Below are 72089 nucleotides of genomic sequence, written 5' to 3'. Positions count from 1 at the left end.
ATGCTGAATATGAACAGGTAGTAGTAATAGTAGTAGTTTAGGAAGTGACGCAACTTAAGTAAGAGCATTTGTTTCCTGGAAGCGATGGAGCTTTGGTCGTTTTGACAAACACGATAATGCAGTGCATAAGTAGTTCTCCTAGATACTTATTTATGTAGATCTCAAATAATTTAATATGGCAAGAACGCCTTAATGGGTATATGATAACCGTCTGGGGAACGTGCCGTGGGTGTCATTTCTGTGGGGTCGCATCACTGTGACAGGCGAAAGATGATAAGTAATGAGAAAATCAATGGGGAATAGGGGACGCTAAGGAGAAGAGGGAAGAAAAAGATGAAAAAGAAGATGGGAAATGAGAGCATTGTAATGGGAAGCAGCCGGGGATGTATGAGAGGAAACCTTTTGAATTGGACGGTTCCACAAAAGTTACCTCTCCCTGGCACACAGATAATTATTTGTTTTAGACTACTAGATGCTGCCTTAATGTGAGAAAGAAATTTTTGTGAATGTAAGTTTAGAGAACAGCATTATATGGAAATGCATCAAGGACAGTGGAGAAATGCGAAAAGAAGATGATCAAAGTGTTTAGGACCGATGTTATTCTACAGAACAATGGCGGTGTGGTAAGAAGCGAGGAAGTTCTCCGCAGAGTCGGCGGGGACAGCAACTTGCGGTAAACATTTACAAGACGAAGAAATTGGAAGACAGAACGTGTGTTAAGACATGAAGGAATAACGTCCACGGAATTTGAGGAGGCTTAGATAATGCAACCTGAAGGAAAGACAGAGAATGAGATGTTGTTGTTGTGGTCTTAAGCCCGTAGATGGGTTTGATGCAGATCTTCATGCTACTGTATTCCGTGCAAGCCTCTTCATCTCTGTGCAGCCACTGCAGCTTACATCCTTCTGAATCTGCTTACTGTGTCTATCTCTTGGTCTCCCTCTACGATTTTTACCCATCCCACACCTTCCCTCCAATACTAAATTGGTCACCGCTGTATGCCTCAGAATGTGTCCTATCAACCGATCCCTTATTTTAGATCGGATGTACAACCAATTTATCTCCCCAATTCTGTTCAGTACTTCCCCATTAGTCACCCTTTCTACCCTATTGCATACCAGGTCAAGCAACTTTCTCTTTCCCTCAACAAACGTTGACGGATTACACGTCCGTATCGAAACCATCGTAGAATGGAAATGGTGCGTTTCCTTCCATGAATTCCTATTCACAGTATTACACACTCACTCCCTTCTGTAAATACTAAAAGTTTGTTACGTGAGTTTGAGAATACCCTATATACCGTTTGCAGATGCACATCTTTCCTGCAGCAACTCATTTGTATTTTAAGTTCAAATTCGTAGAAGTTCCTAGTCTGATAGTTAACAAGTCTTATTGATACTGGAAATAGCTTTTAGTGTGTTGTCCTAAGACAGTAATAGGTGCAGTGTAGGTTTTATTGTAACTATACAGCTTTGCTATGGAATGATTTCGTGGTTTATTGTCAGTTAGGAGCCCTCTATTGTAAATAGCAAATTCAACTGCTGTTACAACGTACAGTTCCCATTTCATGTCAGTCATTTTTCATAAAGTAGAAGCTTTAGGGATCCTATCTCTCTTACTCTGTGTGTGTGTGTGTGTGTGTGTGTGTGTGTGTGTGTGTGTGTGTGTGTGTGTGTGTGTGTCTGTGTGTGTCCGTGTGTGTCAAATATATCCCTCATTCTTTGATCACAAGATAATAGTCAGGAAAGTTCGATAACCTATTAGGCACACGTGTTCGTTATGTATCTTTCAAGTCCTGCGCAATATTTAGTACCAGAATGCCAGTGTAAATGCTGTAGTAACTCAAACTACTGTGGATGCAGGATTTGAGCACCAGGCCTGTTTCTCTGAAGACGCGAATGATAGGATTCAGTTCTTTTTTTTTTTTAAGTATCACACTGACAGAGTAGAAGAGGAAGCGTAGACTGCATTGGATGCAACCGAAAGAGATGGCACACTGGACTTGCATTCGGGAGTACTACTGTTCAAACCCATTCCTGCCATCCTGATTTTCCGTGATTTTTGTAAATCGCTTCAGGCAAATGCCGGAATCAAATGTTTTTTAATCCAGTCTTTGTTCACAATATCAATTCTTTTGACGATGACCGCTTTCAGTCAGTAATGACCATCCTCAGATATTTTCTACACCATGTTCTAAAGTGATAAGGCCGTAATGGCATCGTCAAAACGTATAAATATACTCAGCACAACATCGTCACATAGATCTAAAATAAGATGTAGAATAGGCCACATCGTCCACACAAGACCATTAGCCTTCTCTATCACACTCCTCAAATGTTCGTTCCATCTCATGTCGTTTTGCATCGTTAGTGCCAGATATCTAAACGATTTGACTGTGTCAAGGAGAACATTACTAATGTTATATACCACCGCTGTGCATTTGTTTTTCCTACTCAACAGTATTAACTTGCATTTTTCTGCTTTTAGAGCTAGCTGCCACTTATCAGGCCAATCAGAAATTTTGTCTAAGTTATATTGTATCATCCTACGTCTCTCAACTTCGAGACCTCACCATACAGAACAGTATCGTTAGCAAACAACCGCAGGTTGCTGCCTGTCGGCCAAATCATTTACGTATACAGGGTCAACATAAATAAAACCGACAAACTGTAGGGACGGATTCCTGACTGGAAACGGAGGAAAAAAAGGTCCTACGAACATGTGTCCGGAAATGGACCGTCTGCGTGCGACGACAACATATCGTTCCGGAACACAGTACAGAGCTGCATCGCACTCATGTCGCAACAGATATTCAAAGTATCCTCCACAGTATTGCAGGTGATAGGGATGGTAGCGGTTGTGATGCAGGATACACGTAATCGTACGCTGGTTTATGCCGTGTTGGCGGGGCTGGAGCTTGTACTAGGGTTCGTCTCATTATCCTGTAGAACCTGGTCCACCAAATCTGGTGCACGCACAGCCCGCTGCCTCCCTGCACGTTCGTCTGTCAGAAAGAACCCTTGATCACACAAATCCCCAAAAAGGGCTTGAAATGTTGTGGGTGGTGTCTCTGAGGGTACTTGTTTTGGTATAGCCGCGCTGCTTATCGACCGTTGGCCTGTGCTTCGCCGTACACAAACACCATATCAGCTTGTTCCCGACATGAATACCGGACCATGCTCCAGCTTACAGTACGTTGCGTGTATCAAACAGCCTGCAACACACAAGAATACACGGCATGCGGTCAGAGGATATGTCTATCGTCAGCGCCGTCTACCGTGGCAACGATGCATTTCCAGTGACATGTTCGTAAGACTTTATTCCTCCCAACCAGGAATCCCTCCCTGCAGTTTTATTAAGTTTCGCCCCGTACAGAGAACAGCAGCAGTCCTACCACGCTTCCCTGGGGCACTCCTCAAGATAACCTTCTCTCTGATGATGTTGATGTTTAGTTTATGGGGCGCTCAGCTTCGCGGCTATCAGCGCCCGTTCAAATTCCCAAACTTTGCTCAGTCCAATCTCGCCACTTTCATCAATGATGAGGAAATGACGAGGAAAAAACAAACACCCAGTCATCTCGCTTCTCTCTGATGAACACTCGCCGCGCAGGCTAGGTTTGCGGGATATCCGTCTTCAGTTTGGTTAGGAAGCAGGAGAGGCTGTCCAAAAAATCTTTTCTGAAGTCTTAAGATTTCTGGTACCTTTGATTTAAAAACATTTGGTAATCCCAAATGTTTCTGTACCATTTCTGCACCAGATAAAATCTGCTGCGCTTTGTATTCGTTTGAAGTTGAACGTAAGCAACTGCGTAGTTAACTACCATCTCAAAGTCAACGTATACAATGTCCAAATTGGTGTTATTAGCAATTAAGGACGAAGTCTCCTTAGACGTTTCATTTCTATCGGAGCAAAAGCTAATAATGGGAAATATTTACCTCACGAATTACAAATATAAAGTTCTTTTCAGAAAATTCGTTTTGCTTTGGCATTAGAAACCCATAACAATCTTTGCAGAGGCGTTCACAAATGAACATTTTTCTCCCCTGCCTGTGTGGAAAACATTTCTCAACAGTTCTTCATGAAATTCTGGTAAGTTATTTGGCAGCTTTGGAAGACTGCTTGAAGGAGTGGCAGTAACGTTTTTTCTTATTCGAAGTAAATCTTGAGTTATGGGAGTGTCAATAGCAGCATTAGCTAACCCGAGATGTACACATAAGTCTGGAGGATGACACATGTAAATTTTCTTCCTCTTTTTTCTTCACAGTATTACTGTCTGTCTGCTGGCTTAATATACCAGAATCATCCTTTATATGATTATGGTCTAATTGAGAGCCAGCATGTCATTTAAGGAATTTAATTTAACAAACACACTTGTATGTTCCCCTCGCGCACTTGTAACTATTAGCGCCACCGACGAGACACTTATCTAAACAGAATTTATAACCGTTTATCCTAACTGTTTCTTGCCCTTTTCACTTGTCGTTGTATCAACCACAATCACTGACTGGCCTCTCTGCGCGACGGTGGAATAGAGTAGCGAAGCACCGTTAGCCGAAAGTTGGCGAAATCAACACAGATGTTACTGAGTGATGTGAATAAAACACAGAATCTACGTAGTACTCTCTAAGGCCCAGATTTAGCGCCAACTATTTGTGAAGTGAATAATAAGAAGATACACAGACGCGCCAAAGAAACTGGTATATGCATGCGTATTCAATTACAAAGACATGTAAACAGGCAGAATACCACGCTGCGATCGACAACTCCTATATAAGACAATAAAAGTCCGGCGCAGTTGTTAGATCAGTTACTGCTGCTACAATGGCAGGTTACCAACATTTAAGTGAGTTTGAACATGGTGTCATACTTGGCCCACGAGCGATGGGACACAGCATCTCCGAGGTAGCCATGATGTTTGGATTTTCCCGTACGACCATTTCACGCGAGAACCGTGAGTGTCAGGAATCGGGTAAAACATCAAATCTCTGATCCTGCAAGAGCGGGACCAACGACGACTGAAAACAATCGTTCAACGTCACAGAAGTGCAACCCTTCCGCAAATTTCTGCAGATTTCAGTGTTGGGCCATCAACAAGTGTCAGCGTGCGAAGCATTCAACGAAATATCATCAATATGGTCCTTCGGAGCCGAAGGCTCAAGGCTCGCTCGTGTGACCTTGATGACTGCACGACGCAAAGCCTTACGCCTCGCTTGAGCCCCTCAACACCGACATTGGACTGTTGATGATTGGAAACATGTTGCTTGTCGGATGAGTACCGTTTGAAAGTGTATTGATCAGTTGAACGTGTACGGGTGTGGAGACAACGTCAAGAATCCAACGGACCCCACATGTCAGCAGGGGGCTGTTCAAACTGCTGGAGGTTCTGTAATGGTATGGGGCGTGTGCAGTTGGAGTTACATGTGACCCCCGATACATCTAGATAGGACTCTGGCAGGTGACACATAGGTAAGCATCCTGTCTGATCACCTGCATCCGCTCACGTCCGTGCAATACGACAGACTTGAGCAGTTTCAGCAGGACAATGCGACACCCCAAACGACCAGAATTGCTACAGAGTGGCAGCAGGAACACTCTCCGGTGTTTAAACACTACGGCTAGCCGTCAAACTCTCCAGACACGAACATTATTGAGTATATGTGGGATGCCCTGCGACGTGCTGTTCAGAAGAGATCTCCACCCTCTCGTATTCTTACGGATTTATTGATCGCCCTGTAAGATTCATGGTGTCAGTTCACTCAAGCACTTCTTCATACATTAGTCGAGTCCATGCCATTTTGTGTTGCTGTACATCTGCGTGCTCGCGGGGGCCCTACACGATATTAAGCAGGTGTACCAGTTTATTTGGCTCTTCAGTGTATGTCTGGATAGATGTATCCCGTTCAATTGGAAAATGCAAGTAGATTCTACGGGGCGAAAAACAACCTAAGGGCACGATACATCTTACTTTTCACTGTGAGGTACCATTCGTCTTTTTGCGACAAATCGCAGCTGTTCAAGATGCCCCCCCCCCCCCCCATACACTCTCGAACCATTTTACTCACACCAAATGTTAGTTGCATTATCGCTCTTTCTCTGACATGGACCAAATTGAGTCGACCCTGATCAGCATATCTTCATGGTTTAAACGGAGTGACTGACAATTCTAACATTTGAATCACCAAGTAAGCATGCATCCCGGTTGTACCCTGAAATTATAATCATTATTTGGCTTTGTTTCCACGAAATGACTGCATGCCAATGATGGCCGGGAGGCCCCATCCAGGGAAGTTGGGCCGCCGGGTGATGATGAGGACAACACCCAGTCCACCAGCGTCGAAAATCTCCAACCAGGCCGCCAGTCTAGTCCGGGCCTACTGCATGGTAGGCAAGCACATTACCACTCAGCTAAGCGTCAGATTGTCTGCATATTCTAGCATCATGCACGCTAACAGGCCATTCTGTACTTATGCTAATAAATTTCTCACCAGCATCTACGATGGCGTCTACATTAATAGAAGCATGACGTTTGCGACTGATGTATTCATCGCCATGTAAGGCTGGTTTTCTAATTTCTACGTAGGCGCAATCAAATCCCCTACAACACATGACAGTCAAAATATTTTTCGTTATTATTTGTTTGGGCGTATTAATTTCCTGAAGTCTAGACGTCAACAGAATCTTCTCTTGAGCTTTTTAAACTATCTTATCCATACCACACTTCACTGTGTTACATATCGTTGTTCGGTCAGGCAGGCCGTAGTGGCCGAGCGGTTTTAGGCGCAGGTTCGAATCCTGCCTCGGGCATGGATGTGTGTGATGCCGTTAGGTTAGTTAGGTTTCCGTAGTTCTAACTTCTAGGGGACTGATGACCTCAGATGTTAAGTTCCATAGTGCTCAGAGCCATTTGAACGATTTGTTTTGTTCGGTCAGTTCCACACCCCGGTCGCCCACACAACGAAGAAGTATGACCATGTGTTTTCGGTAAGTCACGGTTCATTCACGGTTTTCATCAAGTACCGGTATAAATTCCGTAGTTAAAAAGTCCATGGTTTCCTTTCTCGAATCGTAACGGCTCTTTATACTTACTAATATTCCTCCGAATCTGATAACATTTCTCACGTCTGACCGGACACGGATTGTTGATCTCTAGTTCAGAGCTAACATGCAGCACCACCATCTTACGAATAACCTAGATGTATCTCGGCGTGAAAACTAGATTCTACTCCTTATTCACAACTTAAAACTAACCCGTCCAGAAATGCCAAGATAAACCTTGGATTATTAAAACATACAAAGTTAACTCACATACGACATAGATATATCTTTAAATCGTGCAAGGCGTTGCTACATCTTGGTTTTATTCACATCACTCATTGTTCGGCAAACTTACTGAAAGTGGGAAGCAAGTCGTTAACCATTCGACCGTAGAGGGACGCAAAACGACAGCAGAGAACACGATGTTTTCTAAAGTAACCGACATTAAAAAGCGATCGCTGAATAAGAAACACGTTGCGTATGCTTTCATAATATACAGAAGATGTATTTGTCACACCTACTGACTTCGTGTATTTGCGAGGAAGTGCTAATTGTTTACATTTCCAGGCACTAAATCCGCTGCACGCCACTGAAATGTTTGTCGTATGCTTCCTGCATGCTATTACAGTTTTAACGACACCAATTTATCTCGAAAGAAACACTGTTTCAGTCACACTGTAATACCATCTTCATTACCGCAGTGCATTTAATCTACTTTCGTTATCCATTACAGTATAATACAAAATATGTACTCATTTCTGGCGTTCACCCTACCATGACCAATGCTTGAGGGAAATCCGGCCAAGTGAATACAACAGTACGTTTTGAGGGGGTAGTTATGTGCAGATAAACCCCGTCAATTCTGTACTGAGGCGCCATCATCATGCCGTCAGAAACGCAGACAGTGCGAGCTAGCTGTAAGACCTCCCTCTTAATGACGATAATGTTGTACTGTTGCGGCCTCTTTTTATTTGTCCCCGGACAAACTTGCCCGCGCTTCGTTATTTCGCGTCCGGTGCATTGTCCGTTGCTTGGTCCACGAAGTTAATTGCTTTTTGATTACATCACGCTTTATAGTTACTTCGCTCCGAAGTATTTTCAAATAACGAGCTTCATGTCGTCGACCATGCAGTGCGTGCGAGCACTGAATCAACAACGCAGAAAATCTAACTTAAATTACATATGTAATTAGATGCGACTAAATCAGGCCGAGTACGGCACGAAAGATGGTTCCTAATTTACGGCCAAAGCTGAAATGAAGTGTCGACTCATTTCCAATTAAAAAATTAAACTAATCTAAACAGATATTCCGCATTATTAATTCCATCACTAAATGTATACCAGCTGCGTATCTTTTATCTCCTGGGGAAAAACCGCATTACATGATCTCTTAATTTCCTACTTGCTACATAATGTTGGAAGGAAGCAAGATTGGGTTCAAAGTCCCGTCGACATCGAGGTCATTAGATACGTATTGTGTCAAGGATACTGAAGAAAATCGGCAGAGCCCTTTTCAAAGTTACCATTCTATCTTTTGCCGGGACCGATTTAGGGAAATCACGGAAAACCTAAATCTGGATGGCCGGACACGGGTTTGAACCGTCGTCCTCCCGAATGCGTGCCAAATGTGCTATCTACTGCACCAAATCACTCCGTGCTACGTAATGTCGAAACACCTTAACTGCTTTTCCGAAAATTTTTCCACATTTATAGTTAAAATAACTGAAATGGAAAGATGCTGGTCAGTGCCTCCTTCCTTCCTAGTCTCTTTCCAAACAATATATAACATAAGCAAAAGTGTCCTTGTGATTGGAAGCACGAAAAGGAAATAATAGAAGATCTCATGCGTCACCGAAATGCGTAACTAACGATACCACCACTTTACGGTAGCTTCCAAAATTTCGAATGTTGTGGTAAATCCCCATGGGACCAAACTGCTGAGGTCATCAATCCCTAGGCTTACACATTACTTAATCTAGCTTTAACTTACATTAAGGACAACACACACACCCACGCCCGAGGAGGACTCGAACCTCCGACGGAGTGAGGCGCGCGAACCATGACAAGACGCCTAGACCGCTACCCCCGCGCGGCACACTAGCTTTCGCTGGTTATGTTAACGAATATCAAAACCAATCAATAGTGTACGGCAACGGAAGAAATCATTTACACAGAACTGCCAGTCTTCCAGCCGTAGTATATGTGCAAAAAGACGAAATATTTTAACACCTTACGATTGTAGAAGTATTTGTTTAGTTAGGCACTGTAAAATTACTACAATCGTGATGAAGACTGTTATCGGATAAGGGACTTTGAAAAATTGCCAGTAGATGGCGGGAAAGAAACAAGCAGGCAATACCTCAAATGCGTCCCAGTTACTTACAAAGTTTTCTTAAGTGCTGTTAGCACGACTGACATCAAACCAACTAGATTTGATATAGAAAAAACTACCTCACAATTAAAAAAAAGACTGCTTCCTACAGTATTGATAACAAAACCAGATATTAGAACTCAAATAAACTGAAATACCCACCTACACTTTCTTCCCTCACAATCTCTACCGTATCGTGTATTATCATACAAGTATGTCCGTGTCAACATATTCAGAAATCTCATAAAAGAACACAACAAAAGAGTAAACCAATTTATTAATATTATATAAAAATCAAGTTCTATAATCAGCAACCTTATATACTTTTTGGAGATGCGACAAGATGTCGTACAGGGAGCGTGCGACTGGAACAGTACTGCACAAATTCTGTATAGATCACTTAGTGAAACACATCGGTTGCTGAATGAATGATTTTGATATTACGGGTTTCGGGGTAATTCATCATCAGATACCTGATGCATCGAGTTGGACTGATGAACTGAAGTTTATGTTGCATACATGTAACAGTTATGTATGTACCATATAACTTATGAACATCTATACAACCCAATGTATCTGATGATGGGTTATCTCGAAACGCGCAATATCAAAGTCGCTCTTTCACCAGTTGTTAATGTTTTATTATGTCCTCTAGTCAGAATTTGTGCAGTACTGTTCCAATTAATTATTTGTGGTAATTTCTAGACAATTAGTACCTTTCAAACGATAATTGCTATTACCAAAGAGTGAATAATTTGCGTAGAAATAGGACATAAATTGGAGATATGAACTCATGAAATTCACCTGAAACTCTCAGTTGTTGCGATCAGTAACTGAAGGAGCTTGAGCGGGTGACAAAAATTAGCAATTTCAAGCTGTTGGTATAATCTACATTACCACAGTGAACGCTAAACTGCAGAGTCCAGCCCCCGTCCCCCTCTCCCTCCCCCAACTAAATTAGTTCAAAGCTCACAAGAATACGGAGGGTACTTTCTACAATAGAACAGGTACTCTGGTTTTCAACCTATCTTTCCGGATAAGGAACGTTTACTTTGTGTAATTCGGCTCTATCATTTATAGACGACACTACTGTTCCATTTCGTCAGTGGTGAGCTACTGTAGCTGTTCCATAGCTACATACCGGAGCGGGCTCTGATCGTAGTAATGCATCCCATGGTTAGTCTCCACCTCCAGCCACGATCTGGAAACGACTATTTCACATTTTGCAATCAGCGGATCCAGCAGTTTTGGATATGTAACATCTCACTGTGATAGCACGGAGCCGACCTCTGAATTCGTGTACCGCTCGTGTGTATCCGACATAAATGATAAGTTTAAATAACCGGGCAACGTACCCAAGTGTAAATAAACTATCTAGAGGGAGTAAAATAATGCATTACGCATTTAATTGGTTGTGCCCAATTTCACATAAAAATGTAAAACACACACCGAAAAGAAATTTGGTGTATTAGGTTTACAGGGAATATCTTCGAAACGATGATATATAAAAAGTCTTTCTCATAAAAAACTTGACATGTAATTAACGTTCTTGAAAACTGTAATCATCATCTAGTGTAATAATTTGAAATTTAGCGGAACACCCACCAAACATTAGTTAATTTTGAAAAATGGAAACTTTTTTTACAACATACACCATAGAACCTTTCAAGCAACATACATCCACGTGTAATAAAGTTCATTTCTGAAATACCATTTGTTCATATACACTGTACACAGTGTGCTGTCGGAATGTTTTCAACATAACTAATTAAGAAATATAAACATTCGTTATTATTGTAATTATTATTTCATTAATATTTTTTATGTTGTAAATTGTTGTTTTAAGTTTTACGATCACGTTTCTGTTCTTTGTTTTTTTTAGTTTTGTCTTTCAAATACGTGTATTTTGTTAACTAATAATCATAAGTAACTCGTTATTATGATATAAAATCGTTACAGTAATGATAATCTCTAAAGAAATACTTCAAACATAATGTTTTCTTACAACATGCACGAAATTTCTTCACATAATATACACGACGGAGAAAACAATATAAAACTACATATTGCTGGATTTCAAATTGTCGCAGGTAATCCTCTAAATATCGTGATTTTTATCAGGCACATTTCAGTAGCTTGGTAAGCCTTGGCGAAGTGGACTGATTGTGTACTAATGACTGCAGCTTAATTATGTTGTTTCTCAAGTGAGGACTGAAATCATACTCATTCAGCAGAAGTAGACCTCAAAATCTTTTCACAATGTTCTTCCAATATCCAAAGCCGCATACGTCGCACGATTGCACCTCTACTGTCGAGCCCTTTGGGATCTTCAAGTGAACAAGTTTCTTGTCTTCGGGTACGACGCACACTAGCCACCTCCTTTTAGTGGTTTAAAGAAACTAATGCTGAATTTGGACGAAGAAATAAAAAAAAATTGTAAGCGTCGTACGTCCTCGTGACAGCATCGAAATCATATAAACAAACGTCTGACCAGGTCAAAAGATATTTTAAACATATTTTCTTTCCTACTGAGGGAGAAAAATCTGTATTATTGTTAGATTTTTTGGATGTTCAATGTGAAAGAACCGTTTAGAGCATCGTACCTGAGAACAAAGAACTTGTTCACCTCGTTCTCTCAAAGGGCTCGATGGCACAGGTAGAGCAGTGGCCCGTATTTGGCTTTTATTGTTGGAAGAACTTAGTGAGAGGACTTTCATATGTAGTTCCGTTCAGTGATTATAGTCTCCACTTGAGAAACAATATAATCAAGTAGCAGTGACTATCATGCAATCAATTCTCTTCGCCGAGGCCTACCAATGTACTGGCATATACCTGATACAAATCAAGATTTTAGAGGACTACCCACTATAATTTGAAACCTTGCTAAACTTTGTTTTATTTTAAGTCCTTTTACTTTATATTATGTGAAGAAATTTCGTACATGGTGTAAAAGTCGTTACATCTTAGGCATTTCTTTACAAATTATCATCATTGTAATGATTTTGTAACATATTAATGATTTACTTATTTTTATCAGTTAACAAAGTTTCTGTATTTTAAGCAGTAAACTAGAAAACAAAGAACAAAAACATGAATGTAGAATATAAGATAAAAAATTAAAACATAAAAAAACTATAACTGAAATAATAATAATGATAGTAGCAATAATAATAATAACTAGACTAATAAAGAATGTTTAGATATTTTAATCAGGTATGTTGACAAAACAGCGGTGGTAAAATTTGTAGAGCTTATTTCCGCAAATGGTATTTCAGAAAGTATCTGCATTACACATGAAAGTACTCGTATGTAACTTGAAAGCTTTTTATGATGCAACGAAATTTTTCACTCTTCAAAATTTATTAATGTTTGAAGGGTATTTAGCAAAATTTCAAATTATTACAAAAGCTGATTGTACAGTTTTCAAGAATGTTAATTATGTATCAACTATTCAACTTTTACGTGAAAAACGTTTCTCGAATATATCGTTTCTAAGATACTCCCTCTAATTCTAATGTGGAAAATTACCTTTCGAGGTGTGTTGTACCCGTTAAAACTGAAACTAGGCACAGACAAATAAATGGGTCATTGATCTACACTTCGGAATGCTCTCTTTCAAGTAAAGTAACACAAACGTCCGCCTGCAACCGCCTCTACCCGCACCACAGACTTGGTTTGCAGGTTGCTCGTGCTCCGGCTACACAGTAATCATTCCCTTTGCAGACTCTGGCGTCAACAGTACGGTAGACATGGCTTACGCATTACAACAAGCTGGATGGTGCGGAAAACAGCCATGTGTTTCTTGGACTGGACCTCCAGTGAGAATAACGCAAACATAAGATGCTAGCCTCTCCATGAGAGATGCCAGCCTCGAGACCACCAGCGCGCGCATTCTATACAACAACGCCACTATTTTGCATCCTCAGTAACGTGCCATTCAATGATCGACGATTATCACTAGGGTGTGTATTCATGACCGCGCCCTACCACTCGTAGGCAGTTCAGTTCGCTGGGACACTAAAAGCGGTTTCGACGCAGAGCAACCATTCGGATCTAAACATCAGAGTTCCAGAAGCCGTCCATTCTGAAAGGTGCCTCACCTCACACAACTACGACCAGTCGGACATCGGCTAAAGAACTTAGTCTCTACCAACCAGGGCTCCAATGGGACTGGCGCTCCAAGATTAATAGTCTTGTATGGCACTTACACTATTAACTGTGCTCATTAGTAGTCATTTACACACCGAAGTGCTAAATGACCTCGGAATTTATCACCCGGTCGTAAACAAGTGCAGTGAATCTAGTCACCGTAATTCATCTACGGAGCTCATTATATTTCGAGCGTTTGTCCACTGACAAAGACTAAATAATTTTACTTTTTATCAGTCATTTACTTGCTATACTGGCTCTCTGTACTGGATAAATACACTTAGTCAAAAAGGATAATTTAGTTTTTTGGTTTGGAACGCAAAAGACTGTTAACTGCATACAACCTGAAATAGTCAGTTACTGACGTGTGCTACCACACACAACACATCACCAAGGTTCTGTGCCATTCACTTATGTTCCTTACTGCGTATAGAACATGGACGCGTTTGGCAACATTGTACTATCAAAAATGATATTTACAACGTTACATATAAACAGTGCCCTGTAACCTTCAATTCATTTTTCTCAGAACAAAATTCCTATGATTTATACAAGACCTACCACATGTCATCTGACTTACCACTCTAATAGTCGCTCCTTCGTCGCATATACCGCCTCATACTGAAGAGACGTTGAAAGAATATAGATGGGTGATACTAATAGTTAGATACGTAGAATAGGGATTAAAGTCTAGTGGACGACGAGGTCATTGTTGAAATAGTATTAAACGTTCCATTCACATTAATGTGACCACTGCCTACGTTCGAGGTCAGACTGCTGGTGTCAGCACTAACCGTGGACGGTATATAACTCGTGTCCGGGGAACCAGAAAACAGGGCAGTTGTTGTCATTATGCGGAAACGGAGCGATTTATCTAACGTCGAAATGGGCATGGTCATTGACTTTCGGGCCAAGGGTGAAAGAATTTCCGGAATGGCTGACGTCTTTTTTTCTGAAGATATTCCAGCCATTTCACTATTAATCGTTCATTGACGTTGCACGATCATGATTTTGCCTTTACAGCTATTCTCAAGTCCATGCTGAACTGTTGAAATACGTTTGGCTTCTGTGTGCCATGTCAGCATCGAAAAAAAATATTTACTGTCTTAAAACCCAGTTGTCGAATGACAGGATACGAGTACAATGTCGGCCATATTATACATCTTCGATACGTACTCATTTTCTGTAACATGACAACTGGTCTATAAGACTGGAAATATGTTTGTTCGACCATGCCATGACATTGACACATCAGAAATGTTTTAACATTTCAGCATGCACTTGACAATGATCGTAAAGCCGAAATCATTTTTCTGTAAAATAAATGGACAATTAACAGTCAGATGGCGGAAATATCTTCCTAAAAGTTCTATAGGACTGTTGTCTCCCAAGAAAGAAAGATAATTTATTTCCTAAACAGTTGGCCGCCATGGAAAAAGAATACCTTGTTTGGCAAAATGGCATTATCCAAAACCGGCGCCGAGGCAACTGTGGTACACCACCGGCCATAGATGACACGGGCGAACGACGTCCTAAGATTTGTACCGGGGAATAGACGTGCAAGTACTGAGCAATTGAACGCCCACATGAACCATGGGGTTATCGACAGTGTCTGGTCAACGACGTTGCTGGGTGTGGGCCAATGGGCATCTACAGCAGGTGTCTGTTTTATGCATCCATGCTGACTGCAGTTCTTCACAAACGAAGGCTGGAATTTGACGGCCAATACCGCAACTGAATGTCAACTGAGCAGGTGGCCTCTTTAGAGGAATTGCGTTTTATGCTCCTTCGGCGAGAAACTTCTGAAAGCAAATACCCTGCAACAAACTTCGGCAGGATCCAGCTCGATAAAGGGAGCTTCGTGGTCTGGGGAATGTAAATGGCATTCCCTGGTGATCTCATTCTGGAAGGCACAGTTGATAAAAACAAGTACGCATCTATCCATGGGGACCACGTTCACCCCTACATGCAGTTCGTTTCTCCTCCGCAAAAAGGCACTTGTATAGTTCTAAGAGCACCTGCCTGAGTTTACCGTTTTCTCCTGTCCAGTAAACTCCACGGAATTAAACTCGATCGCGAATCTGTGTGACCACTTCGATCGGGCTGTTCGTGGCATGGATCCTCAACCGAGGAACCTCGCGCAGTTTACTGGGGTAGTGTAATTGGAATGGCTCCACATCCATGTCGGTAGCTTCCAGAACCCCATTAGCTCTGGCATGCCGGAGTGGTCGAGTGGTTCTAGGCGCTACATTCTGGAATCGCGCGACCGCTACGGTCGCCATTTGAACCATTTTGAACCCATTAACACTTTTCCGCCAAGTCTCGCAGTGGTATGCGCTATGAAAGATGGTTTTCCAGTCTTTTGAGAGGTTGTCACATTAACGTGACTGAATAGTGCAGATAAATGTAGGAGCATCCACGGGAAGGTCCCAGAACTAATCTCGCTTATAAACGTAGTAATGTCCACTTGCCGACATACTTCTACAGACAGAAAATTGATTGAAGCCAGCAATGAAACTATAGAGTCCTCATGGAATGTTTATCGCGAAGATGGGATTAACGCTGGTTGAGCAGGTGTGTATCAGCTAGAAATAGTACCGTAATATCTGGTGGGGTTGGTACATATTCCGAATGCGAAATAGTGACAGTCGAGCGCTTTTGTAGATAGCCTGCCTCAACAGAAGTATTAGGGGAAATTTGAAGGATAATTTGGAAATGATTCCGTATAAATTTCCTGATTTCGTTATAAAATTAGGTGGATATCTTAATTTAACAGTGTGGAGTGGGTACTGTAGTGGTTATGGTGATTAGGCAAAAGTGTGAAAGTGTTACAAGTGCCTTACCTGAAAATTACCTTCAGCGGCTTATCAGGGAACCGACTCTTGAAGGAAACAAGGGACCTCAGTTTTTCGGATCAGTTAACAGAACAGGCAATCAGTGACCATAAATGTGTTATAGTATCACTGAATAAGGCTGTAAATAACGATTTAAAGAAAAGTAGGAAGATATTTCTGGTTAAGAAGTGAGACAAAATTACGTGAAAGATCAACACGAAGAACTTTGCATCAGGTTTGAAAATATTGAGCTTAAATGGTCAAAGGTATAAAGTATTCCGCAAAACTCCACAGACCGGTAAGTGCCAAGCATCTACAAAAATGTGGATGTAGTAATACATATACGTCTGTGAGAATTTTGAAACCTAGAAAGCTCACAGACTGCTGCGGTACCCGTTTCACGGCGTCTGCTTGTTCAGAGCCAATGGCCGCAAATGTAAGCCGATTGCGGAGTTATTTACGAGGCGCTCATAACTTGCAGCATTCCGTAGAGAGCAGAGCGCCGCTGCTTGGCGTGATAGCGTCACAGCCCACAGCCTATGGCTCCCCCGCGCCCGCCGCCGAACTGCCTTTTTACGAGGACAGCCAGTAGTAGCACGCCTGCGGAAGTGTTGTCATCCTGCGGTTGCTTTGTGCGGGCGACACCTGGAAGCTTCTACACCTCCCAGCACTTCACTGCGCCATCCGACGGTTCTCATCGCAAGAGTGCCACGTGTATTTCTTGCTGGTGTTGGAGTGAGAGTCAGTATATCCAAAGCAATAGTTTAGGTGGTAGCAATTCTGGAAGCAAGGCAAGTATTACAAGAAATTAGCAGATTATAGTACAAAATCTGACAGGGTCTTTCACTCATGACATATTCAGGGATAAGGGCCAATATAAATTGTATCAATTTCAGTAATGAAGGCCGGACTGGAACCGACTCAGTCAGAAATTACATAGCCGTATGGAGGCTGGAGTAAATTCACAGGCCATGTCCATTTTCCCACCTACGAGAAAAGCTTATTTTCGTACTTTCCTTTGTTTATAATACAAACAGCATCCATGGAAACATCGTTTCATAGCGTTCATCAGAGCATCATTAAAATTAGACGACAACAGCTACGATAAACTTTGCCTTTCGTTGGTTTCTGAGTAGCTAATGGCACAATTTGTATGTGAACCACTCTGATTTTAGGCGCAAATAGTAAAAAAAAAAGCAGTTTTTTGTGGGAGATATATGAAGCGATCCACTTCTGTATTTGAAACTTGTCAGAATCGGTTGAAAATATGAACTAACATAGATAAACGGATAAAATCTAAATTAAATTTTTAATCCAATAATTTTTGATCGTTGTCGAGATACTGTGACTTGAAGTCGAGCTAAATGAAGTTCGTTAAGTTCGTTCTTACGTATACTGAATTTGTGAAACGCTTGTGATTCAGATAAATAAAAAATGCATTACTGCGACAAAACTGAAAATACACTTTCTAAAATCTATTTTCATTCGGGTTTTACGTACAAAAACCACTTTTAGTGAGTTTTTCTTACGCGCGCCCACTTCTATGTTTCAAATTACTCGCAAAAAACATATTTCTGTGACTTTTTTCTTCTCTCTTTCTTACACTCGCAACTCACGTGTTTCGAAAGTGCCAATCGCTTCCAGTCTAGTAAGGAGATAATTCGAAAAGAAGTAAAAAAAAACATATATTGGATCAGCTGTCGCACGAGTCAATAAAAGTCTACATCAATTGCTAAGCTATTGCTGTCTAATGTGAACACTATGGTAGAGTAAAATTTTGAAACTATTATGAAAAATGCTTCTATCATAGCACAAAAAGAGGAGTATGTCCTATAAAGACTTTAAAATCAGATAATCTTGACATATTAGAGCTTATTTACAACTTAATCTTACTTCCCCAGCTTAGTTGCGAGATGTTGGCTCATCTGTATATTACAATTTATTGGATAAAGTCTCTGATCCTGCGCACAATATATCGAAGACTTACTAGCTATCGTAAACAATATATAACATTACATGGCTAAAGAGGTACATGTAATAGCTAAAAAAGTTTATGTGGGAGATAAAATTTACGGTGGTAACCCTGTAGGGATGACAATGTATCATATTATTTCACTTCACTTCATGCATTGCATTACGTGACATGGGTACTTATATCAACAAGTAAAAGAACGCGAACATGTAAAGATGATTGATTTAGATGTCTTTGAAGCTGCCAGATAAATCGAAAAACTAGTTCCCTTCTTTTACATCCCTAACTATGCCCAGGCCATGCCTTTTTCGTGGTGTGATAGCGTTTTTCATTATGGTTGAAAGAATACCCAACCATGTCACTTCCTCCTATGCCAGCTCTGCAACCTGCCGGTTTACTTAGCTTCATGGTATGCAGCGTACCCCTCATGTCGTCATTAACACCATCTCTCGATGTTAGATTTACATAGAAAGGCACAGTACGATGTAGTGAAGCACTCCAGTTATTCATGGGACTTATTGACTTCTGCACATGCCGTTCCTTGGTAGAGTTGACATAATCTTCAAGTGCGTATATTTCACCGATTTGACTTAAATGCACGTACAAGAAGTGTATGGTTTGTCACATGTGAATTGTGTTGCTTCAAAATTTTGTAGCTTGTGACTATGACTGTTTTCTGTTGTGTTATTAACAGATAGTGTTACTGACATTTTGGGGTTAGTACTATGATGGGTTTGTATGTTTAGGCATAAAACCTCAGACAGATCAGCGCTTTCTGATGTGTTTAAACTTGTGCTTATGTTATTTCTTGTATTACAGAGAGGCAAGCTGCATATGCGTATTCACGAAAAAACTGGGCGACATTTAGCGCTAATGTTGTACAATCTCTAAGTGTGTCATACTGCTTCCCTTGACCATTAAGCATATTTTCACTTTTCGTTATGGCGCTCTACAAGAAACAATCTTCATGCAGAGTGAGCATGTCCCTTGTTATCATGGCATAACATTACCATATTTTCTATGTCAGTGATTTGCTGAGATTCTTCCAGTAGATGGTTTAACGTGAGCATTAATTCTTCACTGACCTTACATATACCTACTATTAAAATTATTTCAGTCATCCCAATATAATTACTGTTAAAGCAATTAGTTTCACTTCGTATATTCCTGAACTACTTCATTGTATTTATTTTTCTCTTACTTCACGGATTTAGTTTCTTCCAATTGCGCTTTTTGTCTGCATTGTTTTTTCAAAACATTACAACTTCACTTACAAGTAGATTGCTACATGCTGTACCCTTTTGTGTCTATGAAGTGGGATCAGTTTTCTGGTGTGGTTTTGAATCGTGTGCTACTGTTAAGTGTTAGTATATCTGTACTGTTGTTAATTCTACTGACTCCTGTTTGTATCTTATTTTAATGCTGCTGCATAGCTTTTGTACTGTTGTATCAATTCTTTTGTACTACGTTCATGATTTACCTCTTCTTGATAGTTATTTTTGCTTAAAGGTGTTCTTCATTGTCTGAACACCATACATCTGATGGATGTTATTTTTTAAGAATGTGAGTTGCTTGATTCTATTTCGTACATTATCATGTCTACAGCTATCTTTTTTCTGAACATATTGAGGCTATGTCTGTTGTTGGAGTGATACTGAGGTCAAAGTAGTGTATTGTTTCTTCTACTTTAATTTCCATACTGAATCCAATTTTGTGGTATGTGATACATATTTGCATGTGCAGACAGTGTATATAAGCTTCTGGTTAGTTGTTGACGCATATGACATCTTTTATATGCACATATTTTGACTTCTAATATTTTTATCAATATTCTGTTTTTCGGTGTGATTCAGTAAGCTATTTACCAGTACGTATGAGACTGTGATTCCCATTCGAACCACTTCCTTTATAAATAGAATGAGTCAGTCAACTGAATGTGATTTTGCTAACAAATGAATTTTATCAATTCTGTTTTTTTTTTGCAGTGGTAGACGGGATTTCTGGGTTTCCTGTCACTTTATTTGTTGATGATCATCGTGTCACTGAGTGGTATTAAAGTGTACGTCGTAAGCTATCGGTAGAACTCATTACCACACCACTGATATGTTACAAATCAAATTACTGGTGACCTGTAGGGACGGAAATCTCCCCATAAGATCATGCAAATTCAAATAACAAGGTCGTGCAATGGATAATTGTTTATTAATAGGAAATCATTAGGGGTGGCCCAATTAACACATTTCAGTCGGGCCACACTGGCTACTGGATTCCCCCAGAAATCCAAAATTCTTTTCGACTTGTTTCTGTGGCTCTTGCTAATAAGATAAAGGACAAAGCAGATTATCGTCTGTTACAGTAGCATTGTCATCGATTGCAAATCCATTATCGTCAAATTCAGAACCAGATTTCTGAGTCAGTCCCAGAATTTATCAGTCAAATTTTCTCCATTTCTGGATAAACTTTTGTGATGGAGATAATATGAAAGAACACTACAACAATGAATGTACGGCAACTAATCATGTCTGTAATATGTTTCTCATGTCACTTAGCACTTTGTGGAAGCAGGAACGTCCATCTAGATCTAGCGGTTCTACGAAGTACTGCAACAACAAACAATTGACTTCAAGCCGTCACTGCTCGAAAATAATGCACCGCGAAGTAACAGTAACAAAAGCCGTACTCGGAAGATTTTCGAGTGCTGCGTGTTATGGAAATCACAATGCGCCCGTAATTTCTATGGGCAGTGGCCGGAAGTGGATATCGGACCCTACGTGGACATACTCGTATTAAAGACGGGATCCATTAAACTAGGAAACGAAAGACATGGTTTATTCCCAAAAGACACCTAAAATGATTTACCCATTGAATGAAGAATACAAAAATGAACAAGTGGACAATGTTTTGCAGATAAGCATGAACGAACAACTTGGCGCAGGTGGATGTATACGTAAAACAACGGTACAAAATGATTATGGAAGAGGTTATTGATTTAAACAAATGTTCCAGAAAAGCGTGAACGAACACCGGTACTCTTGCCTAAGCGCTTGATGGGTGCAACCAGTGGGATGAAAATTACATCTGCAAGCAGCTTCCAAGTAGTCATACATAGCTCTTAGTACAGATTTTGATTTCTTGAATCCATGCTGATGTGGTGAGAGTAATCAATTTTTTGTAATATGACTTTGAAGCCTGTAGTTGAAACTCCTTCAAAAATTTTGAAGAAAAGACTGAGTTTGGATACTGGAAGATAGTTCTTATATTTCCAGTGTTCCATGTTTTGAACAGACGATTTACGTTAGCTATTTTTAAGCTACTGGGAAAGGTTGTAGTTAGTAAGAATGTGTTTACTATATACATCAGTTGTTTTACTTTATAATCAGATGACATTTTAAGTACATATTCTGGCACACCATCCAGCTCACATGTATATTTGTTTTACAGCGACTTAATTAAATGTTTCATCTCTGTCTTTGTTATTGTTTAAAGCAACATAAGACTTCACACTAGCGTTTAAATAGTTTGGTACACACATAGGTTATTCTTCTTACTGATTTTGGATTAACGATGTATTAGTAAAATACCCATTAAAATTATCCTGTTGCAAGTTAAGTGACTTAGCACTCGCCTCGTCTTGGTGGCTAAGTCGCCAGTCCATGCTTACCACTCTTAAGCTCTTAAGCTATGTGAGGGCAGTTCAGCTGGGTCCCTGTATGCTATCCTAAGTCGGAAAACCCTTACACGACAGATCTTTAGTCTTGGAAAACTAAAAGACGTACACATTCTCGTGAGGTGACACTCAATTCGTACGCCTCTGCTACTGAAATGGTTACTATGAGCCGACCAGAGAACTGTTTACTAAAATTTGAGTGGCAAGATAGCACCGACCATAAATTTTGAGTATGTCAGTTCCCAGAATAAATGATACAGAAATGATAAAGAGTGCTTAAGGTTTAAAAAATTTGAAGTATATAGTGATGATACGCGTATGACGTTTTAATGTCAAATTTTTTTGTGAAAGAAGAAATTGGCTGACGCAAATGGTGTAAATGAAATCGCGCATGTAGTAAGTACATGGCTGAATAAATAAAGAGAGCCGACATCAAGACTTTGTCACAGCAAAACACATTCTGTAGAAGGGGTGATGTGCATAAACTGTAATATTGTGTATCATTCCACGTGGGCAACTGTAAATCCAAGAAGGAAATATGCTGTTACGAAAGGTGTACTGAATATGGCTTTACCAAACGTTAAAGAAGAAGGACTGCAACTTTCAAATTATTCCTGTGCTTTAAGAAGAGTTACATACGACAAATTCTAACAACAAAACAGTAAATGTGTAAATAAAAGAAACAGTGAGCAGTCATTAGATACTGATTGGATTACTAGGTCCTGTGGAAGCAAATGTGATAGCGTCTCAGAAAAATAGTGAAAATAGCTAAAAGTGGTATTCTATATGCAGAGTGTGTGACAAACTTTCATTTTCGATGTCCAAAGGTAGACTCCTCACTGAATGGAAAGGAGGACTTAACAAAAACGTGGAAGTGTAATACCATGTACTGATGTATTAAATAGGCTCTCGAGTATTCCATTAATAGATTTGATGCACTCAGTGACGACGGTGTTTTGTAAATCGTACTGAACACACGGAAACACCGCGTGCTCCAGAAACACTTCTCGGATACACTGCTGTCTGTAAACCTCAGCATGAAGACATTCAGATTCAGTGTGAGGCCGTTCCTACACCTCAACATATCCGCCAACATGATTCAGGCTCTATTGGTCTGAGGAAGCTTCTGTTTCTTGCCGACTGTCACGGACGTCAGATCGCTTTTCGTGTAAATGAAGCGATAGGATTCCTCACGCCTTGTGCATCCCTCTGTCAAGTAAGAAAGCATTTTCATTCGGAGGAAATCGGTAAGTTCTCGTCGAAGGATTTCATATTACAGTTTAGTGGCTCAAATGTCGTGTACTGAAACGAAACATCAGTAACTTGTTAAGAATTAATGGAGTGCTTGCGATGTCTGGAGAAACACACGATTGAGACTTAGCGCCATGATCATGTGTGAACAGAGAGATTAGATCTACAAATGAACAGCTCTCGAATATATCCGAACAGTTTCCAAACGTTAATGTTCCAGATATTAGTGACGCTGGTTGAAATGGTTCAAATGGCTCTGAGCACTATGGGACCTAACTTCTGAGGTCATCAGTCCCCTAGAACTTAGAGTACTTAAACCGAACTAACCTAAAAACGTCACACACAACCACGCCCGAGGCACGATTCGAACCAGCGACCGTAGCGGTCGCGCGGTTCCAGACTGTAGCGCCTAGAACCGCTTGGCGTTGATTGAAGGTTTCATAATTCGAGTGGATGCCATTAGAATGGCTTCGGAAAAAAAATTAATAACACGAAAAGTAGTCGAAACAGTGACATGAAATCGTTATATGTCAAATGCAAGTGAAGTGACAAAACATATTGTATCATCTTCTACCAAATATTCTCGTGACTTTAGTGATCAAAATAAATATAAGGAAACTTTTGTAGAATAAGTGAACATCAGTAAACATTAGAATTAATGATAAAATTACGTCAGCAGAAAAGTATTGTAATAATTAAAACTACAACACCACAACGTTTAATCTCTAGAAAATAAGTTACTGCAGTTTGAATTAGTGAATCTTGAACTAAATATTGATATTAAATTTATGTCTGAATATTGGTTAGACAAAGACCAGATTGTGTCAACTCTAATTCCTGGATACAAACTTGCCAGTTATTATTGTGGAAGCAATACAAAATGTGGAACAACTATTTCTGTAAAAGACTGTTAAAAATTAATGGCAACAGAAACGTATGAAAACTTAGCAAGATACAAAAACTTTGAACTACCTATAGTTGATGTGACAGATGTTAACATCTTAGTTGTAACACTACAGATTTGGGTAAAGGAAATTTTCATTAAAAAATTCGAAAGGACGTTAATAATGCAAAATATGACAGAAAGAAAGTGCTCTTCTGTGGAAATTTAAATGTAGACTTCTTTCAAATTTCAGATCATAGAAATGAGATGTTAAACGTAGTCAATAGTTTTTATTTTATACGAAGAGTCATCTATCCTACTACAATTACCTTCGAAAGTAAAACTGCTGTTGACCACATTTTCATAAGACTATGTGACCTTAACTATAACACCAACATTATAAATGTGAGTTCAGTGATCATGAAACTTAGCTCTTGTCTAATGAAATAAACAATAACAGGAAATGGAGTTCAAAAACTAAAACAACTGTAAAAAGAGACTTCAGTGATGACAACATCAGAATTTTTATTTTGTCAGGGGAAAAGGTGGTAGGATATCTACAGTAAAACTGATGAAAATAGTTTTCAAAATGTGCATCTGCATTCTTTTTATATAGAATTTACTGTGAGAAAGAAGAGGATTAATCAGTATGAAGAAAGACCTATGTGTCTACCAAATTATTTAAACGCTAAAGTCTTACATTGCTTTAAACAACAACAGAGACAGAGATCAAGCATGTAATTCGGTCATCCAAAGCAAATATACATGTGAGATGGATGGTGTGCCAGAATATGTACTTGAAGTGTCATCTGATTATATAGTAAAACCAGTAATGTATATAGTAAACACATCCATTTGAACTGTAACCTTTCCTAATAGCTTGAAAACAGCTAAAGTAGCCCCTCTGTTAAAAAAATGGATCACTGGAAATATAACTGTCGTCCAGTATCCAAACTGAGCCTTTTCTTCAAAATTCTTGAAAGAGTTTTTCACAACAGGCGTCAGAGTCATATTACAAAAAATTGATTACTCTCACTACATCAGGATGGCTTCACGAAATCCAAATCTATACAAAGAGCTATGTGTGAGGATTTGGAAGCTGCTTTTTAAAGCTCTGGATGATAGAGAACATGCTGCTGGTATTTTCCTAGATGTCTCAAAAGCATTTAATTTAACTGATCATATCTTACTTATTAAAAAATTACCACAAAAAGTTGTCAGGGCGATCCCTTATCAGCGGAAGAGATCTCATATAGAAGACAGGCCGTGAATGGTGATTTTAAGGTACGATAGCATTACAGAAAATATAATCACAACTACAACAACAAATATGTCCAACGAATCACCAATGAAGTATCGAGTATCACAGCATTCTGTCGTAGGACCTTTGTTGTTCCTCCTTTATGTTGATGATTTAAAGGACTTTATTAAAGTGAAACAACAGATCTTATTTGCTGATGACACTAGCAATTTAAGAACAGCTGCTGACAAAATCTCTACAAAAGTAACAATGGGCGCTTCAATGTCCCTATATAATAGTTGTTTTTTTTTTAAAAAAAAAGATGATAACAAATAAAGAAAAAACTGTCTGTATGAATTTCCACTGTTCTCTACTTGTACATGAATTTTAACATTAGCTTAACAACACATTAATTCAATGAGTCACTGAAACTAAAGTTCTTGGGATATGGGTACAAGACAACTGGAAATGGAACTGTTATGTGAAAAACGTTGGAAAAAGCTTTCATAAGCTTGTTATGTTCTTTATGTGTAAAGTTAAAACGCTGGCACGTCAACAGTCATTAAGGTATGTTATGCATACTTCCATTCATTACTCTAGTGGGGGCCAATCTTCTGCGGAAAATCAGCCACCAGCATAAAAATCTTTAGGATGCAGAAAAGAGCAATCGGGGCTGTCTGCAACATAAAGAAACTGGAAACCTGTAGATAACACTTGACATATCTGAAAATAATGAACCTGCCGAGCCTTTGCAAGTGTGATTGTATCTAGTTCGCAAATGAGTATCTATCAAACAGTATTGGACATCTACAACAAAAGAGAAAATAAGCATATCCGCAGCCACATTACAAGAAGCATCAGTAATATCCAGATCGCTCAGTGTAGAACATGTCTCAGTGAAGAACAGTATTGTATTAGGAAACTGTTTCACAGATAATGGTTAAATTAATCAATAGTCTAGCTCTTGAGTTAAAATTGCAGTGACATAAAATAAAGTTTAAATGTAACCTTAAGTCGTTTCTGATGGAATATTGTTTTTACTCAGTAAAAGGATTTTTAATTTACAAAGAACAGCCTAGTTAATTAAATATGTAATTTTGGCTTAATTAAGATTGTATTGTCTTGTTACTTGCAATTTATGACTGTGGTTTATAAACTAAATTTCGTCTTTTTGTGTGTATTTCTCTCTCTATTTCTCTCCCCCTCTTTCTCAAATTTTTCTAGTCGTAATACAAAATACTATTTAAGTATGTAATGAATGAAAATATACGAAAGAAATGAAGTGAAAAAGAATCGGCCAGCTGTCCTTACTGGGCTTAACACTTTGACTACCAAGCCTGAGCATAGCTCGGGCCACAACTTTATATAAAAAAGACAGCACCCGAATTTAGGCAGTGCCGCAATTTTCTCGCTACGAGAGCCAGATAACACTTGAGAACGGGACATTTTCCATATGACAACAATATACAGACGTGTTGCTACCAGTCCCTTGGCTGATATTGCTATCTGTTATCAATTTCTAAATATATTTCGAAAGAGACATTAGAAAACTAACAAAATGGTTCAAATGGGTCTGAGCACTATGGGACTTAACATTTGAGGTAATCAGACCCCTAGAACTTAGAACTACTTAAACCTAACTAACCTAAGGACATCACACACATCCATACGAGAGGCAGGATTTGAACCTGCGACTGTAGAAATTTCGCGGTTCCAGACTGACGCGCCTAGAACTGCTCAGCCACTGCAGCCGGCAGAAAACTAACACTTTCTGTCATGAATGGCAAAGCCAAAATGACACTTCCGGCTCGTCTCCCAGTTCACTGTAATTCTGCTACAAATATGTCATGTTTGGTGTGTAAGCAACAAATTTTGGAAGCACAAGAGGAAGAAATTCCTCAATGACGAACTTCACATTTTTTCTTGAGAGCAGCATCATGGTTTCTGTCACCATTATTTTAAAATAATATTGAGAAACTAAAGTAAATGTGAAAAACTGATCCCGAAGATTGATTCTTTTTTCATATGTTTTACTCGTGAAGATACTGACAGCTACATACGTGCCAGTAACCCTTTTAAATAACGGTGTAAATGGCCAGAATCCGAGAGCTGGTATCCCTCTAAGTAGTTGGTCTCAAAGTGTGAACAACAGCTCTCACGCTTCATTGCCTCATGTTTTCTCCTATCTTTCGGAACGTTTTTTGTGTGATCAGTCTTCTGACTGGTTCGATTTAACCGGCTACAAATTCCTCTCCTCTGTTCTCCTCTCCTCTCCTCTCCTCTCCTCTCCTCTCCTCTCCTCTCCTCTCCGAGTTGCACTTGCAAAATACGTCCTCAATTATTTGCTGGATATATTCCGATGTCTGCCTTCGTCTGCACGTGTTACCCTCTACAGTTTCTTCTTGTACCGTGGAAGTTATTACCTAATGTCATAACTGATGTCCTACCACCCTGTCACTTCTTCTACATCTACATGTACATCTACGTGATTACTGTGCTGTTCACAATGAAATTCCTGGCAGAGGTTTCAATGAACGACCTTCAGGCTGTCTCTCTACCGTTCCACTCTCGAAAGGCACGCCGAGAAAACGAGCATTTAAATTTTTCTGAGCAAGCCTTGGTTTCCCTTATCTTATAGTGATAGTTATTTCTCCCTATGTAGATGGGTGCCAACAGAATGTTTTCGCAATCGAAGGAGAAAATTGGTGATTGAAATTTCATGAGAAGATCCCTTTGTTTTAATGGTTGCCACTCCTATACACGTATCATATCTGTGGCACTATCTCCCCTATTTCGCGATTATACAAAACGAGCTGCCCACCTTTGAACTTTTTCGATATCATCCGTCAGTCCCACCAGATGCGGATCCCACACCGCACAGCAGTACTCCAGACAAGCGTGATGCAAGCAGTCTCTTTAGTAGACCTGTTGCACCTCATAAGTGTTCTGCCAATGAATCGCAGTGTTTGGTTTGCTCTATCCACAACATTATGTATGTGATCGTTCCAATTTAGGGAATTGGTAGTTCTAATTCCTAAGTATTTAGTTGAATTTACAGCCTTCAGACATGTATGACTTATCGCATAATCGAAATTCAGTGTATTTATTTTAGTACGCATGTGAATAACGTCACACTTTTGTTTATTCAGGGTCAATTGCCACTTTTCGCACCATTCACATGTCTTATCTTAATCATTTTGCAATTCGTTTAGGTCATCTGATGACTTTACAAGACGGTAAATGACAGCATCATCTCCAAACAATCTAAGATGGCTACTCAAATTGTCTCCTATGTCGTTAATAAACGTCTATAATTACTGAATATGGAGCTATTGTATCAGGATCCTCTCAGAAGAACCTGACTGGTATACAATCTGGACCGGAGGCCTTAGCTTTATTATTTTAGATGCTTTGTTTCATCGAGGATATCTACATATATGTTTCTCATCTTGGCAGTTGATCCTGATTGGAATTCAGAAATATTTACTTCGTCTTCTTTGGTGAAGGAATTTCGGAAAACCGTGTTTAATAACTCTGCTTTAGTGGCACTGTCATCAGTGACTTCACCGTTGTTATCACGCAGTGAAGGTATTGATTGCGTCTTGCCACTGGTGTGCTTTATGTATGACCAGAATCTCTTTGGGTTTGCTGCCAGATTTGGAGACAGAATTCCGTTGTGGAAATTATTAAAAGCATCTCGCATTGAAGTACGCGCTACATTTAGAATTTCTGCAAAACTTTGCCAGACTTGGGGATTTTGCGTTCTTTTAAATTTGCCATGATTTTTTCGCAGTTTCTGAAACAGTGATCTGTTCCGTTTTGTGTACCACGGGGGATCTGTACCACCACTTATTAGTTGATGTGGTATATATCTCTCAATTGCTGTCTATACTATCTCTTTGAAATCATTCCACAACCTTTATAGGTTTACATGATCAGATCGGAAGGAGTGAAGACTGTGTCTTTAAAATGCGTTAAGAGCATGTTTATCAGATTTTTTAAATAGATGTACTTTGCGTTTCTTTTTGATGGTTGTAGGTGTTGCGGTATTCAGATCAGCAGCCTTGTGGTCGCTAGTCCCTGTATTTGTCACGATACTCACTATTTGTCCAGGATTCTTTGTTGCTAGGAGGTGAATTATGTTTTCGGAAAGAGTGGGCTCATGAACTAATTGTTCAAAATAATTTTATATGAAAGCATTCAGTACCATTTCAGATGACGTTTTATGCCTGCCGTCGGCACTAAAAGTGTAATTTTTCCCGCACATCGAGGGTAGATTTAACTCACCACTGACTGTAATTGTATGAGTGGGGTACCTATTTGAAATGAGAGTCCAGTTTTTTTTGAACTGTTCAGCAACTATATCTTCTGAGTCGGGGGCTCGGTAAAACGATCCAATTAATAGTTAAGTCTGATTATCAGGTATGACATCTATCCATACTATTTCGCAGGAACTATCTACTTCAATTTCACTACAAGATAAACTACTTCTGACGGCAATAAATTTTCCTGCACCTATGTATTTAATCTATCTTTCTGAACACTGTTAGATCGTTTGAAAAAAATTCCAGTGAACTTATTTCCGGCTTTAGCCAGCTTTCTGTACCTATAACTATTTGAACTTCAGTGCTTTCTATTAGTGTTTAGAGCTCTGGTTCTTTCTCAACACAACTACGACAATTTACAATTACAATACCGATCGTTTCTACAACTACCTTACTCTGTTTTACCTACCCCCTTTTAGATGGACGCCCTTTCTGTGGTTCCCTGAGGCCCTCTAACCTAAGAAACCGCCCAGTCCATTCCACACCACCCCTGGTACCTGTGTTGCCTCCTCATGTGTGTAGTGGACTCCTGACCTATTAAGTGGAGCCCAGAAACTCACCACCCGATGGTACAAGTCAAGGAATCGGCAGCCTACATGGTCACATAACCGTCTGAGCCTCTGATTCAGACACTCCACTCGGCTCTGCATCAAAGAACCGCAGTCGGTTCCATCGACGATGCTCCGCCTTAATCTCGGAAGCAAGACTGGCAGTCTTTAACATTTTCGACATCCGCCCCAAACCAGACAGAATCTCCTCTGATCCAAAGCCACACGTTATTGGCACCGACGTGAGTCACCACCTGTACTCTTCATGGCATACGGAAGCACCCTTTCACCATCCAGAATGACTCCCCCCAGTATGCACACGGAGTGCACACTGGCTTCCTTCCCCTCCTTGACAGCCATGTTCCTAAGGGGCCCCATTATGGGCCTAACGTTGGAACTCCCAACCAGCAGCAAACCCACTCTCTGTGAATGCCCAGACCTTGTGAGCCGAGAAGCTTAGCCTGTAACAGGGTGGACGACTGCATCTGGCATAGAGACATCGTCAGCCACAGATAAAACCCAAAACCTGTTCGTCAAACGAACCTGGGGGGGGGGGGGGGGGGGGGGGGTAGGGGCCTGCGATCGGACCCTCAGAATGTTTTTCGCTGCTTGCCACACTTTGGAATGTTCTCCCACTCGACCACAGGTGAGGGGTCAACCTCTGTGCAGCCAATACCTGGGGCGGCCACAGCAGTGGACCGATTATGGGACACGTGGGACGTACTAGACGTCCCTCGCATCCACGTGTCCGACCCCCCACAGTGATGCTCCTTGGCAGCAGCCTGAAGCTGTGTGAAAGAAGCCATTGCAGCCTAAAGCTGTGGGCGAAGCGACGCAAACTAAGCTCGCGTCTGTACACAGCAATCACAGTTTCTATCCGTTACTGCAATCGCTCCTGTTTGAAGCTCGTAAAAATATATAACAAGCGAACGATGTACTCGGCTTATTAGCAGCAGGAATTCGAAGTGCTCTCTCACTGACAGTCTAACTCATACTGAGCTACACCAAGCAAAACAAACAAAATACTGTACGATACGACAGTCGATAACAGTGGCGGTATTGTACGCTACGCTGTTAATAAAAGGTTGTGCCTAGTAAGCATTTGAACACTTAAGGAATTACAAAAATAATCTAGTAACTACACATGTATCTGTAAATAAGTCGCTCCTGTTGGAAGCTTGTAAAAATATATAACAAACGAACGGTGTACTCGACTTATTAGCAGCAGGAACACGAGGTGCTCTGTTTTAAAAGTCTGTCCGACACTGAGCTATACTAACCAAAAGAAGCAATATCCTTATATCCAGTGTTTCCCATATATTCCGTACCTCACAGATTCTCACTCCTTACCTTATCAGTCCACCTGATTTTAACACTCTTATGTAGCACTACAACTAAAATGCTTTCTTTATCTTCTTTTCCGGTTTTCGAAGACTCCAGTTTGACTACCATACAATGTTGTGCTCCAAACGTACACCCACATAAATTTCTTCCTTAAATTCAGGTCTGTGCTTGATACTGTGTTTGATACTTGTCTATTTCTCTTGTCCAGGTATGCCCTTGTTGCTATGCTTCATACTATGTCTGATATTGTCTATTTTTCTTGGCCAGGAATGACCTTGCCAGTGTTAGCCTGCTTTTTATTCCTCCTCGCTCCGTCCATCATGGGTTATTTTGCTGCCTATGTCGCAGAATTCCTTAACGCTCTCTACCTCGAGATCACCGTTCCTGAAGATTAGTTTCCCACTATTCTCATTTCTGGTACTTCTAATTATATTCATATTTCTTCACTTTTTATTTCAGTCGATCGTTTTACTCATTTGACTGTTCATTCCATTCAGCGAGTCATTTAATTCTTTTTCACTTTCAATCAGGATACCAAAGTTATCAGCCAATATTATCGTTGATATGCTTTGAACTTGATTTTGATTCCACTCCTCAACCTTTCTTTTATTTCCGTCATTGCTTGTTCGAAGTACAGACTGAACAGTAGAGGAAAGACTACATCCCTGTCTTACACTGTTATTAATCCCAGCACTTCGTTCTTGGTCGTCCACTGTTGTTATTCCCTGTGTCTCTTGTACGCACTGTATCTCACCCGTCTCTCCATATAGTTTACCCCTATTCTTCTCAGAATGTAGAACATCTTGCACCATTTTACATTGTCGAACGCTTTTTCCAGGTTGACAAATCCTGTGAGCGATTCTTCATTTCTTCTTTCTTGTTTCCATCACCAAACACAACGTCAAAATTTCCTCTCTAATGCTTTTACCTTTCCAAACTGATCGTCATCTAACACATCCTCCATTCTCTTTTCCGTTCTCCTGTATATTATTCTTGTCAGGAACTTGGATGAATAGGCTGTCAAGCTGATTGTGTTATGAATTTCGTACTTGTTGGGTCTTGCACTCTTCGGAATTGTGAAGATATGTTTTCTGATAGTCGGATCATATATTGCCCAACTCGTACTCCCTACACACCAAAGTGAAAAGTCGTTTTGTTGCCACATTCCCATTGATATCAGAAATTCTGATGAAATGTTATCCAACTCTTCTGCATTATTTGATATTAAATTTTCTAGAGCCTTTTAAATTCTGATTCTATATCAACTCCTGTTTCTTCTTTCATCACACTGTCACAAAAGTCCCCTCCCCCCCCTCCCCAGGCCTCATGCCCCTCACAGAGGCATTCAACGTATTCTTTCCACCTATTCGCTATCTGTTAAAAACGATTCAAAAGCCAAGAACTCGGTTGTCTTGAATAACAATTATATTCTGCGATCTTGGTTTATGAATGGTTTTTCACAATTAAAGCCGACCGTCCTTCACTGCTCTCATAATGATAAAATTCTATCCGTTCCTTCCTCTGCATTTAATAGTTGTATTTCCATTGCACTCTTAATGTTACCGCCCTAGCTTTTAAAATCCGCAAAGGTTGTTTTGATTTCCCTATATGATGAGTCTCTTCTTCTAACAATCATTTACTTTTCGATTTCTTCTTATTTTTCATACAGCCATTTCGCCTTAGCTTCCTTGCACTTCCTATCTATTTCATTTCGGAGACACCTGTATTTCTGTACTCCCGAATTTCCATGAGCATTTTGGAACTTCCTTCTTTCATCGATCAACTGGAGTATTTCTTCTGATACCCATGGTTCCTTCGCAGTTATCTTTTCTGTGCCGGCGGTTTTCTTCCTAACTTCTGTGACTGCCCTTTTAAAGATTTCTGTTGCTCTTCAACTGAACTGCCAAACGAGTAATTCGTTGTCGCAGTATCTGTAGCCTCAGAGAACTTACAGCGTACCTCTTCATTTCTTTGTTCTTCCATATCTCACTTCTTAGGGAATTGATTATTCATAATTAGTCTCTTGAACTTTACCATACTCTTCGTCGCAATTAAATTGTGATCTGAGTCTATATCTGCTCCTGGGTATGTGTTACAATCCATTATCTGATTTCAGAATCTCTGCCTCACCAATACGTAATCTAACTGAAATCTTGCCATACCTCTTGGCCTTTTCCAATTACACCTCACTCTCTTATGATTCTTGAAAAGAGTAATTACTATTACTAGCAGCAATCTATTGCAAAACTCAATTAATCTTTCTTCTCGCTCATTCCTTTAGTGCAAAACTCAATTAATCTTTCTTCTCGCTCATTGACAGTCCCCAGCCCATAGTCTCCCGTAACCCTTTGTTCTACTCCTTCCCATATAACTGCATTCCAATTCCCCATGACTATTAGATTTTCATCTCCCTTTATGTACAGAGTTATCCGTTCTATATCCTACCTCTTCATATTAGTCTTGCGATCTGAGCATGTATACCTGAACTATCGTTTCGCTGTTAGTTGGCTGTCGCATCTGCTGACTACAACTCTACCTCTGAACTGTTCACAGTAGCTCACTCTCTGACCTATCTTCCGACTCATTACGGACTATATTCCAATTACACAATTTTCTGCCAAAGTTGGTATTACTCTGTACTCACCTGACCAGTGATCATTGTCTTCTTTCCATTTCACTTCACTAACAACCACTATGTCTAGACTGAGCCTTAGCATTTCCTTTTTCAGATGTTCTATGTTCCTCATCATGTTTAAACTGCTGTCATTTTACACTGCGACTCGTAGAATGTTATCCTTTCGTTGGATAGCGATTGTTTCTCTCATGGTCACCTCCCACATGGCACTCCTCTTCTGGAGATCTGAATGGGTGACAATTCTAGAATATTTTGCCAATGGATAGATCCCGGTAATACTTCTTCAGTTGCAGGCCACTTGTCCTGTGGATATACGTTATGTGTCTTTAGTGCAGTGGTTTGTATTGCCTTCTGCATCCCCATGCCGTTAATAATTGCTGATTATCCCTCCTTTAGGGACAGTTTTCCACCCAAAGACCAAGGGTGTGCTCTGAACCTCTGTCCGCTCCTCTACCCCTTTTGACAAAACTATTGTCTGAATTAGGGTGACTTCTTATATCAAAAGTCTTCGGTGCCACTTCTGCTGAATTTTATTTAAAATCTGAGCGGTGGCGGGGTTAGAATCCGGGAGGACGCTTTGATTACTAATCAAAAACCCTCCCGATACTCCACTGGTAGATTTCATTCTTATCATAGTTGAAAATGATGCCTTTCGCATCTAACACAACGCAGTTTTATGGCATGCTGCTCGGCCTCACTCGACACTCCTGCTATACCGGGGGGCAGACTGTCCGTCTCTGCTCTCCACGTGTGTGGAGAATGGCTTTCAGCAGGAAACATCTTTACAACTTGTAACCTCCCCCTCACTTATCGACCTTAATGAAAGTGAAAAATTAAACCGCGTGTACCTAATGGAAATTTGGGAAAAAGCACTCGTCACCGAAGTTAATCTGTCGGTAAAGAGGGAGGAAAGGGTTACATCTCAATGAAAGGAAAAATGCAAATGAAACTGGTGGAAATTAATTTTGAAAAGGGGTAAAGTTAATGAAGAAAGTAAATGTGCTGCCGTTACGTTAACAATTAACTAGCGGTAATTAGATATTTGAGATTTGGGGGAAATTACGGTCGCCAGTCCTAAGGACAATTACTATAGTAACTGAAAAAGAAAGGTAATTACACATATAATTAGCACTAGAAGCGTGGCAACTGAAGGTTGACACGTATAGTGTGAAAACTGAAAGTTTCTCAGAAGTAATAACTTTCGCTGCACTCTGACTTAATTTAGCAAAAGAATTAATAAAACCGGAAAACTGAAAGTTAATTTAGTGACTGAAATTAATAAGAAGCTTTCTTTCTTAAGCACATCGAAATTCAGTAAAATACGGTTAGTCTTGGACTACCTCAACAATCATTTCAAAAGCTACTTGAATCTACGCAATTTAGAAATAAGAGATTTAGCTTTGAACTTGAATTAAATGATTCTGAACAATTAACAATAGTAAGATTTAGTACGTACCAAGCTGAGCTGCAGTCACAGGTAAGCTAAAATACGGTAACAAAACTCGCACTCTTAATTTGTGCTTCCGTAATCTAAATATTGCAGCCAGCTATGAATACTTAAACTGAACTTTGAAATTAAAGCAGTGAAATGGAATGATTGTACTTTAATGCTGGCGTCTGAATTTCAACGACACTCGGGTTCATTTCGGAAAAGGAAGGGACCCTGCTTGGTAATGCAATTGGGACAATGAGCAACAAAAGTTCATGCTAAGTTGCTGTAATTTTGTGATTCAACAATTTTAAAAGTTTGAAAAGCTGAGGTCTGCCATACAGTTCTAAAACTTTACGTGCTTCCAGTCTTCCTTGTTGGTTGATTGAAGGTTTGAAGTCGTCGATTCGAGGATGTGGCGACAGTCACTCATTGTCGGCCGTCGCTGTTGCAGAAGCTGGATGTTGGCGCGCCTTCTTCTCGACACGGTCACCAGACGAAACGGGCTCTTGATGTGCGCCAGCTAATGCTCCCCGACCGCGACACCATGTCAGAAACTATAATCGCAAGTCGAGCGCAATTACATGCTGCCAAACCCCGAAAGCGCGGCAACTCGCGGGAGCTTCACACAACACACCTGCTCCACTCGCGCCTCCAGCCAGACTCCCTCTGCCCCCGCTCCACGCGTCAGAGTTAACACTACCAGAGATCCTACACACTTTGATTCTTCACACGACCCATCGATGTAATCGTTCGATAGCAGTTTTCCCTAGGCAAGACCCAGCGTAAAAATACAAATAATATTTACGAAACAAACCAATTATACATTGACATAAGTGCATAAATATATATATACAATCAGTAAAACAATTACAACATATAAAGAGACAGAAATGTCATATCTTGAGGTAACAAAACAAGGAAAAAAATAATAGTACAATAGATGGAAATAGGAGGATATGCATTTCCGGCGTTACACGTGCCACACATTGTCTGAGGATGTTCGTGTAACGTAAACAGACTCTGAAAATGTCCCAAAAAAGAAACAGCGGAAATGCATATTCTCAAAACATCAACAAAATTTAGCATTCGTCTAATTAACCATAAATCAATTTTTAGACCATAATAATTGAATGGAGACACTCCTAATCTTATTCCACTCTGTCATCTTGCACAAAATAAAACAGGTTGACAACATATTAAAATTCATAGAAAATATAGAAAATGGTTTAGCTATTCCAAAATCATCAAAATCCGTAACACTATCAATAAATGGAATACTATTTACAAAATTAATCAGATTTCATGGTCATAAAAACAGGTAGATCAAAATACGCAAATTAATTAATAATTACATAGAATACACATTTTATATAACCTTTTCATAATTAATACTCTCGCCATGAGAGTCCACTTAATGCTAAACAAGAAAATAATATTCAGCAGATCGAAAAAACCATAAATATTGATAGTAGAATTTCCAGCTGTCCAGGAAGAAAAACAATTCCGCCTTCCGTACTCGCAAGTACAAAGAATGCCGACAGCGGCACAAGAGCCGACAGCGGCACAAGAGCCGACAGCGGCTCCGCCTCGCCAGTATTGTTGCGCCCGCCTGTGCGGCACGCTTGATCTCACTCCCTTGCGTAACGGCATTTCCAGAACGTCCGTTTCACTGAATTCTTTAGGAAAAACTCACTCCCGAGTAATCTCAAGGAGTCCCTTAATACTATCACAGTGGATAACTCAACACCGTCCATCATCTGACGCATGTACTAGCCTGAAACTTAAAACAGCGTCTAAGTACATCGGCAATGACTAATAAAACACACATTCATGAAATCTGACAGCTAGTTACAAAAGCATATTTACATTCCTTAATCTACTGTGACTCAGCTGAAAACTTAAACTAGCAGCTCGGATTTTTCAGTTGGTTAAAACGTCTAATCAAAAATTAATTACTTGTTAATACAAGTTCTTTAATGACCTCTAGGTCAGGCAAAAGCATCGCAACATGGCACATCCTTAAATCTTACATTCTATATTACATACTGTACAAATTACCCATTGTGTGGTATTAATCGATCCTAGGTTGGTACAATTTCAAGTCTACAATGTTCCGTATACCTAATAGTTTTCCAGAACTTGGATACTCTGAGCAATAAGCATTTGTGTGAGGTATACCAATGACTTTATATGGTCCATAATAAACAAACTTAAATTTAGAGATTTCATTGTCTATCTCGCTCGATTTCTCATGAGCTTTTACAAGTATTAAGTCTCCGATTGCAAACTTAGCAAAACGCGCTTTAGCGTCATGACGACGTATGCGAGCATCGGCTTTTAGCTTCATTACTTCTCGCAAACGATCTTTTTTCACACCAATACTAATGTTAATCCGTGGAGGGAATTTGTTTATCTCTTCCAATTAACTTTCTACACTTTTGTCAATGCCGAAATTCCTCATGTTACGGCAGTTCAAACTCATTCCTACGTCAATGTCATCCGGCCAGTTAACAATGTGTATAGGCTGGTATTGCCTATGCACACCGTCTCCTGCCTCGTCAAAACCAACTACCATCGTTTTATCTAGTGACATACATGTCAAAGTTTTGCTTTCGCAGTTAATCACTGCACGGTACTTTAATAGCCAATCCAACCCGATAATTACTTCCGTAGTTAAGTCTGGCACGATAACAAACTCTTGTTCAAATCGTGCCCCACATATCTCGAAGTTGACAAAAATCTGTTTTGTGACCGGTTTACTGGCCTTCCCAGTAGCACCGATAATTTTCACTCCTGTTACTGGCATAACTACGATGCCAGGTCTGTCTTTCAGTAACTCAAATATTTTCCCAGATACAGCACTCAATTCTGCACCGGTGTCAATCAACACGTTTAGTTGTAGGTCATGCATATTAACAGACACTACTATCTGTCTACACTTGTCCTCGACTGTTTCTTTATTTTCCCACAGTAAATCCTCGTCTATATCCAGGTCATTCCAGAAAAAACCATCCGGCTTTGATCCTAAATCCGGTTTATCTGGCGGCTTTTTCAGCCTCTGTTCACATACAGTTTTAATTTCAACACGTCTGTCCTGAGGCTTAGTCTATAGCTTCGCCTCCAATACCGAAACCTTTTCCTGTAACTCGTCAACTGGTGAGTGTTGCTTTGCTATCAATTCACTAATTGTCATCTTCGTTGATTCCTCTTTAGTCAGATTGATCTCATCTGCCAATCTACCTGGAGAAATATGCCCAGTAGTATCTGCAATTACTTCCTCTAGATCTGCGCAACCCACACTGCTATCGTCTGACCGTATAATGTCAGCTCTAACCTCATACACGCTGTAATCTATGTGCTTTTCTACCAATTGTGTCCGGCTATCACTAAAATTTTCGTAATCTTTCTCCTTAATACTCTCGCAATGTTTAAACTGGAGGTTTGCGTCGGATGGGTCGGCTACTTCTACCACTATAACTTTCGGTAAAGTCTGCCGGTTAGGGCCAGAACTTTCCGTTACTACTTCAACATCTAACTCCTGCGGGACGAAGCACGACGAATCTTGCTCGTGCTCCCCATTAACATCAACTATTTCTGGTAAAGTTTGCCGGTTAGGGCCAGAACTTTCTATCATTTCACAAACACTATCTTCCTGCGGAACGAGACGCGGAAAATCCTGCAGGCGCTCCCCATAAACACTTCTCCCATACAGGCCCCTATAATCTCTTAGTTCCTTGTATAAGCGACCGAACTGCCTTAACCAGACCTCATCCCTCTCTGCATCCCCTCGCTCGATGACGGACGTTTTATCCGACATCTGATCTTCTCTCAACACTTGCGAATCATTCTTAAACTCAATCTCCAGTTCTGCTGTTGGTGTTACAGCTGCCACTTTATAATCTATTTCCGGAACACTACTTACATTGTTCTCACTGACAGTGAATGTATTTTCTACTGCCGTGTCTACAACTGATCTACTACTTGTGGGCGCACTCCTTTCTCCTAACACTGGCACACTCTCCAGCCGTTGATTATTCCACACGGAATTTTCATAACGACGACACCTGGGTTTTCTCCTGTTATTGGGCCGCCAAAATTTCTCCACGCCCGGTCGGCCCCTCACCGGCGCGGCTAATGGTTTCCCTGTCTCGTCCCAGCAGATACGCTCCCCGGATGCTGCTGAGGCGGCTGATCATACCCTCTGGCGTTATTACTATTCTGTGAAGCCCGTATCACGTTAGTATGATACTGGTTTCCGTCATTCCTGTTATTATTCACATTGTACCGATTGTCATTACGGCCCGAACCATTATTGTTATTGCTGCCAAGATTGCGGTATGCATTATTCCCATAGTTATCATTGTTGTGGTTGCTGTGGTACCCGTTGTTGTTACCACGGCCTCTACCAGTATCGCGATTATTGCGCCAATTGTCCTCGTCCTCAACTCTTTCCAGGAAATCATTGATTGTCCTGTAATTGCTTTCTACGTAGCGTTTTGTATCATCTGGAAGCTTCATGTAGAGTTCCCAGACTATTTTGGATTCCGTGCGGCGATCACGCAAATATTCCAACTTGCGGATCCAGCCCTCACAAAACTCCTTCATCGAACCGCGCGAATTCGCATCGAAAGGCCTCGATACGACAAATTCGCGCCAGACACTTTGCTGTTTTTGCTCTGACCAGTACTCAGCCAGAAACAAATTTTTAAAGTCGTCAAAAGTCAGGTTCGTAATGTTGAGGTTTAAGCCCCAACGCTTGGCATCACCATCCAACACATCAATAACCGCATTAATTTTTCTGTCATTAGTCCATGATCTGGGTAAAACTCTTTCACAATTCTTAATGAAATCCGTCGCGTGTATACCGCCTTTTTTCAAGGGGTCGAACCGCTCCTCTTTCGTCAACAATTCCGAACTATGTGCATAGATTGGCACATAGCTCTGTTTTTCGTCAAGTTTCTTTTCTAATTCCGACACTCTCGTAATTACTTGGCAAGTGGTTGTCGCAAGCGTTTCTACTTCCCTTTCTTTCTCTTCGCAGGTATTAGCCTGCTTCGTCACTTTGGTATCTACTTCGGATACTAAAGCCTTTAAAGTTTCCACCTTCTTTTGATCCTCTTTTTTCACTAATTGAATTTGTTCCGTCACCTTATTCTCGATGATCGGAGCAACTGATTCTCCTACACTTTTCTCGATTCTGCTAATTTCGGAATTAAAACGAGTATTTATGCTCGCAATTTCCGCCTGAACGCCTATCATTTCCTGTTTAAGATTACCGATTTCGGTATTAATTACAACAATATCTTCTTTGATTTTATCAACTTTTGTGTTAACAACTCCAACATTGTTGATAACAACGTTAATAGCTTTGTTCTGATTGTCTAGCATCCGTACAAATTTTTCAGACTGAGCTTCTAGCTTGGCAGCCTGATCTTCTTGCTTGGCCGATTGACTCTTGATTTCGTTAATCAAAACATTCAATAAATCAGTTAAATTCCAGGAAACTACCGGTTTTACTTCCGTAGCGGCTTCCTCTTTAATTGTCCCCCCGTATTCGTCATCAAGGCATTCAGATTTGATTTCCACTTCCGATTCCGAAACATTTTCTAAAGTTTGGAATTCCATTTCTGCTCTTTGTTGCGTTTCGGCGGTCGCGTCTTTCATGCTAGCCGCCTGTCCCTGAACAATGGGTACCGCCGTGCGCGTTTCCCACTGTTCGACCGATTGTTCCGTATCCAAGTCTACCAAATTTTGGCAATGGTTGACTTCACTCATTTAATAATTTTCAATATAAATGCCAAATCTCAAATATAATTAGGATTACTCCCACTACTTATTCTCGCTGACGTAACGACCTGTACGTAACCAGTACTTTGTTACGAGATTTGCACCATACAAAATTCGTATCCGAAGATTGTAGGTTCGTGTCCTGTCACCAGGTCGCCACGTGTAACCTCCCCCTCACTTATCGACCTTAATGAAAGTGAAAAATTAAACCGCGTGTACCTAATGGAAATTTGGGAAAAAGCACTCGTCACCGAAGTTAATCTGTCGGTAAAGAGGGAGGAAAGGGTTACATCTCAATGAAAGGAAAAATGCAAATGAAACTGGTGGAAATTAATTTTGAAAAGGGGTAAAGTTAATGAAGAAAGTAAATGTGCTGCCGTTACGTTAACAATTAACTAGCGGTAATTAGATATTTGAGATTTGGGGGAAATTACGGTCGCCAGTCCTAAGGACAATTACTATAGTAACTGAAAAAGAAAGGTAATTACACATATAATTAGCACTAGAAGCGTGGCAACTGAAGGTTGACACGTATAGTGTGAAAACTGAAAGTTTCTCAGAAGTAATAACTTTCGCTGCACTCTGACTTAATTTAGCAAAAGAATTAATAAAACCGGAAAACTGAAAGTTAATTTAGTGACTGAAATTAATAAGAAGCTTTCTTTCTTAAGCACATCGAAATTCAGTAAAATACGGTTAGTCTTGGACTACCTCAACAATCATTTCAAAAGCTACTTGAATCTACGCAATTTAGAAATAAGAGATTTAGCTTTGAACTTGAATTAAATGATTCTGAACAATTAACAATAGTAAGATTTAGTACGTACCAAGCTGAGCTGCAGTCACAGGTAAGCTAAAATACGGTAACAAAACTCGCACTCTTAATTTGTGCTTCCGTAATCTAAATATTGCAGCCAGCTATGAATACTTAAACTGAACTTTGAAATTAAAGCAGTGAAATGGAATGATTGTACTTTAATGCTGGCGTCTGAATTTCAACGACACTCGGGTTCATTTCGGAAAAGGAAGGGACCCTGCTTGGTAATGCAATTGGGACAATGAGCAACAAAAGTTCATGCTAAGTTGCTGTAATTTTGTGATTCAACAATTTTAAAAGTTTGAAAAGCTGAGGTCTGCCATACAGTTCTAAAACTTTACGTGCTTCCAGTCTTCCTTGTTGGTTGATTGAAGGTTTGAAGTCGTCGATTCGAGGATGTGGCGACAGTCACTCATTGTCGGCCGTCGCTGTTGCAGAAGCTGGATGTTGGCGCGCCTTCTTCTCGACACGGTCACCAGACGAAACGGGCTCTTGATGTGCGCCAGCTAATGCTCCCCGACCGCGACACCATGTCAGAAACTATAATCGCAAGTCGAGCGCAATTACATGCTGCCAAACCCCGAAAGCGCGGCAACTCGCGGGAGCTTCACACAACACACCTGCTCCACTCGCGCCTCCAGCCAGACTCCCTCTGCCCCCGCTCCACGCGGCAGAGTTAACACTACCAGAGATCCTACACACTTTGATTCTTCACACGACCCATCGATGTAATCGTTCGATAGCAGTTTTCCCTAGGCAAGACCCAGCGTAAAAATACAAATAATATTTACGAAACAAACCAATTATACATTGACATAAGTGCATAAATATATATATACAATCAGTAAAACAATTACAACATATAAAGAGACAGAAATGTCATATCTTGAGGTAACAAAACAAGGAAAAAAATAATAGTACAATAGATGGAAATAGGAGGACATGCATTTCCGGCGTTACAAACTATTCTGTTCGCCTAAGTGAAACTTCCCTTTCACGAGCCAGCTTAAAGCCCCCAGGCTGCCAAAATAACAAGGCTCCATTACAATACCAGAAGGAAAGGAGATAAAGAAATAATTAGAACTGCAGTCATTGTCAATAGTGAGTAATGCTTACTGTTTTCACGCTGTTAGTGATCTGACTTCACTGACTATCTTGATGTGCATATTTAATTATAGAATAGATTAATGGAGAGTAACAGCTTGTCTTTGAACATCAAAGGAAATCAGCTGTACAATTGGTGGGATGTCCATGACTTGCAGTTTTTTGGTTAGTACTGGAGAGCTTTGTGTACCTGATCTGTTCTCTAGTTCATAACGTTCAGCTGTTTTAAAGCACAATCTTTGCAATGTGATGTGTGAGAGCGTCCTTGATATTGAGTTTTTCCTTACACATTTTTAACCAGTTACTGAGGTTTGGTGCTGCTGAACCTTTTTTATTGGATTCGTGAGAGTAAATCGAAGAAGGACGAAAGTTATGAGAAGTGTTACAAATGACAACAGTTAAAAAATTAGCATCAGGATTGGTGATCACAAAATAAATGAAGTAAAAAGTAATTGCTTCATAGGGAGCCAGATAACCCATGATGCACAGAACAAGGAGGACATAAAAAACAGACTAGCACTGGTCAAATTCTGACCAAGAGAAGTGTACCAATATCAAGCATAGCCCTTAATATGAGGAAGAAATTCCTGAGAAAGTACGTTTGTAGCATGGCATTGAATGGTAGTGAAAAATGGGCTGTGGGAAAACCAGAACAGAAGAGAATCGAAGAATTTGAGGTGCGGAGGTACAGAAGAACGTGGAAAATTAGATACACTAATAAGTTAAGAAATGAGGTGGTAATAGAAAACACTAACAAGGGAATGGGACTCGGTGATATGACGTCTGTTAAGTCACCGAGACATTACTTTCATGATACTAAAAGGAGCTGCAAAACGTAAAAACTTAGAGTAAGGCAGAAACTGGACTACACCCAGCAAGTAATTGAGGGCACAGATTGCAAGTGCTACTCTGAGATGAAGATATTTGCAAAGGAGAAGAAGTCATGGTGATCCACATCAAACCAGCCAGAAAACTGGTGGCTCAACAAAGGAAGGCAATCGTTTCTGTTTTTGGTAAATGTTTTTCAGTTAAATTTTGACTCTATTGTAGGATCAGACCTAAGTTCTACAACATCATTTTTATAGTAGGTATTTGTTTTGTTCAAATATTCCAGTATATCCATGAGCGCTACCGTCAACTTACGTGTTAATTTTGGCTGTGTCGCATTTCCTATAGATTTTGCCTTATGATCTATTTGTTAGTACATCTTTGTTATCTTCCTGTTTGTCTGCACACGTGCATGTATTTTTGACGTAGTCATTTACTTGTTTGGTATGAGTTCCCTGATTAGTTCTGTATTGACAACTTTGTTTCATTTTTTTTCTTCTTCTGCTACAATGTATTTGGTTTCTATTATGATACCATAATGTCTGATTTTCTTAATATTTTCTTGTTAATGTTATATTTTAAATCTGTCTTCAACGATTATGTTTCCACTCGAATGTCAGTTAGATTCCCAGGCAAAATGTGCGTTGTTAGTCGTGAGTGTGTGTGTGTGTGTGTGTGTGTGTGTGTGTGTGTGTGTGTGTGTATGTGTGAATAATTGAAAAAGAGAGAGAGAGATATCTCCAGAAATTGTATTACCTATGTGCTCTGATTTTTCTGTCATTAGTCATGAGACTGTAGGACTGCTCATGTAAGAATCTATCTGCATACTAAAATTGTGTAATGTTTTTGGTTCACTTTGTTTTCATTCTATTACCTAAGGTAATTATATAATTAACATCTCAGTCCTCCTATCTTAGGTTTTTCTGCATGAGAATCACTACTTAAATTTACATAAAAATAATTTGGTATCAAACTATGTTGATTACAGTTTTTTTCTATCAATTGAAATTATTTCTTATGCTGTGAAGTTAAATGAATGTTTTCTTGCATGTGTCTTATGTCCGTGAAGGAGATGCTTGAAAGACAGTAATATTGTGAATATTTGCAGCATCAGTCTTTTATTGCGATCATCGAGATCTGAAGAAATATTATCTGCCCCAGAGAAATATAGCCTCAACTAGATTTAAAATCGACATTAACCTAAAGCTGTATGAGTTAGACTATAACTGCATTTATGTTTTTCAAGTCTACTTTATGGATTATCTTCTCTTCTAAAATGATATTTGGTAAGCGGAACCATTACTGTAAATTTTCTACATATATTAGTTGGTGTAAATTCGTTTTCTGTTTCCATCATTCCTTGAACATTATTTGCAATACCAGATACTGTCACCACATCACAGACAACATTGTGATCAAAATTGAGGCGAACTACACTCAGAATATAGTGACTCAACAGCGTGGAATTGTAGGATATAGCAAGTAAGCATACCATTCTATATTTTACTCAAAAATGCCTAAGACTCATCTTCAAACGTAGAAAAACATAGATTTTCCGCTGTCAATCGTTATAACTTCAAATCTTTTTCCTCGAGAAATGTTGAAACAGGAAGTGAAGCTACCACCTGTTTGCGACGCAAATGAGCTTAACACGCATACGTTCAGACACAATGCACGCAACAGCTATATCTAAAACAAAAAGTCTGGAAAAAGAAGCCAATAACATTCTCTTAAAACTACCTGTAACCTGATTCACCTTTTGGCTCCCCGTAATCTAAACCAAGAAAAGGGGAATAACTACTCAGGTTTGCCAAAAATAACGAGAAGGAAAGTTTTTCTAATCTACAACATTATGCATCACCATCTTGTCCCCAAAAATTATGGTCAGTGAAGTGAATCATGAGTGTATAATTTCTAAAAAAAAGTCAGATAATGGAATTTCGTTTCATACCGATCAGCCAAACATATCCTCATGTAGGCCTGAAGTCGACTCCTCTAAAATGGTGTTTGGTGAAGTGAACGATTACTGAAAATTTCCACAAAAGTTAGGTGGTTAAAGGCCAGTTTTGGTATCCATCCTTACTTGAACATTAATTGCAGTAACTAATGAAACACTAACATCGCAGAAAACTTTATAATCAAAGTTCGAGGGAATTTACTTGGAATAGAGTTGCTTAATACCACAAATACGATGGCGTGCTGAAAAGTAATGCCTCTGAATTTATATGTGAAAACTCGAAGCTTTTTAAATAAAACAAATGTTATTGTCACACGATATCTTTGGTTTTCATGTACATCTTTGAAGCGTGTAACAGGGGGATGAGTTCAGGTACATGACGACACGCGACCAACAGCGTGCTGTAATAGAGTTTCGAATTTGAAGATTTCGTCCACACATGGATCTCCATCCCCTTCAGCATGGCAGTGCCACACGAGTTCTGCGTCACCCACAATAATCGGACGCATTGTGTTCGCTGTCGAGGATCTTCCTCCATATCGCTTCCCTTCGGCCTCATTCTATTTTCATCTGCTTCCAGAACTTTAGAAACACTTACACTTTGATAGTGACGCAGCAGTGCAAACAGAGGTGAGGCTGTCGCTCTGCCAAAAATATCAAACATTCTACAGTGACGGATCAACAAACTGGTCTCCCGTTGGAATAAACGTGTTGATCGCAAGGGTAGCTATGTTAAGAAATATACACTACTGGTCATTAAATTTGCTACACGAAGAAGAAATGCAGACGATAAACGGGTATTCATTGGACAAATATATTGTACTAGAATTGACATGTGATTACATTTTCATGCAGTTTGGGTGCATAGATACTGAGGAATCAGTATCCAGAACAACAACCTCTGGCTGTAATAGCGGCCTTGATACGCCAGGGCATTGAGTCAAACAGAGCTTGGATGGTGCGTACAGGTACAACTGCACATACAGCTTCAACACGATACCACAGTTCATCAAGAGTAGTGACTGGCATATTGTGACGAGCCAGTTGCTGGGCCACCATGGAACAGACGTTTTCAATTGGTGAGAGATCTGGGGAATGTGCTGGCTAAGGCAGCAGTCGAACATTGTCTGTATCCAGAAAGGCCCATACAGGACCTGCAATATGTGGTCGTGGAATATCCAGCTGAAATGTAGGGTTCCGCTGGGATCTAATGAAGGGTAGAGCCACGGGACGTAACAGATCTGAAATGTAACGTCCACTGTTCAAAGTGTCGTCAATGCGAACAAGAGGTGACCGAGACGAGTAACCAATGGCACCCCATACCATCACGCCGGGTGATACGCTAATATGGCGATGACGAGTACCCGCTTCCAATGTGCGTTCACCGCGACGTCGCCAAACACGGATGCGACCATCATGAAGCTGTAAACAGAACCTGGATTCATCCGAAAAAAGAACTTTTTCCATTCGTGCACCAAGGTTTGTCGTTGAGTACACCTTCGCAGGCGATCCTGTCTGTGATGCACCGTCTAGGGTAACCACAGCCACGGTCTCCGTGCTGACTGTCCATGCTGCTGCAAACGTCATCGAACTGTTCGTGCAGATGGTTGTTGTCTTGCAAACGTCTCCATCTGTTGAGTCAGGGATCGAGACGTGGCTGCACGATCCGCTGCAGCCATGCGGATAAGATGCCTGTCATTTTGACTGCTAGTGATACGAGGCCGTTGGGATGCAGCACGGCGTTCCGTATTACCCTCCTAAACCCACCGATTCCACATTCTGCTAACAGTCATTGGATCTTGACCAACGCGAACAGCAATGTAGCGATACGATAAACAGCGATCGCGATAGGCTACGATCCGACCTTTATCAAAGTCGGAAACGTGATGGTACGCATTTCTCCTCCTTACACGAGGCATCACAACAACGTTTCTCCAGGCAACGCCGGTCAACTGCTGTTTGTGCATGAGAAATCGGTTGGAAACTTTCCTCATGTCAGCACGTTGTAGGTGTCGCCACCGACGCCAACCTTGTGTGAATGCTCTGAAAAGCTAATCACTTGCATATGACAGCATATTCTTCCTGTCGGTTAAATTTCGTGTCTATAGCGCGTCATCATCGTGTTGTAGCAATATTAATGGCCAGTAGTGTTCATGTAGATATGAAGTATAAAGATGTAGATTGATAATAAAGTTAGTTTTATTTAAAAAGTGTTAAGAGTTTTCACTTAAAGAATTCGGTGGCATTACTTTTCAGCACGCGTTCGTATGTAGTGTATAATAAGTAAACAAACCATTTTACACTTTTCTTGCAAATACCTAAGACTCACTTTCAAATTTGGGAGATACTATTAGCAAACTAAACGTCCCACCGTTTTGGTCCCCTGGTGTATTGAAAACGCACAAAGGTTGAGAATGGCGTTGGTATATCTGGCACCATACAGATGTTATGCAGTTACCATCACCACTGGACAAGAATGATATTACATCCGGCCCATTCTCTGATTTGTCTATTTCCGAAACATGGGCACAACCTAGGAAAAGGAGGAGGGAATGTGTAGCGGCATGGCGTAGGAATAGGGGAATGGAGAGGAGTGAGGGGACGAGAGGGAATGGTGACTGAGAAGGGGAAAGGAGGGTTAGGTGGAATAATTGCAGTGGAAGGGGTAGGAGAGGGGGAGAGCTAGATACATGTTTAAGGGGGGGGGGAATGTCAGGGGCAAAAGTGAAAGGCCAAATCACTGCAGTCCTCCTCTAGCAGTTTTGAAATGTGCTCTTCCCTCAGTAGCCAGTAGCCATAACGTGATTTCCCGGCCACCTTTCCTATTAGCTGTACACATCGAGTGCACAGGTGATATATTCGTTGTTGGATCTTCAAAGAAACAAACAACCCCTGATGAGACAACGATCTTACTCGATACATAAGTTGCAGTGAATAGTAATTGAGCAACTCAGCCGGCCGGGGTGGCCGATCGGTTCTAGGCACTACATTCTGGAACCACTCGACCGCAACGTTCGCAGGTTCGAATCCTGCCTCGGGCATGGATGTCTGTGATGTCCTGAGGATAGTTAGGTTTAAGTAGTTCTAATTTCTAGGGGACCGATGACCTCAGAAGTTAAGTCCCATAGTGCTCAGAGCCATTTGAACCATTTTTTTTAACAACTCAAGGTTATATTTTTGAAGCATAATTCAGAATTATAGCTAGGACAGTTGGTAGATCTGTACAAAGTGTAGCCCAGAAACAGGTCAGACGACCTATACAAAGCAAACTCTATTAAATGGGAGAGATAAAATGTCAAAACCAGTTTATCTTTCGGAAATCGTTTCATTTCCATTCGCGTCAATTGTTCTGCCACATATCTTATTTCAAAGTACTTTTTCGTAGCAGTCGTTTTACAGCGATCGTAGGAACACTTACTTCCTCCATCTCGTACTGCATGAACATGACCCCTCGGTTATCGTCTCGAGCATACGATGGGGCACGGACTGGAATGAGGAAACAGGATGGCATTAACATCGAAGGTATGGAAAACTGGTATCCATAGGGGAAGAAGCCAAAGCGATGTGGGGGAGAGAGAGGGCGCAGATATGCGCGGGAAGGGAGTGGCTGGAAATGGCGTCGTGTACATTTGGGGCACGTGCGGACATTAGATTGATTCTGGTGGCGGCGCTCCCGATACGCCGGCTCCCCTGGGCCCCACCAGCCGCAGGCGTGCCGCCCCGCTGGCCGTGGCCGGGGCTCGCCTCGCGGCTATCCACAGCACAGCACAGCACAGCACCGGCGCGCTCGTCGCTCCCTACCCCTCTCTTCCACCCTGTCTCGTGCTCTTTAGGCTTTTAACCATTCGAGAGGGATTCTTCAGCGGACTCGTAATATATTACGCTCCCAGAAAATTACTGAAATGATGACAACTGTACCTCAAAAGACGGCTAGAATTCGTCCACATTACGTTAAAATCCCCTTTCGATTTGTGGCATTCTCTAACGACATGCAGTGAGATTCAAAGTAGATGGAATTTGACAACAGACGATGCAACTGCTCCCGACAGCATCAAACCGATGGGAACCTGCCAGTTCAGGCTGTTACAGTGATGTAATTTCCGTTGCGCAAAGTATTCGGTCTGCCATTTATCAGGTAGAAATCCTTTCAGAACTCGAAAATTTCTTGTCTTTGAGGAAAAAGTGTTACAATTAGAGAGATGCTTAGAGACAATATGCATGGGATTTAAATGCACTACTGGCCATTAACATCGCCGGTGGCGACACCTACAGCGTGCTGACATGAGGAAAGTTTCCAACCGATTTCTCATGGACAAACAGCAGTTGACGGGCGTTGCCTGGTGAAACGTTGTTGTGATGCCTCACGTAAGGAGGAGAAATGCTTACCATCACGTTTCCCACTTTGATAAAGGTCGGATTGTACTCCATTGCGATTGCAGTTTATCGTACCGCGACATTGCTGCTCACGTTGGTCGAGATCCAATGACTGTTAGCAGAATATGAAATCGGTGGGTTCAGGAGAGTAATACGGAACGCAGTGCTGCATCCCAAGGGCCTCGTATCATTAGCAGTCGAGATGACAGGCATCTTATCCGCATGGCTGTAACGGATCGTGCAGCCACGTCTCGATCCCTGAGTCAACAGATGGGGACGTTTGCAAGACAACAACCATCTGCACGAACAGTTGGACGACGTTTGCAGCAGCATGGACAATCAGCTCGGAGACCATGGTTGCGGTTACCCTTGACGCTCCATCACAGACAAGAGCGCCTGCGATAGTGTGATCAACGACGAACCTGGGTGCACGAATGGCAAAACGTCATTTTTTCGGATGAATCCCTGTTCTGTTTACAGCATGATGATGGTCGCATCCGTGTTTGGTGACATCGCGGTGAACGCACATTGGAAGCGTGCATTCGTCATCGCCATACTGGCGTTTCACCCGGCGTGATGGTATGGGGTACCATTGATTACACGTCTTGGTGACCTCTTGCTTGCACTGACGGCACTTTGAACAGTGAACGTTACATTTCAGATGTGTTACGACCAATGGGTCTACCCTTCATTCGATCCCAGTGAAACCCTACATTTCTGCAGGATAATGCACGACCGCATGTTGCACGTCCAGGACGGGCCTTTCTGGATACAGGAAATGTTCGGTTGCTGCCCTGGCCAGCAAATTCTCCAAATCTCTCACTAATTAAAAACGTCTGGTCAATGGCGGCCGAGCAACTGGCTCGTGACTATAAGCCAGTCACTACTGTTGATTAACTGTGGTATCGTGTTGAAGCTGCATGGGCAGCTTTACCTGCACACTCCATCCGACCTCTGTTTTATTCAATGCCCAGGCGGATCAAGGCCGTTATTACGGCCAGAGGTGGTCGTTCTGGGTACTGATTTCTCAGAATCTATGCACCGAAATTGGTGTGAAAATGTAATCACATTTCCGTTCTAGTATAATATATTTGTCCAATGAATACCCGTTTATCATCTGCGTTTATTCTTGGTGTAGCAATTTTAATGGCCAGTAGTGTATATCTAATATTATGAGAAGTGGTACTAACCATGAGAACAAGAAAGAAAGCTCAAAGACATTGGCTCTAAAAGGCGTACCATACGAACTGAGAGCACTTGTTCAGGGGGAGAGATGTGAATTACAGCAGCGAAGACCTACACGTGTTCATAGCTCTTAAGGCATGCATTTTAGAGCGCATGTTTGTTAGACCTTTTTTCTTATTCTGATCCTTACTGCCACATCTCAAAATAGTCGATACTTTCTTAACACCCAGTATATCATACCTCAACTGTAGAAATTTTGTGTGATTTTTGTAGGAGTTGGGAACCTTACACCCCCTGTCTATTGCTGCGCAGCATGGAGTGATATTGTGATACCTGCACGCAATACAAGATGTTCCAGATTAGTACACGGGTTCTAGGTCTTTTTAGCATTTATTACATTCACCTTACCATTATAAAAAACACGTAAATTGGAAGAGCAACTCAAGCAATTTTACTTACAGAGATACAACGTGAGCACCGTCCGTTACACATCATGTCGACAGGCGAGTTCTTCCCAAACTTTACAGTCAGATAGATCAGTGGTAGCGGACGCTCATACAAATGATCCGTTTTCCTCATAGGTAAAAATCACGTGGAGTCAGGCTGTGTGAACGTGGAAGCCATGAGGCCACTCAAGCAGTAGGGTACAACGTCGCATATTGAGTTATGCCAGTGCTGTGGGGCACCACCTTGCTGCCAAATAAAGTTCTATCAGCTTGAGGGAAGATCCATTGTTCTAGTTCATCAAAATATGAAATAGCACTTCCAGCTGTTTCGCCGGATAAAAGGCTCATAAATCTTACGGCACGAAAAACATTCAATTCAGTGGACCTGTAGATTCATCACTGAAGACGAGATGACCAAGAAAATATTCATCGTGCAGCACCATTTATTTGAAAAGTTGGCACGTAAATCATAGTGTGTACCCTATACAGCTTGTAACAATTGCAAACGACAAGGAAGTAGTTGTAAGTGTCCCCTTAAAAATCAGCGCACAGACGTCAGTGCAGTTTTTAATTCACGACTACCCTTCCGCATTGATTTCTTGGGCCTACACGTAGAAGATTCTCACTTCTCCAACACATTCTGTAGTCACTCTTGGTTGTTCCATGCTCTTCCCTTTGCACACAGATACACGAATAAAAGTGTTTGAACTGTTCGAGTTGCTCTTTCATTTGCTGTATTATTTATAACTGTAAATTGAATGTAATAAATTCTACAAAGCCTTATAAATTCGTATATTCGTTTTGTAACACACTGTACTTGTCGCGACAACGTCACAACGGTGGTCCCTAGATGTCAAAATAGTCGGAGTGTTGTCCTAACCGTTAACTTGAATACAGCCACAGGTGAGAAGGCGAGGAAGCGGACTGTTTCAGGAGGGCCACATGTAGCCCTTGGGGATGGGGAACTGCCTTTGGAAATTGGAAATTTGTGGCAAGGTATTATGGGACCAAACTACTCAGGTCATCGGTCCCTAAGCCTACACACTACTTAATCTAACTTAAACTAACTTACGCTATTACGCTATGGACAACACTCACACCCATGTCCGAGGGAGGACTCGATCCTCCGACGGGGGGAGCTACACGGACCGTGACAGGGCGCCCTAGACCGTGCTGCTACCTCAAGCGATGAACTGCCTTTAAAAGACGAATGAACCATCTATGAGCAAAGGAATGAGGATGCATACGTGTATTCACAGCGCATGTGGCCGGTAACTGAAAAAATGTCATGATGATCTCTCCATTAGCAAAAGATTCCAGATTAGTCCCTCATTCGAATTTCCGGGAGGGATCTGCCAAGGAGGAGTTAACCTCGAGAAAAATATTAAAGAACCAACGAAAGAGTAACACATTACAAGTCGGATATGCAAAGGCTCAATCTAGATATAGTGGCAGTCAGTGAATGAAGATAAGCTAGTAATCGAGGGGGGATTGGAATGCGATAACAGAGGAAGGAATAGAAAACGGGGATAATGCGAGAAAATATGGGTATGGTCGTAGCAATGGGAAAGGAGGAAGACTTATTAAATTCTGCAATATATTTCAGGTATTTCATGTAACCGTAAACACAAAAAAAAGTTCCAGGAGGAGGAGACATATATGGAAAAGGCCCGGAGGTTCTTGTTCAAAAACTTAATCCTGCTGACAGTTTTACTATTCGAACGGTATCTGAAGTAAGTGATAGTTCAACATGAAAAGTCGTCTACTTCGCTTATTTTCATTCACTTACGACGTATGGTATTATATTTTGGGGTAACTCTTCCCATTCTCAAAGGATATTTTTGGCTTAGGAACTGGATGTTCGGACAATAACAGTTGTAAATTCGCGAACCTCTAGTCGACCCCCGTTCACTAGTCTGGTTATTCTGACATTGACCTCGCGATGTATATATTCTTTACTGCCGTTTGTTGTTAACAATATCAGCTTAATACCAAGAATTAGCAGCTTACACACAGTTGGTAATAGGCAGCAATTCAGTCTGCATATTGGCCGCACTTCCTTGACTCTCGTACAGAAAGGTCTGCAGTACACTGCTGTGTCCAAGAATACAAAAATCTTAGCCGTAATCCACGAGTTTTCAAATCGAAGCTTAAGGGTTTCCTCAATGGTCATTCCTTCTATTCTGTCGCGAAATTCCTTGAACTAATTCTTACGTTATATTGTTGACTGCGCTTACATAAACTTATAACTCGTCTTTTCTTTTGTTCATGAACATTTTATTTTACATATTATTACTTTTAGGTTGCAATTTCATGTACTGACATGTTCCATGACTTTGGAAATTTGCTCCTCAATTTGGTCCTACGGAACTATACGTGTAAAATAAAAAACAAATAAAAGAAACAGGGAAGTTCCAGCTGGATTGCACCATATTCAGACAGACGTTCCGAAATCAAGTATACGATTGTACCCTGGGAGCAGATTCAGCATCCCATAAAAATTTAGTAATAATGAAGACTGAAGTTTAAGAGAATCGTCTGGTAGTTTCAATGTGGCAGGAAGTGTGATACTGAAGTACTGAGGAGTAATGAGAAACGTTTGAAATTCTGTGTTGCTCTAGCTTCCGCGATAATGAATACCAAAATTGACAGTTCTGACGAAGAGGAACGTACATCTCTCAAAAGGGCAGTCATGGAAGTTGTACAGATGAAGTACTAGTAAGCCTAAGAAATAGTTCAGTTGATCGACGAAAGAAAGGAGGTGTTTAGGAGTGAGACAAATATGAAGTAAAATTAAAAGTAAGTTATCAACATTACTAGTAATAGTATTCCATAGATTTCGTGTTTGTTTTGAATACAGTCAGAGAGAGTGCCTTTAGTCAGCCGTAGTGCCAGTGTCGTCGTAACTGCCCTCTGCTTCACGTCTGCTGTCCAGCAAGCTACGTAAATTTAAGTATTAACTGTGTTTTTTTTTACTTGTCACTTCTTCTTCCGTGTGCTTTTTGCTTTTAGGAAGCTTTAATTTTCGAGTACTAGTAATAGTTTTCCATAGATTTCGTGTTTGTTTTGAATACAGTCCAGAGACAGGTAGTGTTTATTTTCATCGTTTCCAAAAAGAAGTGTCTAGTAACCACAGTTTAGTCAGCTATCAGCCGCCTTTAGTGAACTAGCACTCTAGTTAAAAGTTGATTAACTGTCTACAGTAAATTGTTGATTTCTTAGGATGGATAGGATGTGTGACTGCTGTGTCCGCACATAGGAGGAGCTGGCCACTGTTCGCGAACGGCTGAAAGTGCTGATGGCCGCGGTCAGCCGTCTTCAGGCTGCTGACTCGGAGTGTAGCGGCAGTGGGGAGTCTGGTGCGTCGCATGGTACACCCCAGGTGTTACCCCAGGTGTTACATGCTTCACCCTTGGTCCCTGCTGTCGAGACATATTTGCGCGTACCGGGCGCGGTTGGGCCACCCTCTCCCCAAGGAGAGTGGTGGGTTCAGCGGCGTTCGCGTCGCACGAGGCGGAGGGTCAGTGTGGAGACTGGCCGTGTGGCATCGCCCGCTCTACCTGTGAGTGGACATGTGGCCGCTCCTTCAGCAAGATCCGAGCAGGCACACGGGGGGAGGGGTTTATTAGTGATTGGGAGCTCCAATGTTAGGCGGGTGATGGTGCTCCTTCGGAAAATAGCGGAAAGGTCGGGGAAGAAGGCCAGTGTTCACTCTGTCTGCTTCCCGGGGGGTCTCATCCGAGATGTGGAGGAGGCCCTACCGGCGGCGATAGAGAGCACTGGGTGCACCCGACTGCAAATTTTTGCTCATTTCGGCACCAATGACTCCTGCCGTCTGGGTTCAGAGGTCATCCTCAGTTCATACAGGCGGTTGGCGGAGTTGGTGAAGGCGGAAAGCCTCGCTCGCGGGGTGGCATCTGAGCTACCTATTTATAATATCGTTCCCAGAACGTATCGCGGTCCTCAGGTTTGGAGCCGAGTGGAAAGCTTAAGCCACAAGTTCAGACGATTCTGCGGAGCTCTGAGATGCAAATTTCTTTACCTCCGCTATCGGGGGGAGAAATGTAGGGTCCCCCTGAATAGGTCAGGCGTGCACTACACGCAGGAAGCGGCTACAAGGGTAGCGGAGTACGTGTGGCGTGCACATGTGGGTTTTTTAGGATAGAGGATTCCCTCCCTAGGCCCGACAAGACGCCTCCTGAGGAGCGACAAGGCAGTAGTAGACAAAGCGCAACAGGGGATAACAGTATTAATGTGGTAATAGTAAACTGCAGGAGCGTCTATAGAAAGGTCCCAGAATTGTTCTCATTAATGAACGGTCAAAATGCCCACATAGTACTAGGATCGAAAAGTTGGCTGAAACCAGATGTAAACAGTAATGAAATTCTAAGGACAGTGAAGGGGAAGGCGTGTTTATAGCGACAAAAAGTGCAATAGTGTTCAAGGAAATTGACGGAGATCCGAAATGTGAAATAATTTCGGTGAAGGTCATGGTTAAAGCAGGCTCAAACATGGTAATTGGATGTCTCTATAGGCCCCATGGCTCAGCAACTGCTATGGCAGAGCACCTGAAGGAAAATTTGGAATATATTTCGAATAAATTTCCCGACCATGTTATAGTTCTGGGTGGAGATTTTAATTTACCAGATATAGACTGGGAGACACAAACGTTTATAACGGGTGGCAGGGACAAAGAATCCAGTGAAATTGTTTTAGGTGCATTATCTGAAAACTACCTTGAGCAGTTAAACAGAGAACCGACTCGTGGCGATAACATATTAGACCTTCTGGTGACAAACAGACCCGAAGTATTTGAAATAGTTAACGCAGAACAGGGAATCAGCGATCATAAAGCGGTTACTGCATCGATGATTTCAACCGTAAATAGAAATATTAAAAAAGGTAGAAAGATTTTTCTGTTTAACAGAAGTAACAAAATGGAGATCTCAGAGTGCTTGACCGCTCAACACAAAAGTTTGTCTCAAGTATAGATAGTGTTGAGGATCAGTGGACAAAGTTCAGAATCATCGTACAATATACATTAGATGAGTATGTGCCAATCAAGATCGTAAGAGATGGATAAGAGCCACCGTGGAACAACAACAGAGTTAGAAAACTGCTACGGAAGAAAAGGGAACTTCACAGTAAACATAAACACTGCCAAAACCTTGCAGACAAACAAAAATTACACGGAGCGAAATGTAGTGTGAGGAGGGCCATGAGAGAGGCGTTCAATGAACTCGAAAGTAAAGTTCTGTGTACTAACTTGGCAGAAAATCCTAAGAAATTTTGGTCTGATGTCAAAGCTGTAGGTGGATCAAAACAAAACGTCCAGACACACTGTGACCAAATTGGTACTCAAACGGAGGATGACAGACTAAAGGCCGAAATACTAAATGTCTTTTTCCAAAGCTGTTTCACACAGGAAGACTCCACAGTAGTTTCTTCTCTAGATTGTCACACGGATGACAAAATGGTAGATATCTAAATAGATGACTGAGGGATAGGAAAACAAAATCGCTCAAAAGAGGAAAGGCCGCTGTACCTGATGGGATACCAGTTCGGTTTTACACAGGGTACGCGAAGGAACTTGCCTCCCCCTCCCCCCCCCCCTCCCCCTTTCTTGCAGCGGTGTACCATAGGTCTATAGAAGAGCGTAGCACTTCAAAAGATTGGAAATGGGCACAGGTCATCCCCCTTTTTAAGAAGGGACGTCGAATTGATGTGCAGAACTATAGACCTTTATCTCTAACGTCGATCAGCAGTAGAATTTTGGAACACGTATTATGTTCGAATATAATGACTTTTCTAGAGACTAGATATCTACACTGTAGGAATCAGCATGGGTTTCGGAAAAGACGATCGTGTGAAACACAGCTCGCGCTATTCGTCCATGAAACTCAGAGGGCCATAGACACGGGTTCCCAGGTAGATGCCATGTTTCTTGACTTCCGCAAGGCATTTGATACAGTTCCCCACAGTTGTTTAATGAACAAAGTAAGAGCATATGGACTATTACACCAATTGTGTGATTGGATTGAAGAGTTGCTAGATAACAGAACGCAGCATGTCATTCTCAATGGAGATAAGTCTTCGTAGTAAGAATGATTTCAGGTGTGCCGCAGGGGAATGTTGTAGGACCGTTGCTATTCACAATGCATATAAATGACCTTGTGGATAACATCGGAAATTCACTGAGGCTGTTTGCGGATGATGCTGTAGTGTACCGAGAGGTTGTAACAATGGAAAATTGTACTGAAATGCAGGAGGATCTGCAACTAACTGACGCATGGTGCAGGGAATGACAATTGAATCTCAATGTAGACAAGTGTAATGTGCTGCGAATACATAGAAAGAAAGATCCTCTATCATTTAGCTACAATATAGCAGGTCAGCAACTGGAAGCAGTTAATTTCATAAATTATCTGCGATTAGGCATTAGGAGTGATTTAAAATTGAATGACCATATAAAATTAATCGTCGGTAAAGCAGATGCCAGTCTGTGGTTCATTGGAAGCATCCTAAGGAAATGCAATCCGGAAACAAAGGAAGTAGGTTACAGTACACTTGTTCGTCCACTGCTTGAATACTGTTCACCGGTGTGGTATTTGTACCAGATAGGGTTGATAGAAGAGATAGAGAATATCCAACGGATAGCAGCGCGCTTCGTTACAGGATCATTTAGTAATCGCTACAGCGTTACGGAGATGATAGGTAAACTCCAGTGAAAGACTCCGCAAGAGAGACGCTCAGTAGCTAGGTATGGGCTTTTGTTGAAGTTTCGGGAACATACCTTCACCGAGGAGTCAAGCAGTATATTGCTCCCTCCTACGTATATCTCGCGAAGAGACGATTAGGGTAAAAGCAGAGAGATTAGAGCCCACACAGAGGCATACCGACAATCTTTCTTTCCACGAACAATACGAGACTGGAATAGAAGGGAGAAACGATAGAGGTACTCAAAGTACCCTCCACCACACACCGTCTGGTGGCTTGCGGAGTATGGATGTAGATGTAGATGTGTGTGCAATAGGAATTCCACTATTGAAAGCAGAGGAGTGAATAGATAGGTGGAACACTGAAGTTGTATACGAGGCGGAGGACCTACATGAAGACGTTATAGAAGAGTAAATGGAAGTCGGTATGAAAGACGTAGGTCATTCTGTATTAGAGTCAGAGCTAAACAGAGCTTTACGATAAAATACGGCAGATCGGATAAATAATATTCCTCTGGTACTTCCAAAATCTTTGGCGGAAGTGGCAACCAAATGATTGCTCAAGTTGGCGTGTAGAACGTGTGAGTCTGGAGACATACCATCAGATTTCAGAAAAATATCCACAATATTGCGAAGATAGGAAGAATAGTTAAGTGTGTGAACTACTGCACTCTCAGATTTTTAGCAACCGGTCGCTCCTTCGAAGATTTAAAATTGGACCAAACTGTTGAGGCATCGGTCCCTAAGCTTACACACTACTTCATCCAGCTTAAACTAAATTACGCTATGAACAAAACACACACACACACACATATGAGGGCGGACTCGGACCTCCGATGAGGGGAGCCACGTGAACCGTGACAGGGCGCCATAGACTGCGCGGCTACCACGTGCGGCAATTCCGTAGACATGCAAAATACTTTATACTATAGTACGGCCGGAAATCATGAAACTAAACAATTAAAAAAGTTACTGAATAGTTTTGAAAATACATAAAACGGCAACCAGTCAGTTTTTTGAATGCTTATTTATTATTCCATGAACCAGTATTCGAACCTTTCCAGTTTCACCTCCAGATGGTTTTCTGGAAGTTACGTCCCTATTTCTAGCATAACTTTTAGATAACCGTCTGAAGACGAATCTGAGAAGTTATAAACCCGGTTCATGGAATCATAAATAACTAATCAAAAAACTGACTGGTTGCAGGTTTGTGTATTTACGTTCAGTTAACAGTCACGGTTTCTGAAACATCGGTAATACAAAAGCAATATCTGAATATGTTTATATAAATAATCTGCTGAAAATTACGTGGAAGAAAACTCTGAAAGACATCCAAGTTAATTTTTTTTAGCGAGGACACTGCTTGAATACTACACACATCAAACATGTTTTGCATCATCTCGGTTCTCAGGACTCCTGAAGATGGACATTGACTGTGGATATAGTACCACAGACACAGTCCATTTGTCTCAGATGTCACTAAACGAGTCCAAAGCTGTTCAAATGGTTCAAATGGCTCTAAGCAGTATAGGACTTAACATCTGAGGTCATCAGTCCCCTAGACGTAGAACTAATTAAACCTAACTAACCTAAGAACATCACACACATCCATGCCCGAGGCAGGATTCGAACTTGCGACCGTGTCAGCCGCGTGGTCCAATGATGTAAACAAACATGAATGAGCAGCACCTTTAAGACGGAGGGGGTTCGACAGCCGATCAGTTCCAGTCATTCCACCACGAAGGAGGTACATGGCTCGTGTTGTCTGTAGTTCAACCATACCTAGACGGCCACTACCGCATTTCGATCGCGTCCGCATTGTTACTTTGTGCCAGGAAGGGCTCTCAACAAGAGAAGTGACCAGGCGTCACGTTGTGAACCGAAAAGATTTTGTTCGGACGTGAAGGAGATACAGAGAGACAGGAACTGTCGATGACAGGCCTCGCTCAGGCCGACCAAGGGCTACTATTGCAGTGGCCCTGCTTTTCGTTCAGCCACAGGCCGTCTTGTTACGACTCGAACTGTGCGCAATAGGGTGCATCATGTGCAACTTCACTGCAGGCGTCCATAGCGAGGCCCATCTTTGGAACTACGACACCATGCAGCGTGGTACAGATGGATCAAACAATATGCCGTATGGACCGCTCAGGATTGGCATCAAGTTCTCTTCATCGATGAGTGTCACATATGCCTTCAACCAGACAATCGTCGGAGACGTGTTTGGACGTAACCCAGCCCCGCTGACCGCCTTAGACACACTGTCCAGCGAGTGCAGCAAGGTGGAAGTTCCCTGATGTTTTAGGGTGGCATTATGTGGGGCTTCCTTCAGGATAACGACATCGCTGGACTGCAGTGGCCAGCATGTTCTCCAGACCTCCAACACTATCTAACATGCCTGGCATATGTTGAAAAAGGGCTCTATATGGACGATGTGACCAACCAACCACTCTGAGGGATCTACTCCGAATTGCCGTTGAGGAGTGGAACAATCTGGACCAACAATGCCTTGATGAACTTGTGGATAGTAACCCACGAGAATACAGACATGCATCAATGCAAGACGACGTGCTACTGGGTATTGTAGATACCGGTGTGTACTGCAATCAGGACCACCACCTCTGAAGGTCTCGCTGTATGGTGGTACAACATGCACCACACTGTTTGAGGGTTCTTACAGTGAATCTGTCGGGCGACTGCCTCAGTTTTTCTGCGATTATGTGGTAGTTCCACTTTAAGTCGCTCCGTACGCAAACTAATAGACATTTTACGGTTATGAGTGCTTCCAAGGTCGTTCTGCAATCACGAAATCATCAATCACGTCAACAAGCAAGCGCTGCGCTGCGTCTCACCGCGCGAAACTAAGAAATAAGAGGGCTGATGAGCTTGTCGAAAACGTCAGGTCTGTAATGAAATTACCGGTGTAAATTCCGAGGTTGAAGACATTAGGAAAACGTCAGACGCTGCAGTCATGGACTGTGCTGCTGGTCCCGGCGGAGGTTCGAGTCTTCCCTCGGCATGGGTGTATGTATGTTTGTCCTTCGGTTCATTTAGGTTAAGTAGTGTGTAAGCTTAGGGACTGATGACCTTGGCAGTTAAGTCCCATAAGATTTCACACACATTTGAACTTTTTTTTTGTATTAATGAATCAGAGGGTGCTGACATGCTGACATGACTGATACTGAATATTACCAGTCTTAAGGACTGTTACATTAAACCTATTGGTACCCGCTTACCATTAATCTACATGTTTCCTTTTTACTCCACGGCATTATTGTGTGAAGCTTTATTTCCGCAGATTACTCTTCCCTTTTCATCTGTAGGTGTCAGGGCAACTTTAGCGCAAACGGAGCGTTCTAGTCCCCTAAGCCCGGAGCAGATGCGTGTTTGTTAACCGGGCAACACTCCAACCGTCGCACGGCGTCGGGGTTGATCGGTACTCGGCCGCCCCTACTGGACGCATCGGTGTGGCCCAAGTTGACTAAAGTTGATTGTTTCATGCGTGCCACTGCAGAATGTCGTCGTTCGTGCGGAGACCACTAGTTAGATCTGTTTGGTGAGCTTAGGACGTGTTTGCCAAGCCTGAAGTTTTTCTTCATTATACTGTGACCGTTCTTTGAAGTTGGCATCGTTATCACTGCTTCTTAGTCTGATCAGTTTAGGGGATTTTTATTAAGGATTATGCATTGCTAAGCGGTCTCTCAACAGCTTCAATCACTGGTGTGATTGTGATCAACGCGGGATTTGGAGGAATGTTGTTCAGATGTGTAATGGTCAGCTAGACTTGAAATTTGTTAGTACATTTAACCGCCGATTGTAATTCAGCTGGGTGATAAAATTGTTTGTTGAATCTGCGTGCAGCCATGCTGAGCTTTGTTTTTGGGAATTCTGTACTTACGATTGTAAAGTCCTGCTCTTAAAGACACAATTGTTAAAGTGTTGTTTTTTTTTTAATGACTTGAGCAACTCTTAGTATATTTAACGGTTGTTGCTGTAATTCATCTGAGTGATAAGATTGTTTTTTGAACCTGCTTGAACCCACACTCATTTGATGTAATAATTTGCTTTTCGGGAACTAGGTACTTCGGTTTTTCATGTCCTGTTTTTAAAGATATAACTGTTGTTGTTGTTGTTGTTGTCTTCAGTCCTGAGACTGGTTTGATGCAGCTCTCAATGCTACTCTTTCCTGTGCAAGCTTCTTCATCTCCCAGTACTTACTGCAACCTACCTTCACGCTGCCCTCCAATGCTAAATTTGTGATCCCTTGATTCCGCAGAACATGTCCTACCAATCGGTCCCTTCTTCTTGTCAAGTTGTGCCACAAGCTCCTCTTCTCCCCAATTCTATTCAATACCTCCTCATTAGTTATGTGATCTACCCATCTAATCTTCAGCATTCTTCTGTAGCACCACATTTCGAAAGCTTCTACTCTCTTCTTGTCCAAACTATTTATCGTCCATGTTTCAGTTCCATACATGGCTACACGCCATACAAATACTCTCAGTAACGACTTCCTGACACTTAAATCTATACTCGATGTTAACAAATTTCTCTTCTTCAGAAACGAATTCCTTGCCATTGCCAGTCTACATTTTATATCCTCTCTACTTCGACCATCATTAGTTATTTTGCTCCCCAAAGAGCAAAACTCCTTTACTACTTTAAGTGTCTTATTTCCTAATCTAATTCCCTCAGCATCACCCGACTTAATTCGACTACATTCCATTATCCTCGTTTTGCTTTTGTTGATGTTCATCTTATATCCTCCTTTCAAGACACTATCCATTCCGTTCAACTGCTCTTCCAAGTCCTTTGCTGTCTCTGAAGGAATTACAATGTCATCGGCGAACCTCAAAGTTTTTATTTCTTCTCCATGGACTTTAATACCTACTCCGAATTTTTCCTTTGTTTCCTTTACTGCTTGCTCAATATACAGATTGAATAACATCGGGGACAGGCTACAACCCTGTCTCACTCCCTTCCCAACCGCTGATTCCCTTTCATGCCCATCGACTCTTATATCTGCCATCTGTTTTCTGTACAAATTGTAAATAGCCTTTCGCCCACTGTATTTTTCCCCTGCCACCTTTAGAATTTGAAAGAGAGTATTCCAGTCAACAATGTCAAACGCTTTCTCTAGGTCTACAAATGCTAGAAATGTAGGTTTGCCTTTCCTTAATCTTTCTTCTAAGATAAGTCGTAGGATCAGTATTGCCTCACGTGTTCCAACATTTCTGCGGAATCCAAACTGATCTTCGCCGAGGTCGGCTTCTACCAGTTTTTCCATTCGTCTGTAAAGAATTCGCGTTAGTATTTTGCAGCTGTGACTTATTAAACTGATAGTTCGGTAATTTTCACACCTGTCAGCACCGGCTTTCTTTGGGATTGGAATTATTATATTCTTCTTGAAGTCTGAGGGTATTTCGCCTGTCTCATACATCTTGCTCACCACATGTAGAATTTTGTCATGACTGGCTCTCCCAAGGCCGTCAGTAGTTCCAATGGAATGTTGTCTACTCCCGGGATCTTGTTTCGATTCAGGTCTTTCAGTGCTCTGTCAAACTCTATACGCAGTATCGTATCTCCTGTTTCATCTTCATCTACATCGTCTCCTCAAGCAAATCGCCCTTGTATAGACCCTCTATATACACCTTCCACCTTTCTGCTTTCCCTTCTTTGCTTCGAACTGGGTTTCCATCCGAGCTCTTGATATTCATACAAGTGGCTCTCTTTTCTCCAAAGGTCTCTTTAATTTTCCTGCAGGCAGTATCTATCTTACCCCTAGTGAGATAAGCCTTTACATCCTTACATTTGTCCTCTAGCCATTCCTGCTTAGCCATTTTCCACTTCCTGTCGATCTCATTTTTGAGACGTTTGTATTCCCTTTTGCCTGCTTCATTTACTGCGTTTTTATATTTTCTCCTTTCATCAATTAAATTCAATATTTCTTCTGTTACCCAAGGATTTCTACTAGCCTTCGTCTTTTTATATACTTGATCCTCTGCTGCCTTCACTACTTCATCCCTCAGAGATACCCATTCTTCTTCTACTGTATTTCTTTCCCCCTTTCCTGCCAATTGTTCCCTTATGCTCTCCCTGAAACTCTGTACAACCTCTGGTTTAGTCAGTTTATCCAGGTCCCATCTCCTTAAATTCCCACCTTTTTGCAGTTTCTTCAGTTTTGATCTACAGTTAATAATCAATAGATTGTGGTCAGAGTCCACATCTGCCTCTGGAAATGTCTTACAATTTAAAACCTGGTTCCTAAATCTCTGTCTTACCATTATATAATCTATCTGATACCTTTTAGTATCTCCAGGGTTCTTCCATGTATACAACCTTCTTTCATGATTCTTAAACCAAGTGTTAGTTATGATTAAGTTATGCTCTGTGCAGAATTCTACCAGACGGCTTCCTCTTTCATTTCTCTCCCCCAATCCATATTCACCCACTATGTTTCCTTCTCTCCCTTTTCCTACTCTAGAATTCCAGTCACCCATGACTATTAAATTTTCGTCTCCCTTCACTACATGAATAATTTCTTTTATCCCATCATAGATTCCATCAATTTCTTCATCATCTGCAGAGGTTGTTGGCATATAAACTTGTACTACTGTAGTAGCCATGGGCTTCGTGTCTATCTTGGCCACAATAATGCGTTCACTATGCTGTTGGTAGTAGCTTACCCGCACTCCTACTTTTTTATTCATTATTAAACCTACTCCTGCATTACCCCTATTTGATTTTGTATTTATAAACCTGTATTCACCTGACCAAAAGTCTTGTTCCTCCTGCCACAGAACTTCACTAATTCCCACTATATATAACTTCAACCTATCCATTTCCCTTTTTAAATTTTCTAACCTACCTGCCCGATTAAGGGATCTGACATTCCACGCTCCGATCCGTAGAACGCCAGTTTTCTTTTTCCTGATAACGACGTCCTCTTGAGTAGTCCCCGCCCGGAGATCCGAATGGAGGACTATATTACATCCGGAATATTTTACTCAAGAGGACGCCATTATCATTTAACCAAACAGTAAAGCTGCATGCCCTCGGGAAAAATTACGGCTGTAGTTTCCCCTTGCTTTCAGCCGTTCGCAGTACCAGCACAGCAAGGCCGTTTTGGTTAGTGTTGCAATGCCAAAACAGTCAATCATCCAGATTGTTGCCCCTGCAACCAGTGGAAAGGCTGCTGCCCCTCTTCAGGAACCACACGTTTGTCTGGCCTCTCAACAGATACCCCTCCGTTGTGGTTGCACCTACGGTACGGCCATCTGTGTCGCTGAGGCACGCATGCCTCCCCACCAACGGCAAGGTCCACGGCTCATGGGGGTAGGATACAAATGTTAAAGTGTTCTTTAAAAAAAAGAATATAACTGTTAAAGTGTTCTTTAAAAAAGTATTTGAGCATGTTCTCAGATTTATGATTCCTTTAATAAGTATGTAAATTGAAATGTTAATATCGTCATTATGTAATAAAGTGTGTTACACGAAACAACAGATGATAAATTTGTCAGTTTACTTTCCATGTGTTTTCCCTTCAGCTATTCCAAACCTAGTTGTCAGGGATCAGGGAGAAGTCAAGTTGGTACAGAAAGTCACCCTCTGCATACACCATAAGATGACACTTGGAGAGTATAGATGTAGATGGGGATGTGAAATCAACTTTAGAAAGCATACTTCCAATTGCTGACAAGAATAACATATAGAAGGATGGAAACGAATATTGATGATCTGTTAAATGAACACCAGTCTTGCTTTCGGAAAAAGAAACCAACCAGAGAGGCAGTTATGACATTGCTATTGATATTGGAAACAGGACTTTCGTAAAAAACGAGACACATTTATAATGTTTTCCAAACCAGAAAAGCATTCGTCAATGTAAAATGGTGCTCTATATTCGAAGTTCTGTTAATGACAGGTGTAAGCTACAGAGAAAGACGGGTAATGTACACTAACCAAGAGGGAACAACAAGAATGTAAGGTCAAGAACTATGTACTCAAATGAAAAAGGTGTGAGGTAAGGACGCTGCCCTTCACCCCGACTGTTCAATCTACACGTCTAAGAAGTAAATAAGAAATAACTGATCAGCCAGAATGTTATGACCGCCGACCTACTGTCGATATAAGCCAGTCCAGGAGACAGAAGGGTCACCCGCCGAGAAAAGACTCACGCACAGTGTACGTACTATCACAGAGCGTGCTGACCGTGTACAATGGGGAAGGCGAGTGACCTACCTTAATTCGACCGAGGACAGATGCACCAGCTTTTCGGGACATGGGCGAATTATCAGGTATTCGAGAAGTGCAGTAGTGAGTGTCTTCAATACGTGTTGAAACCAATCTGAGACCACATCCAGACGTCGTGAGGTTATGTAGCCGCCGCTACAGATAGACATTCGGACATCTACGATGGGCAGACTGGTAAAACAGAACAGGCGGCGATCTGTGGCGGGAGTAACACCATAATTTAATGCTGGGCAGAGTACAACTGTGTCTGAACGCACAGTGCACCGAACACTCCTAGCGATGGGACTCCGCAGTCGACGACTCTTGCATGTCCCAGTGTCAACATCGCAACATCGACAGTTACGACTGAAATAGGCAAGTGACCATCTGCACTAGACGTTCGCACATTGGTAGAGTATTGCATGGTCTGCTGAATCCCGATTCCTTCTTCATCATGCCGATATCAGGGGCCGAATCCTTCATCTTCCAGGGGAACAGCTCCTTGACACCTGTACTGCAGGACGGAGACAAGCTGACAGCGGCTCCATTATGCTCTGGGAACATTAATGGTACCAATGAAAAATTCATTAGTACCATTGCTATCGGCAGTAAATGTCAAGAAGAATTACAAGAAACGTTGAGTTTTATGTACAGTCCAATGCTTACACAATATGTATTGAGAGATTCCTCAATATAGACGAAAGTTGTGAGATGTAGCATTGATCCGTGCGTGGCTGGTGTTAGCGCCATCATGTATTTTACACCCTGCTTTTAACGTACTTCCACCTCACTACGTTAATTTAAAGTACTACTGTCACTGAGTTGCTGCTTTGCCTGACCGTGAGCGGCGTTATCAGCGCGTATCGATATATCCCCTCTCGTAATATCTTCGCTCGACTGCTACTACTTCCCGGTCCTTGGCTATCGTATGAAGTTCGCGTCGGGAACTGCAGTCAGTTGGAACGCTTCTGGAGCGCAGTCCGGACCTGCCAGTCGGGGAGTTGCAATGCGGCAATAGTGTAGTCGGGTTGGAGCAGCAGAGAGGTCTGTATCGACATGGCTCGCCCGACCACTGCAGCCACGCTTCGCTTGAGCCGGGCCACGGACTTGGTGGATCGTCGGTCGGTCGTCCTACCGGACGACGCGTTTTGGCTCGTCGATCGTTCATGAGTCGGCTCTGTGTGTGTGCGTGTGTGTGTGTGTGTGTGTGTGTGTGTGTGTGTGTGTGTGTGTGTGTGTGCGTGTGTGTCTGTGCGCGCGCGTGCATCGACTCCCGATTTGCCTTCGTGCGTGCTTAGTTACTGTTGCGTATCGCTCATGTCTTCGTGCAAGTGTTTGTCAGGTTGTGTGTGTAGTTGGGTCTGCAGCTTCTTTGATAGAAGAGGTAAAATGTTACTCTCGCTCCAGTTTGGAGCCTCTCACTCTTCACAGTGCGTCGACATATTCATGGGACATGCGACCACTGCAGCGTTCATAGCCTCGTCATTGCCCTTGGGATGACTGACACAGATAATCTGCAATGTAGAGAACTAAATTAGTTGTAGTTACTGCATGAAAGTAATGTCGCTTGTCTCTAAGCATATATTTGGTAAGTCGATGACACACAAAAGTGGAATTCATTCAGAAACTTTGATTGGTATATCACGAATATAGCACGTTTATCTTCCAAGAAAATTTTCTGTCGTTCCACGGAGTAACAATAGAGTCAGACGTCACAAGAGATGCTCCACTATGTTGACATGACCCTCCTATAGTCATAGCAGGATGATTGTATTTCTACAGCAATGTCTTTTCTGAATGAGCTATCAGTTTAGGAGTGCATCTTATGCATGAACGACGTAGCGGCATGATTTTTCCTACATCTACATCTACATCTATACTCCGCGAGCCACCTTACGGTGTGTGGCGGAGGGTACTTATTGTACCACTATCTGATCCCCCCTTCCCTGTTCCATTCACGAATTGTGCGTGGGAAGAACGACTGCTTGTAAGTCTCCGTATTTGCTCTAATTTCTCGGATCTTTTCGTTGTGATCATTACGCGAGATATATATGGGCGGTAGTAATATGTTGCCCATCTCTTCCCGGAATGTGCTCTCTCGTAATTTCGATAATAAACCTCTCCGTATTGCGTCATAAGGAGTATTCTAGTATTTATGGTGAGGAAGACGAATGGAAAGTAGTACAAACCAATACGTAAGAAAGATATTAAACAAAATCCACTCAGTTACAATTTAATTTCATTGGCTCTGACATGTGGCAGGGTGTGTGAACTAATACTTTGTTTCAACATTATGAAGTGCCCAAAAATATATTACCTTGACATAAAACCAGCGTGGATTTGGAAAGCATCACTCTTGTGAGAAACAGCTAGCACTTTATTCGCACAATATACTACATATAGGTGCGCTCAAATTAATTTCGTGGTTATAATAAAGTCCCAAAAAGGCTTTCGATATCGTTCCTCATGAGCGGCTTCCAAACAGATTTCTTTCCTATGCACTATCGTCTCAGTTGGGGACAGTATTTGTGATTTGCTATCTGAAAGGTCACACTTGATAGTACCTGACGGGACGTCACGTAATGCAATGGAAGTGATGGATGTGATTCTGCATGTAAAGTGATGTTGACGTTCTGCTGCTTCTGATGTGTATGAGCTGTTTAGCAGACAATCTAAACAGTATATCTGTGGCAGGTAACGCTGCCTTCTGGTAAACTCCTCACAAGGGAAGCTCCCCATCGCACCCCCCTCAGATTCAGTAATAAGTTGGCACAGTGGATAGGCCTTGAAAAACTGAACACAGATCAATCGAGAAAACAGGAAGAAGTTGTGTAAAACTATGAAAAAAAAACATACAAACTGAGTAATCCATGCGTAAGATATGCAATATCAAGGAGGGTGTGAGCCCAGGAGCGCCTTGGTCCCGTGGTTAGCGTGAGCAGCTGCGGAACGAGAGGTCCTTGGTTCAAGTATTCCCTCGAGTAATAATTTTTTTTTTCAGATAATTATTATCTGTTCGTCTTTTGGGAGTGATAAGAAAACCTAAATCGGGCAAGGTAGAAGAATCTTTTTACCCATTCGCCAAGTGTACAAATTAGGTCGGTCGACAACATATTCCTGTCATGTGACGCACATGCCGTCACCAGTGTCGTATAGAATACATCAGATGTGTTTTCCTGTGGACGAATCGGTTGACCTATGACCTTGCGATCAAATGTTTTCGGTTCCCATTGGAGAGGGACGTCCTTTCGTCTACTAATCGCACGGTTTTGCGGTGCGGTCGCAAGAAACAGACACTAAACTTATTACAGTGAACAGAGACGTCAATGAACGAACGGACAGATCATAACTTTGCGATAATAAAGAATGTAAAATTTTCACTAGAGCGAAGACTTGAACCAAGGATCTCTCGTTCCACAGCTGCTCACGCTAACCACGGGACCACGGCGCTCCTGAGCTCACACTATCCTAGATGTTGCCTGTCCTGCACATGGACTACTCAGTTTGTATATTTTGTTTATTTTTTTCATAGTTCCATACAACTTCTTCCTGTTTTCTCGATTGATGTGTGTTCAGTTTTTCAAGGCCTATCCACTGTGCCAACTTATAACTAAATCTGAGGGGGGTGCGATGGGGAGGTTCCCTTGTCAGAAGAGCAAAGCGATATGCAAAATGATGTTGAAAATACATCTTCATGATGCGAAACGTGAGAATCGACCCTAAACAGTAAATTGGGTGCAATTCTCCACGTATATACTAAAAGGGTTTCGTCAAGTTTCGAGAAATCGACAAGTAAAACAAAATGTTGAAATGTGAGTGAAATCTTATGGGACTTAACTGCTAAGGTCATCAGTCCCTAAGCTTACACATTACTTAACCTAAATTATCCTAAGGACAAACACACACACCCAAGCCAAAGGTAGGACACGAACCTCCACCGGGACCAGCCACACAGACGATGACTGCAGAAGTAAGACAAATTTGAGGGTAATAGAGTCCTACGGATTACAAATATAACCAACATAACTGGGGAACGTCACATGTTGTTGAGAAGGTAAAACAAATGTTGGGCTATTGATACTAAGCTTAGAAGACCCTAGAAGTCTTCTAAGGAGACCGCCAGCACTACAGTTGTTCGACCTTTTCTGGGGTACTGCTGAGTACTGTGCGATCATTACCCGACGGGGTTGACGAGGACATGGGAAACATTGAAAGAAGGGAGCTGATTTTCTAGTACAGCGAATTAGGTGAGAGAGAGTGGTGGATGTTTTCCTTTTTTTTCCTCGTGGTTACAGGGGAGAGGGGAACTGGGACGAGATAGGAACGTAATATTAAAACAAACGCTTTACCACTGTGGGACGTTATTTCCATAAGATTTTAACCACCATCTTTGTCCTCTGAATGCAAACAGTTTTTGTTGCGATCACCATACAAAGGATTATACTACAGCTGTAATTATGCAAGAGAGGGTAGAACACACAAAATGTGAATGATATACTAGATATACTCAATTATTTGTGAATGCTGCCGCCAAATTGTTTCCGCTTAGTTATCTTGGTGGATAAAGTATTTTCTTAATGCGAGGCCTAATGCAGAGTGCTTACAAGAAAGAATACTTGCGTCATGCTATTGGTAGCTTGTTGAAATATTTTGTGGTAGTTATGTTTATCATGAACGTATTCTTTAATTTATTTTTCGTTAAATATTTAAATGAAACATCAGAATTAGATGCGCCTGCTCATGTTATAGCAAAATAGCACTAGCTGCGTTAGTTTATACTACAGACTTGGGTAGGGTAGATGAAAGATTTGCTCCTTCAAGGGCTGAGAATGGTGGACCTGCACTAGCCGTGGCTCGCGAACTATTGGCCAGCCAGGTTGGATGGAAGATGGGATGGCCTGCCAGCTACAGCCTGGTGCACAGGCGAGACGAAAGAAAGCGACCGACAGTAGCGTGCTAA

The sequence above is a fragment of the Schistocerca americana genome, chromosome 1 (assembly GCF_021461395.2).
Source record: "Schistocerca americana isolate TAMUIC-IGC-003095 chromosome 1, iqSchAmer2.1, whole genome shotgun sequence".
Taxonomy (NCBI): domain Eukaryota; kingdom Metazoa; phylum Arthropoda; class Insecta; order Orthoptera; family Acrididae; genus Schistocerca; species Schistocerca americana.
This window is presented reverse-complemented; position numbering follows the sequence as displayed.